The sequence below is a fragment of the Prionailurus viverrinus genome, chromosome B3 (assembly GCF_022837055.1).
Source record: "Prionailurus viverrinus isolate Anna chromosome B3, UM_Priviv_1.0, whole genome shotgun sequence".
Classification (NCBI taxonomy): Eukaryota; Metazoa; Chordata; class Mammalia; order Carnivora; family Felidae; genus Prionailurus; species Prionailurus viverrinus.
This window is the reverse complement of record NC_062566.1, coordinates 133,084,605-133,153,378: the sequence shown is the minus strand read 5'-3', so window position 1 is coordinate 133,153,378 and position 68,774 is coordinate 133,084,605. Positions and strand designations below refer to the sequence as shown.

The following is a 68,774-nucleotide window of genomic DNA, read 5'->3' as shown; positions in this document are numbered from 1 at the left end:
TTAACTACCGAGAAGAGAGCTGTGAGTATAATCTTCACGGGACCCTCTGTCGAAGATAAGAAGGAGAAAAATGCATTGACATTCTGGAGCAATTTGATGGCTTTAGTTTTGGGGAAAAAAAAATCAGCTGAAATGGAATTAGAGTTGACCTTTTAAAAAAAAAATTTGGTCTTGGCTTTTCTGAAGAAATGTCTTCCAATTCTGAAATATACAAAACTCAATGCAGCGGGGAAATTATGGGCAATTGCCTTGAACCTTCTTGGTATGAGATTTCAGAGCATCTAGGGTTACATAATTGTTTCCAATAGTCAGAAACACACAAACACTTAATTTCATTGTTTGATGGGTCTTCGTTGTGGTCCTGTGCTGGCGAATTCCAGAGAACTAGTTGCACGCAGAGTTTTTTGTTTTGTTATACATACCGTTTCTCACCTGTGTAAGTCCACCAATGGGATAACTTCCTAGCAATGGAATTGCTGGATTCCAGAGTATGTGTACTTATATTTTAAGAGATTATGACATATCCCTCCACAGAGACTGCTCTAATTTATATTAGGACAGATCTAGGAATATAGGAGGGTCCCTATTTTCCACATTCTTATCAACACAGCGTCGACTTTTCTCATCTTTACCAATCTGACAGATGAAACAGAGCTGCTCCTTTGTAGTTTTAATTTGCGTTTTTCTTAACCTGAATGATATTTTCATAAGCGTAAGAGCCAAGTTAATTTGCTTTCTTGTGAGAAATTGATTCATACTTTTGGTCAGTTTTTATATTGGGTCACTCGTCTTTTTCTTATTGATTTGTAAGAACTCTTTATGTACAAATGAAATTAGTCCTCTTTCCATGGTATGAATTCTAAGTATTTCCTCCAGTTTTTTCCTTTGTATTTTAACTCTGCCCATGGCAGTTTTTGTCATGCAGCAATTCTTTGTAGGACTTTAACCTCACTAATCTTCTAAAAGTTGGTTTGGGGGTCTTATATGTTAGTTAGAAAGGTGTTCTCCAGTCATAGGCGTTTTAGGATTTCTCATGATTTCTTCTAGCAGTTTTAGGGTTTCATTTTTTACATTTAAATCTTAAATGTCTATGAAATTTATCTTGGTGTATGCTGTGAATGCACCAGGTAGGGTAAGGTAATGTATGCTGCAATGTTCATTCATGTTCCATGTCCGTTTTGTATTAGCTCAGGGCTCTAGGACCCAGCGGACAGAGAACATCACTGGCTACCATGGCAAGAACATAGATACATGGCGATACAAAACCTGACTCTTTAAGGGTTCCTCTTGAAAGAAACACATTTACGCTCCCATTTCGTTGATCAAAGCAAATCATATGGTCAGAAGGAGAGGAGAGCCGGAATATTTGTGAACAGATTCAGTGCTTACTGCAAGAAGTATGGATCCAACTCTTTATTTCCAGATGCCAACGTTGTTCTCTCAGCTGTATCTAATGACCAATCTACCTTTTCTCCACTGATCTGAAATGCCTTCTTCATCGTGGTCTAAATTCTGTTACGTATTTTGGACTATTACAGAGTTTCTCTTCTGTTCCAGTGATGGGTCTGTCTATTCACGTGCTGTATGGTTTTAATATTATTCAATTATGATTTTCTAATTTATAATTAGAAGCTGTTTTAGTATCTCGTAGGACTAGTCTCCCCTCGCCAGCCCCCACCCGGCCCAGTATTCCCTTTTTTTTGAGGATTTTGTTATTCTCGCTTATCTTTTTCATATGAATGTTGGAGTCATCCTATTTAGTGACCATATCCTGTTGGTGCTTTTTGTTGGGTTTCCATTAAATTGGTATCTTAACTTGGGGAGAACTGTCATTTTTATGAGGTAGGGCCTTCCTGCCCAAGGCTGTGTTGTGTCTTTCCTTCTGTTTGTTCTCATGTTCTTCAGCAGCGTTTATATATTTTTTTAAATTTTTTTTAACGTTTATTTATTTTTGAGACAGAGAGAAAGACAGAGCATGAATGGGGGAGGGTCAGAGAGAGGGAGACACAGAATCCGAAACAGGCTCCAGGCTCCGAGCCATCAGCACAGAGCCCGACGCGGGGCTCGAACTCACGGATCGCGATATCATGACCTGAGCCGAAGTCGGCCGCCCAACCGACTGAGCCACCCAGGCGCCCCCTTCAGCAGCATTTAAAATTGTCCCCATCTACTGCCCACATGCTTCCCGGCTAGTTCCCGACCATTTTGTTATCATACTGCTACTGTGTGAAAAGGGACTCCTCATTCTTTTTCCTTCTTCTCCCTCTCCTTCTCCTTCTCTCTTTCTTTCCCCTAATTTGTGGGCATGGAAGTCCTTGGTTCCTCCGGCCCCTTTCACAATTATTAAATTGGACGCAACGATAAGGTGGGATATAGGCGTGACCCAATGGTAACATAAGGGCGAGTCAGAGTCGTGCGCAGACATTTTTGCTTTCCCACGTTTAACCTCTAGAGATCGTAGGACAATGAGCTTGAGCCACAGGGTTGCTATTTACAAAGTTCGTTTCTCTGGAAAGTTGGCAAGAGGGAGGCAGGTTGATCCCAAAGGAAGAAAAGCAGTTTACTTGACGACTCCCAGCTTAAGCCAGGGGTGTCCTGGGTGGCGGGCGAAATGAGGGAGTGCATCCCTGGGCCGGATGACTAACGCAGGGCCTGCAACCCACCGGGTGCCTTATCAGGGATTTTTGGAATAGAGTCAAGTCTAACCAGAGTTTAAGCACCGGAAGGGGGGCTTCAGATTAGCCAGAGGAGTGGTTCTCCGCTCTGCTAGCACGTGAGAATCACGCAGGGAACTTCTGGAAAGCACTGATGCACGGGCCCATTTCAGACCAGTGATGTCAGAAGCCGTAGGGGTGAGGTCTGGGGCCGGGGGTGGGGAGGTCAACACCTTGCAAACGTCCCAGGAGATTTTACTGTGCAGCAAAGTGGGGAACCACCGCTCTAGACCAACGTTGTTGCTGAGCAGATGAGGGGTGGTGAGGTGTCCGTGGTCAAGCTGAGGGCCATTACGAGGTCTCCCGGGTCCCCAGCCCAGGTAACGGGAGCTCTGCCTCCCGAGGCTGCCAGGCCTACGGGCTCCTAAGTGTTTGAGGGTTAGAACTCTTTTTACCCTGTCGACAACCCCAGGAAGGAGGCATCATGCTATCCCCATGAAAGGGGAAGCCAGTTGGGGCGCCTGGGTGGCTCAGCTGGTTGAGCATCCGACTCTGGATTTTGATCTCGAGGCTTGCGAGTTCAAGCCCCGCATCAGGCCCCATTCTGACAGTGCGGAGCCTGTTTGGAATTCTCTCTCTCTCTCTGCCCCAGCCTCTCTCTCTCTCTCTCTCTCTCTCTGTCTCTTTCTCCCTCCCTCTGTCTCTGAAAACAAAAAAAATTAACTTAAAAACAAAAAAAGAAACAGGAAGCCCGTTCTGCAGCTTTCACAAGGGTATGCAGTCAAAAAGGGCAGAATTCAGGAGGGAACCCCTGCCTGCCTGACCCTTGTGCCCTGGGCCAGCCTCTTATTTACTCGGGCCATGAGGCCTCGGGGCACTACCAGCCACATCCCCCTCCCTGGGGAAATAGTGAGTTATATAATACGGTCATTAAGACTTGTTTACATTTTAAATATGTTTAGCGGCGCAACCTCTTTGTCAGTTGAAACCTGACTTCAATAACGGGGAGCAGGGCCGCCCAGCTGGGGGCAAGCCGGGGTCGCCGAGCCACCCGCTGGCCCCCTCTGCCCTGTCGCGCCCTGGCGTGCTCCCCCTAGGGAAGCGTTGTGTTTGAAAAGCAGGGGCATCAGATGCTCTAACATTAGATGAGCAATAATAAAAGAGGAAAAGAACCAGAGGAAATCGTTATCCGTTCATCTGCCGGTGGACATTTAGACTGTTCTCACCTCTTGGTTATTGTGGAATAATCCCGCGATGAACAAGGGAGTGCAGACATCTCTGTGAGATTCTAATTCTGATTCCGACTCAGAAATAGGATCGCTGGATTGTAGGGTAGCTCTACTTTTTTTGGGTTTTTTTTAGTAAATTTTTAAGTTCATTTATTTATTTTGAGAGAGACAGAGAGAGCAGGAGCAGGGGAGGAGCAGAGAGAGCGGGAGAGGAAGAGAATCTCAAGCAGGCTCTGCAAGGTCAGTACAGAGCCTGACGCGGGGCTCGAACTCACAGACTGTGAGATCATGACCTGAGCTGAAGTCGGCCGCCCCACCGACTGAGCCACCCAGGCGCCCCCCCCCCCCCCACTTATGGTGGTTTTGATTTGCATTTCCCTGATGACGAGTGGCATTGAACATCTTCCCATATGCCCGCTGGCCGTGTGCACATCTTTACCGTCTTCTTGAATGTCTAGTCAAGTCCTTTGTCCATTCTTCAGTAGGGTTATTTGTGTTTTTGCTATTGAATTATAGGAGCACCTTATATACTTTGGATATTCGCCCCTTATCAGGTAGATGATTTGCCAATATTTTCTCCCATTCCGTAGGTTTCCTTTTCATACATACAATGGAATATTATTCAGTCCTAAACAAGAAGGAAATTCTGTATTCGGTGACACCGCGGACGAACCTGGAGGGCATTATGCTGAGTGAAATAAACCAGTCGCAGGATGACTTCCGTAGGATTCCACCTACATGAGGTATGGAAAGTAGCCAAACTCACAGAAGCAAAGAGGTGGAATGCAGCTGGCCAGGGGCTGGGGGCAGGGGGACACGGGTTACTATTGCTATCGAATGGGCGTGACTTGTGGTTATGGGAGATGGAAAAGGCCCAGTGACCTGATGCACACTGCGGTGTCTACGGTTAACAGTGCTGCATGCACACTTCATTCGTTAAAAGGGTTGATCTCGCTCTAATAAGACAGAGACGGAGGGATTCAGCTGGATCTCCTCACGTAGCACGTGAGCTTTTTGTGTTCTCGTTTTGCCACCCCCAGATCGGGCAGACGGAGCCCCCCCCCCCCCCCACTCAGGCTGAAGGAGGGCCTGGTTTTAAGGGCCACACCTTCGGGGCTCTCGGGTTACCCACCCGGCCTCTCGTAACGAGCAGATGGGCATCTGGGGTTCGCGTGTGCACTGGCCATATTGGACCACTTTTCTCTGCCACCCCTCCCCCAGGCTCAGGGCAATCAGAGGCCCGGATGCCAAGCCTGGTTTGGAGAGATTTTCTCCAGCAGGCCCCGTCCGCCCCTGCTCACCCCCCTCCTCCCAGTGCTGGCAGCTGCAAGGGGACCTCTAGACCTGCTAAGTGATGGGACGGTAGGGGGCAGGGGGGCCCGCTCCAAAGTGCCTCTGGAAACAATTTCTTCTGCCCTGCTTTGGGAGTCTGTGAAATTTTCTCTCCTGTCTCCCTGTTGCCTTTCTCGGCCTCTGTCTCCGGGGTCCTGTTTTCCCTCTTGGCCCAGCCTGCTCTCCCTGCACGTGCGCGCGTGTGAGTGGAAATCGGAGTGTGCTCTGTGTTAACACCTCTCTCCCCGACTTCCATCCCTCTCTCCTCTGCTCCTCGTGTGGGAACAGCCCAGGTCTGCCGGGGATTCCAGCCAGTCGGGGTCCCCCGATTGCCCACTCCAGGAGTGGCTCAGACACGGTCCCGTCTGCTATAGGCATGACAGGTGGGCGCTGAAACCAGAATGCCGGGAGAGACGGGCCACAGGGCCCAGCAGCCTAAATCTGTCCTCGATTCGCCCTCCGTCACATTCCCACATTCTGCCCCGGGGTGCCCAGCTCCACCATGGGCTCCTCGGGGGCAGGGTCCGTGTTAGACTGCCCTGCGCGTGGCAGGACGACCTACCCCCAGCATGGCCGCTGTCGTGTGCTTGCTTGGCCGGGAAGGCCGACAACTTCAGCGAATTGCATTGTTGCAGGAATCTGGCATCAGAGGGCCGAGGGCCATGTCACCAGACAGCCAGAGGGCACCTCCCGACTTTGGTATTGCGGACATCTGAGCTCATGCCGGGGCTCGGACCAGATCATCCATCCGGGTGGCCTGGACAGGGAGCGGTTTAGATGGCAGAGTCCCAGGGAAGAGCCCCAGGTGCCGGAGGAGACTGTCTGCCAACCCCGGAGGATGGGGCTCCGAACAGATCTCCTGCATCTGGGGAACTCAAGGGACACAGCACTGTTGACCCCAGGGGTGGGGATTCAGGTCACCCCTGCTGCATCTGGAGCCCCACACGGGCCTTCATTCAACAAACATTCCCTGCTACAGCGTCAGTCCCAGAGTGCCTACACGGGGAGCGTACTCTCTCAGGGCTGCTGGGACAGACGACCACAAACAGGGGTGGGGCTTAGAACAAAAGAATTGTATTCTCTCACAGTTCCGTGGCCCGGAAGGCTCAAACCCCGATGTCAGCAGGGGCCACACGCCCGCCAGAAGCACGAGGGGGAGAACCCTGCTCGTCTCTGGCTAACGTTGGCCGTCAGCATCCCCGGTGGTCAACCCTCCCGTCTCTGCCTCGGACTTCACGTGGCCTTCTCCTCTGCGTGTGTGTCTCCTCCCGTCTCCTAGAAAGACTTCAGGGTCCACCTGAAAAGTTCAGGATGATCATCTCAAGATCCTTGATGACATCGACGGAAACTCCGTTTCTACATAAGGGATGTTGACGGGTTCTGGGCGTTAGGACGTGGACGGGTCTTCTCAGGGGCCATTGTTCAGCTCACTCCAGATAGTGTTAACAGAACCCTTTTCCAGAGCACTTCCGTGGCCCAGGGACTGTTCTCAGTGCTTTCCTCCACTGGCCCACCTCACCTTCATGCTTGTGGGGTGGCCACCAACATTACCCCATTCGCAGGTGAGAGGGCCTCCAGTTTGTAGAGGTGAGCTGAGGGGCGGGATTTCCCAACCGGCCACAAAGTGCAAGTAGAAATCAGGGAGGCCGTAAGCCCAGCTTCTCCCCACTGAGCCACCCTGGCTGAGGCTCTGGTGGGTCCTTGGAAGGGTACAGAGAGAAGCCCTCGTGACAGGCCTTCGGGCTGCCATCTCCCTGGGGACTGTTGACGTCTGGGTGTAGCCTAACCCGGTCCACACAGCGGAGGAGCTCAGGCGAAGCGGTTGGTTAGAGGCTGAGTTTTCCTCCCGCTCACTCTTCTCTGGAAGGCTGAACTTGCCCAGGGGCGTGGGGGTCAAGGTGGGTGCCCCTATAAGCCACAAAACAGCCCCATCCCACAACATTTCTCCTTATATGCCCAGAGTCACTGTCCGAGGGGCTTTGGCCCTTCACGGCGGCCACCAAGCAGTGAGTGGTGATGTCAGGGCCCCTCCTTGCTGGGACCTCTGGCATCAAAGACCCCATCTTCTCCACAAGGTGTCCTGCAGGGACAGAGCACCCGCTTCTGACCACGTAAGTGTACGAGCTCATGCCCAGTCCCAGCATACAGTGGGTACTCAATAGAAGCTTGGAGACCGAATGATGGACGAACCATTCAGCTGGGAGGGCCCTTCTCTGCTCTGGAACCCCCTCTGTCTGGCATGAGGAGTCCAGGCTTTGTCTATATTTTCTTCCTGACATCATACCTCGCATACCGTACCCCCACCCAGAGGGGACAGATGGGAGACCCTAGCTGCCTCCTAGCCCGGCCCTCTGAGGGCAACGTACAAAAGACGGCCAGTTTTCCTACGTATCTGGAGACTCACAAGCTCTCAATCAAGCCAAAACCAACTGTGGAAGTAAACAGAAAAAGGATACGTTCAAAACAGTAGAATTGAAAATCCCACCCACAGCCGCAGTTTCGCGTGACTGCAAATCGGCAAAACACCGAAGGTGACCGAATTTAATTACTGTCGCTCATGTCTGGGTGTCTGTTGATGCACCAATAACGTTTAGATGGGAAATAAAGACACAGGTAACTCACAAAGCTTTCTGTATTTTCCATAACATTGATCGTTTTTGCCTTCAGTCGACAAAAGTCACTAATTATCTTGTTATAGTAGTGATTTGTTGCACAAATTGGCTCTATTGGCAGAAATCGTCTAAAGGACAAGTCTTGAAAAGCTTTTGTAAAATCTGCTCAAACAATTTTGAACCGGGTGCTGTGATTTTAAGCTGCTTTGTAGCTGCCGCTTCTTCTCTCTGGGGACAGTCACATGTTTGCCTGGAGACTTCACAGGCCAGGGCTGGGTTTTAACCAGAGCTCCCGAGACCGGCTCCTTATCCTAGGGTCCAGCCTTGGGGGTCCTGTAGACTGCCTTCCGTGCTGCCTGCCCCTGTTGGGGATGATGAAGAAGCTGGTGACGTTCCTGGCGTGGTCCATCTGGGGGGCACGGAGGAAGGGGTGGAGGGACTTCCGTTTCATCGTGGGGACCCGCACAGCTCTGTACTCATCCACAAAGAAGTCCCTTGGGCTCGCGGCATGTGGGTCAAAGGGTTGCATCCACCCGGCTGAGGGGAAGAGAAATACTGGTTCGCTCTTGGAAAGAGCCAAGAATGGGCTCAGGGGTCACCTTCTGGAAGCCCTTGTGAATGGGAGTCCACACTCTGGACGCCAAGCCCAGCTTTGTCGCTCACTCCTGGCCTGTCCTTTAATACCCGTGTGATGCTGGGGGTGCAGAGCCCTTGGTGGCCCTGAGAGGCTGTCTCCTTGCTTGTAAAATGCAGATACTTCTAATACAGCATCATAATAGTTTCATGCTAGTATAATCCTACTGCTGGGATACTGTTGCCTCTCTGGTCTCCTCGACCTCTCTCAGAGGTGGTTAATATTTTTATTTATTTTTTAATGTTTATTTATTTTTGAGAGAGAGAGAGAGAGACATAGGGGAGGGGCAGAGAGAGAGGGAGACACAGAATCGGAAGCAGGCTCCAGGCTCCGAGCCGTCAGCCCAGAGCCCGACGCGGGGCTCGAACTCAAGAACCGGGAGATCGTGACCTGAGCCGAAGTCGGACGCTCAACCGACTGAGCCGCCCAGGCACCCCAGAAGTGGTTAATTTTTAAGAGAAAAGACATCACTGTGATACACGCTGCTCGGAATGCCGGTGTGGCTCTCCTGCCTGGCTTTGAGATGCCAGGCGGGTTGCCTAACTTCCCACACTTCTTCAAGTTTCTCATCTCTCAAGTGGACGTAATGTCTACCTTGTCGGGCTGTGAAGAGAATTCCACGCAAATGACACATGCACTGGGCCTGGCATATACTTAAGGGTTTCATGCCTGGTGTGTGTGTGTGCGTGGGGGTGCGTGTGTGTGTGTGTAAACACGCTTACATATAACGTATGATAACTATGCCCAGATGTGTGTTTGAGTAATGCTTTATTGGATCAGGAAAATAACCTTTCTTCTTTTTTTTTTTTAAATATAATTTATCGTCAAGTTGGCTAACATACAGTGTTATGTGTCCTCTTGGCTTCGGGCGTAGATTCCCGTGGTTCATCGCTTACGTACAACAACCCAGTGCTCATCCCAACTGTGCTCCTCAGTGCCCATCACCCGTTTTCCCCTCTCCCCCGTCCCCCCATCAATCCTCAGTTTGTTCTCTGTATTTAAGAGTCTCTTATGGTTTGCCTTCCTCCCTCTCTGTTTGAAACTATTTTCTTCCCCTTCCCCTCCCCCACGGTCTTCTGTTAAGTTTCTCAAGTTCCACATCCGAGTGAAAACAGATGATATCTGTTTTTCTCTGCCTGACTTATTTCACTCAGCATAATACCCTCCAGTTCCATCCACGTTGTTGCAAATGGCAGGATTTCGTTCTTCCTCCTTGCCAAGTAGTATTCCGTGGTATGTATAAACCATATCTTCTTTATCCATTCATCAGTTGATGGACATTTGGGCTCTCTCCATAATTTGGCTATTTTTTTTAATGTTTATTTATTTTTGAGAGACAGAGAGAGAGAGCATGAGCAGGGAAGGGGCAGAGAGAAAAAGAGACACACATACACGGAATCTGAAGCAGGCTCCAGGCTCTGAGCCATCAGCGCAGAACCCAACGCGGGACTTGAACTCATGAGCAGTGAGATCACGACCTGAGCTCAAGTCAGACACTTAACCGATGGAGCCACCCAGGCGCCGCTAATCTGGCTATTGTCGATAGCACTGCTATAAACATTGGGGTACATGTGCCCCTATGAACCAGCACTCCTGTATCCTTTGGATAAATCCCTAGTAGTGCTATTGCTGGGTCGTAGGGTAGGTCTATCTTTACTTTCTTGAGGAACCTCCACACTGTTTTCCAGAGCGGCTGCACCAGCTTGCATTCCCACCAACAATCCAAAAGAGATCCTCTTTCTCGGCATCCTCGACAACATCTGTTGTTGCCTGAGTTGCTCATGTTAGCCATTCTGACAGGTGTGAGATGGTATCTCATGGTGGTTTTGATTTGTATTTCGCTGATGACGAGTGATGCGGAACATCTTTTCATGTGTCTTTGGCCATCTGGATGTCTTCGGAAAAGTGTCTATTCATGTCTTCTGCCCGTTTCTTCACTGGATTATTTGTTTTTTGGGTGTTGAGTTTGATCAGTTCTTTATAGATTTTGGATACTAACCCTTTATCTGATATGTCATTTGCAAACATCTCCTCCCATTCTGTCGGTTGCCTTTTAGTTTTGTTGATGGTTTCTGTTGCCATGCAGAAGCTGATCTTGATGAGGTCCCAATAGTTCATTTTTGCTTTTATTTCCCTCGCCTTTAGAGACGTGTCGAGTAAGAAGTTGCTGCGGCCAAGGTCAAAGAGGTGGCTGCCTGTGTTCTCCTCTAGGGTTTTGATGGTTTCTTGTCTCACATTTAGGTCCTTCATCCATTTTGAGTTTATTTTTGTGAATGGTCTAAGCCAAGTGGTCCAGGTTCATTCTTCCGCATGTTGCTGTCCAGTTCTCCCAGCACCATTTGTGAAAGAGACTGTCTTTTTTCCATTGGATATTCTTTCCTGCTTTGTCAAAGATTAGTTGGCCATACATTTGTGGGTCCAGTTCTGGGTCTCCATTCTATTCTATTGAGCTGTGTGTCTGCTTTTATGCCAGTACTAGACTGTCTTGATGATTACAGATTTAACCTTTCTTCTTTAAAAAAAAAATACGGGGGCGCCTGGGTGGCGCAGTCGGTTAAGCGTCCGACTTCAGCCAGGTCACGATCTCGCGGTCCGGGGGTTCAAGCCCCGCGTCGGGCTCTGGGCTGATGGCTCAGATCCTGGAGCCTGTTTCCGATTCTGTGTCTCCCTCTCTCTCTGCCCCTCCCCCGTTCATGCTCTGTCTCTCTCTGTCCCAAAAATAAATAAACATTGAAAAAAAAATACGCCTTGGGGCCCCTAAGTGGCTCAGTTGATGAAGCGTTCAACTGTAGATTTCAGCTCAGGTCATGATCTCGTGGTTTGTGAGTTCAAGCACCACGTTGGGCTCTGTGCTGGCAGTGTAGAGCCTGCTTGGGATTCTCTCTCTCTCTCTCTCTCTCTCTCTCCCCCCTTCTTCTGCTCTCTCTCTCTTTCAAAGTAAATAAAAATTTTTAAAAAATCTGTCTTATCTATAAAATGGGAATTTTAATCTCAGTCTTGTCTGCCTCCTCCAGGTGAGAAATCAAGCGAGATCCTGGGAGGCAAGATCCCCCGAGACCCACAAAGCCCTGTACAGATATGAGGCGCTCTGGATTAACTTGCTGAATGAAGGGGTGTGATTGAGGAATGAGGCACACAATTCTCTTGGCTCTCTTGCAGAACATTAAGGACCTTCCTGCCCTGAGATTCTTCCTGCTCTAAGCCACTTGCCCAAGGTCAAGGAGCTAGTAAATGGTGGAGTCAGGGATTGAACCCAGAGCCTGGGGGTGGGGGGGGTGGAGTCAGGAGGAGATGAGAGGAACACCCAAACAAACATCCGCCCCCGAGGCAATGATCCTGCTCCCCCCACGCTCATCCCTGGGTCCCGGAGGCGCCACAGATCTCAAGTCAGCTGAGTCTTCTCCAGCCGCTTCCTGTGGGTTGGGAGGGGGCCCCCTTGACCTTTGAGGGGGTCCCTTTCGTCCCCTCCATCCCAACCCTCCTGCTTCCCGCTCACACACAGAGATTGGGTCTCATCCAACAGCTCAGAGCACTTCCTCCAGGTGACCCCTTTCAAATCCTGGTTCCACCATCTCCTGGAGTGTGACCCTGGGTGACTCACTTAGCCTGTCTGAGCCGCATTGCTCATCCCTGGTCTTGGACTAGCACAACGCTCCTGGGGAGAGCAGGTGCAGGAAGCACCTCACAGTGCCAGGAGACAACCTGGCAACCCAGGCTGGGCTCAGGCTCTGCTTCTGTGTGGGAGAGAGCAACCTTGGTCAAGTCACTTTACCCCTTGGGGCCTCTGTCTGCTCTCTGCAGGGTGGAATTAAGAATCTCCTTGTCACAGCGCTATAGGAATTCGACGTGATTTTGCACCACACCGACCCAGCCCAGGACCCGGCACAGGGAGGGCCCCCGGAGGACTTGAGGCCTCCCTTCCTGCCAGACACTGTGCCCAGCACAGGAGCACAGATGCCCGAGTCTTAGTTCCTGCCTGCGGGGAGCTTGGGTTATAAAGTGCAGGGAGCTGAACTTTGTAGTGTTGTTTTTGTTTTGTTTTTTTTAATTGTAATAACCAGTTCTCCAGGAAAGCCAATAGAACGTTCCACTTTAACGCAGCACGAACAGAAACAATATATACTCAGCAGAAAGCGTATTTAATGACACTTTTGCAACTCAAATGCCTTGTCCTTCCTGAGCTGCCTTGGTGGCAGGGATGGTTTATAAAGGTAGCCCGCCCACTGAGTGCGGAGACAGGGTTTACATGGGTTAAGATGTGTGAGCCAGGCTTAATTCTCCCCCAGATTTATTATTCCTTTACTTTTCCTGTGCTCATCCACTGCCTGGACATAAACACCCACACAGTCCCTTTTTATTGATTTCTTGGGGTCTTCAATTATTCCTCTTGATGTGCATTCAAGGGAAGATACAGCAGGGGTCTGGCATGAGATTCGTCGCATTCATTCATTCATTCGTTCCGTTTTGAAGAATAAGTCACAGTCCTGCCCTCCGGGATTCTTTTGTTGCAAATTTTTGTCGTGGAAGAATTCAAACAAATACAAAAGGTAAAGAGAACGACATAAGGAAACTCACATACCTGTAGCAGCTTCAGTTACGAGGCATATGAAGCCAGTATCATTTTTTCCTCACCCCCCAATCCCTTTTCTCCCTTGGATTGTTTCGAAGCAAATCCTATCCATCATTTTGTTTCACTTGTGAGATTAAAAAAAAAAAAAAATCACAGCCACAGCAGTGTACCACACCTTTAAAAAAAAAAGGTGCTTACTTCCTTCACATCAATCCATTGTTTCCCCTAACTGGTTCCTCAATATTTTCTTCTTCTTCTTCTTTTTTTTTTTTTTTTAACAGTTGATGTGTTTGAATTCAGATCTCACACAGCCTTTAGTTAACGTGTCTCCAAGCCTCCTCTGTGTCTGGGGAGGTGAAACTCACATAACATGAAATTAACCATTGTAAAGCATACAATTCAGCCTCAGGTCCATCCACAATGCTGTGCATCCACCTTTGCCATCTAGTTGCAAACTATTTCAAGCACCCCCAACAGAGACCCCATACCTGTTAAGCAGTGCTCCTCATCTCCCCCGTCCCCAGCTCCCCGGCACCTGGCAACCACTCATCTGCTCTCCGTATCTATGCACTTGCCTAGGCTGGACGTTTTGTACAAATGCAATTAGGTAATTCGTGACCTTCTGTGTCTGGCGTCTTTCACTTAGCATAATGTTTCCAAGGTTCCTCCGTGCTTTGGCACCCCACGTATGCCATTCCTCTTTGGGCCTGGGTCCTGTTCCAGAGTGTCACCTCTATTTCACCGTCCCTCCCTTCCATGAGTAATTGATCACTCAGTCCTATCAGTGATATTTCCAAAGTGTGTCTGACAATGTCCCTTTTCCTCCGTCACACACCCATCTCCTGCTCGGTGTACTGCCGCCTTTCACCTCACTTCCTTCTGTCGCCTCACCGTGGAGGCAGAGAGCAGTGTAGAATTGTGCAAAGGAAGTATTTGCTCCAAGGAAGGGAGTGTATTGAAGCCAGAGGTCTCAGCGCCGATCACATCTCTGGCTCCCACATTTTCCCAGAGCTTCACACACAGATCGTGGAGGTTCGGGGAGCACTAGCCAGCCTCCCTGGATCACTCCGCACTCCAGAACTCAGTAGGGCTTAGGGACGAGGCCAGTCGTGAGCGGTTTTAGCTTTGGGACCCATGAGTCTGTGCAGTTACTCCTAAAACAGCTGGCTGGGTCCTTGTCTTGGAACACATGGGTGTGAACAGGAGGATGTAATACACTCTGGGCACGGAGAGTGTGTGCTGTGGGTCACGGCTGGGTGCGGCGTACCTGCTTTGCAAGTCCCAGGACATTTTGCTTTGCAAATTGCAATTGCAACGGCATTGCTTACTGGGGTTGACAACTCTGTCCAGAAGAAGCGTGCTCTGGGTGGCTGGGGGATTGATGGCCACCAGGAAGGGCCTGTTGGAACCCACCGTGGTCCACCGGGTCCTCCCTCCAGAGAACAAGCGACTCTTTTATTTGTAATTAATTAATCCTTTGAAAGAGAGAGTGAGCGAGCAGGGGAGAGGAGCAGAGGGAGAGAGAGAGAGAATCCTAAGCAGGCTCCACGTTCAGCCCAACCCGGAGCTTGATACCACGGCCCTGGGATCATGACCTGAGCCGAAATCAAGAGTCGGATGCTCAACCCACCGAGCCACCAGGCGCCCCGAGGACGAGGGACTCTCGGTGCCCATGGCTGTAGCTGCTGCAGTGCCCTCCTCGGCCAGCTCAACCGCAGCTTCGTGCATCTCCCTGGGGGCTGTGGAACATCCCACACCTGGGTGTCAGAGCGGGCTTCTGGTGGACAGTGGGGTGGCCGGGGAAGCCAGCCTGTGACCTGCGGGGGGTAGGGGAAGTGGCAGTAAGAGTCAGAGTGGTGGCAATAGCAGTCACTGATGGTCTCGTAGAGTAGATGCCCCCCCATCAGTTAGGTGCAGAGGCGGCGACAGTTAGTGACGTCGGGTAACGTGGCCCAGGCTGTGTGACTCTGAAGCGTCAGTCCAAGAGTAGAGCTGACTCTGAAGTCAGCCTGGATAGCTGCGTGGTGGGAGGGAAGGTCCGAGAAGCTTGAGGGAGGAGAACAAGATGCGTGGAATCTGTAGGCATCCTCCCTCCACTCCCCCCCATTTCCCCATCCTTTCCCCTCCCCCACATTTCCCCATTCCCCACATTTCCCCATCCTCCCCTCCGCCATTTCCCCATTCCCCCCATTTCCCCCTTCCCCCTCCCCCATTTCTCCATCCTCCCCCCTCCCCCCCATTTCCCCATCCTTCCCTCTCCCCCACATTTCCCCATTCCCCCATCCTCCCCCTTCCCCCACAGTTCCCCATCTTCCCCTCTTCCCCACATTTCCCCATCCTCCCCCTCCCCCACATTTCTCCACCCATAGATCTGTATAAAATGCTGGGCAAGCGTAAGCCTTTCACCAGTAGACAGATCATCCCACGTGCACGACTTCGCTGGACCATCGCCTCTTCAAACTCCAAGCACCATCTCGTTTCCAGACACCCCTTCTTTCCCCATCGGCCTCCCTGTCATTACTTCCTGTTTCCGCAGCCTGGAGGACAACAATCCTATCATACCAACGACTCTGGGTCATTATTTTCACATGGAATCACTTTGCCCGTGGTTCCCTCATCCCTGTAGGCAGGGCAGACTTTGACTCTGGTAGGATCCCGCAGTCCACCCCCTTGGGTCTGTGTCTGGACTCCCGAGATTCCCGGCGACCATGCACCTGCACAGGTCAGTGACGTGGGACCCCAGCCACCCTAATCACACCTACCAGAACCTGGAGATTCCCTGATGTCTCCTTGTCTCCCCCTCCCCAGACCTCTGGTTCATTTGCTTCCCCAAGATGGATTCAGTAGGGAACATTCTTCTCTGCAGCACAGGGGAAAGTAGGAGCCATTTGAGGGGCGCTCCCTCACCTTTCCGCCAAGGTGCTTAGAGTCATGCTTTTGCCCTCTGTGTCTTCTCCCTAGAATGGCGTGCCACCCGTGGGGCCCAGGGCTCCCCCTCCTGTGCTTGGTGTCCCATCCAGCCCCCACTTCACCACCCACGACTAACTTCTTCTATTTTCTGTCTTCAAACTCGCATTCGGAATTTTCTTATTAAAACATGCTCAAGGAGCACCTGAGTGGCTCAGTTGGCTGGACGTCCAACTCTCGATTTCGGCTCAGGTCATGATCCCAGGATCCCAGGATCATGGGATCGAGCCCTGCCTTGAGCTCCACGCTGAGCATGGAGTCCTGCGTAAGTCTCTCTCCCTCTCTCCCTCTGCCCCTCGCCCCTGCATTTGGCCATCCGTCTCCGCTGTGGCACCTTTATCCTTGGGCCTTCACGAGACCACCCTCCTTTGCGGCCTCCCTTGTGGTCTGCTTGGAATTCCCTCAGATGTTGGCGTTTGGTTAAGGGCACCTCTGGGCTCTCGGCCCCGCGCGCGCTCCCTGAGATACCTGTCTCCGCTCACTGTCTCGGTCAACACACCGACCGTGCCATCCGTCTTCTTCCCTCTTACCGAGCTCCAGATCTACACGGACGTCTCTTCTGACGTGACCCACGGGCACCTCCAACTGCACGCGTCCGCATCTGAGCTCATCGCCTTCCTGCAGAAGAATGTTCTTTCTGTAATCCCGAGCGCCCAGAGCAGGGTATCGTTTCCAGCTTCCCGAGCTCCCGACCTAGCAACCTGGGTGTCAGCCTCGATTCTTTCCTGTCCTTTGCGCAATCAGCCACTAAGTCCTCGTCATGGCACCTGCTGACATCTCTCCGGGCAGCCCCCGTTCTCTGCAAGCTTCCCCAGGTCCGTAGCTCGGGCTACAACATCTGGCCATCCTGTTGCTCCTCTCCCGCCCCAGCCCGCCCCCAACCACGCATCCTCCCCTGTGTGGGCAGAGCGATGGTGCTGAAGCGTAACCTAGTCAGCGAGTCGCCCGTTTGTGATAGGGCCCTGTTACCCACCACTCTTCGGACAGACTCCAAAAGCATCGTGGGTGACGTCAGTGAGATGGCCAGATAAGATGCCCCTCGCTTGTATCTCTCTTTCGACAGCAAGACTTGGCACCCTTCCGTGGACCGAATGCCCTTGGGGGGACTTTGGGGTCCTGCGCCATACCCTGAGGGGCCCGGGAGGCATCTCGCCCACCCGTGTGTCGGGTAACAGTCACGCCGACCTCGAGCCCTCTTGGCTGCGGTCTCGGAGTCCCTGGAGAGCGCTGCCCTGGACCATCACCCACAGACGAGAGAGTCTTTGTGAACAGTCTAAGAGTCCAGTGGGAAAGCTCCAGAACATCCTTGGAGCAAAAAAGAAATCCCAGTTTGGAGGCAGGAAGAGGGACGGTTTGACTCCTCTCCCAGGGCGGCACCGCTTGGTGCCTAGAGAGCCCTTGTCAGCCTGTGATTTCTCCCACGGGGCGCATGAGAGCTCAGGAGGGATCGCCTGGCTTCCCCACCTGCGTGGGGTGCTGTCGAAGAGGCCGAAGTCCCATCTAGAGGACTGAGTCACAAGTGTGCAATCTGGGGGCAGAACAGTCAGGGCTTAGGATATGGGGCCTGCTCACCATCTCATCCCCTGGGTTCATTCATTCCCTGCTTCACTCCTCAGCCCTCCCCCCTGTCCCCTCCACAGCTCTCCTCTTGGTCCTGGGGTGACAACTCAGGCCACTCTCCCTGCCCTTCTCTTCACAGTCCGTGGCACTCACTCTGGGGGGGGGGGGCTCATCCCCCTCAACGCTCCCTTGTCCATCCAGGGGGACAGATCCTGACCACTTGCTACGCCCCAGCCCAGATTTCTCTCCCAAACCTCTGAAGCGAATCCCTTGGCCGTCTCCTGCGAATCCACCCGTAACGTGACATCGGCTGTCATCACAGCCTGCGAACCGTCCCTGTTCTCTCTCTCCAGCCGTGCCTTTGTTTCTTCGAAGCACCTGCCATGCCCAGCCCACACCCCTGTCCCAGGCCGCTAATCACTTCTCTGCACAGCAACCAGTGTCTGCGTTCTAGTGTGCAAACCTGCTCCCATCAGCTCCCTGTTTAAACTCCTTTAAAGCTGCCTGCGGCTCTCGGAAACCATTCCAGAGCCCTCGCTGAGCCACCAGGCCCTCAGCAGTCCTGCCACAGCCCTCTCCCCTTAGAAGCCCCTCTGCTCGCTGGTCCAAGCTGTCCCACAGCCTCCGGTTTCCTGAAAGTGCCTCCATCACCTTCCCCTGCCCAGAACACCCTCCTCTCTGTTCACTCAACCGCCTTCTACTCTTCCTCCGATTACAGCACAGGGGTCACCTCCTCCAGGAAGTCTTCTCTGACTTCCCTGAGTTCGGTGCTTTGCTCTTAGCTTCCAGAGCCTTGCTTCACCATCAGTCTTGCCCAGCAGATTCCAAGTCTGTGAGGGTCATCACTGTGAGAATCTTTTCTTCTTTGTTTATTTTATTTATTTTTTTAATTTTAGATTGAAAGAGAGAGAGAGAGGGAGAGACCATGAGTTGGGGAGGGGCAGAGGGAAAGAGAGAGAGAATCTTTTTTTAAAATTTTTATTTTTTTAAGTTTCTTTATTTATTTTGAGAGAGACAGAGAATGCATGACCGGGGGAGGGGCAGAGAGAGAGAGAGAGTGAGAGAGAGAGAGAGAGGGAATCCCAAGCCGGCTCCACGCTGCCAGCACAGAGCCTGACACGGGGCTTGAACTCACCAAACCGTGAGATCGCGACCCAAGCTGAAACCAAGAGTCGGACGCTTAACTGACTGAGCCACCCGGGCCCCCCATCACTGCGAGAATCTTCAAGGGCAGAATCTCTTTGTGGCTCGGAGCGGTCCTCTTGACATCTAGCAGGTTGGGATAATACCCCGCTGGCAATAATTCCTAGCTGTGTGGGCTTGGGGGAAATTACTGAGCCTCTCTGTTCCTCAGTTTCCTCATCTATAAAATGGGGCTCAGAATCACCTATAGGTTTTAACTGCAGTTGTCCTTTTATGCCTCATTTGCTTGCTGAGGGTCTCATCTGTTGGAGGGGACTCAGGACTGGTGAGGCAGGCGAGGAACTCCGGCCGGGAACCTACAAAGCAGCTATTCTCCCTGGATTGGGCGTGCTGGGGGGGGGGGGGGGGGGCGCGGTGAAAGGAGGCATCCCGGAGGAGAGAAGGCCCGGGAGCCAGAGCTCCAGGGGCTATGCCAGATGTGGTCAGGGTTGGGGGTGGGGGTCCATGCGTAGACACATCTGGGTCCAGGGGAGGGAAAAAAAGCGAGACTGGAACCCGGGACAGGGGAGCCCACAGAAGAGAACCAGGCCGCAGGCTCTCCTCCCGTCCCGGGCCTGACGTCCAGGTGGGCTTGGCCACGAGTGCCGCAAAGCAGAGGGGCCCAGAGCCTGGGTGAGACTGAGCCCGGTGGAAGGTTCTGGGGCTTGGCCCCTGGGCACAGACAGCTGCAGGGCCGTGGAGTCAGGCAGATCAGGGTAGAAAGGCACAAGGAGAGCGTCCAGTCCGAGAAAGGTGGTTTATTGCTGTCTGGAGGTCTCAGAGCCTCCGATCAAAAAGTCCACAGGCTCCCTGTGCAGGTGGAAGCCACGAGGCAGAGTCACTGTCATCGTCTAAAGGATGAGCCAGGCAGGGCCTGGCATGTGGCTCCTTGGTGTGCAGAGGCGAGGCTGCGTCTGGAGGAGACCCGGGTGCCCGGCACCTCAGAGGGTGGGCCCTAGGCTTGATTGGGGTTGGCGACCTTGCCCCAAAAGAGGATGTCCTGGGTGTCTTTGCTGAGTACGGACAGCAGAAACGGTCTGTTGAAACGCACAGTGGTCAGTGGGCCAATTTTTCCAGACATCAACATAATTTTGCTTCTCGTGGCCGCCGCTGCTTCCGTGCCCACCTCGGTGACGTCGAGCACGGTCTTGTGGACCACCTGCGGGAACGCAAGACCGTCAGCCACCGCAGATGGGGTGGGCAAGAGGTGAACAGCCTGCTCGAGAGTCCCGAGGGGGCGTCTACCCTGGCCTGTCATTGTGCTGCTCAGCCGGATCTGTTTGTTTGTTCCTCCCCACGACCCTGTCAGCGGTCTTGCACAGACCCAACGCACAGATGCACAAACTGAGGCTCAGGGTCATGGAGACGCAGAGGGAGGGCACCCTGATCTGAGTGCCTCTCTGTCTGAGTCCAGGGACTGTGCTGCCCCCCCAAACCACTCCATATAATGTAGAGGGAGGGTCAAGGGTCATACGAGGCATGTTTCTCGCAAGCAACTTTCTGGCAGCTTCTCGGCCTTGAAGCAGCCGCCGCAGACATCCCTGCAGACAGGAAGGGCCCCACTGGTTTTAGCACCTCTCCTGCTCCATCTGAAATGTCCTCAGGCCCCTTGGCGACTTTGGGTGTCACATCCCTGGACCGCATGGGCCCCTCTGCACACGTCTCTCCATCACCGCACCCTTTGGAAAGTGGGGCGCGGAGGAGAGCGGAAGGCTCAGACGCCCCGCTTCATCTGGGGACCTTGTTTCCAGAAGCGTAGCGCAAGGGTCCCTGTATTCTCCTTTCACACCCTTGGGGCATTTCCATCACCATTGTCCTGTGGCTGTGATTATCTAGTGCCTCTCCCCTCCTCTGCCGGGCACTGCACACTGGCCAAGACCCATCACCCCCATTTGCAGATGAAAACTTGAGGGTTCCAGCACTGTAATCATTTGCCACTGTTGGCAGTAAAAGGTGGGGCACGGGGGGCGCCAGGGTGGCTCAGTCGGTGGAGCATCTGACTTCGGCTCAGGTCACGATCTCACGGTTCGTGAGTTCGAGCCCCGCCTCGGGCTCTGTGCTGACGGCTCGGAGCCCGGAGCCTGCTTCGGATGCTGTGTCTCCCTCTCTCTCTCTGCCCCGCCCCCGCTTGCACTCTGTCTCTCTCTGTCTCAAAAATAATATAAATATTAAAAAAAACATTTTTTTTAAAAAGGTGGAGCACGGGATGGGGTCCACCTCCCATTCCATCCCAGCGCTCCCCCACGCGTGGCTTCCGTGTCCCATTATATGGCAAGGGGAGGTGGGGACCGGCTTTCAACACGGTTGCAGCCCAGCTCTCCCGGGCTTGTGCAAATCCCGGGGAGGGGAGCCGGATAATGAGAAATGCAGTGATTTATGCAAATTCAAGAGGACCCAAACGTCCGCCCGGCCTTTACCATTCGAGCTCAGATATGGAGGATGAGTCACCTACGGTTTAAAGACTCACCTGGGAAACTGCCAGGTTCCTCTCCCCCGTGATTCCCGACAGGTCGGCCTGGTTGGTGAAGACTTTCGTCACGCCCAGCTGGGGGAGTATGGCTTCCAGATTATAGCTGCTGGAGATGGAAAACTTGGGCAGGTACAGGTTGTCTATCCACCTGGGAAAAGAGAAAGTTTAAGGTGAACCGGCCTGACCCAATGCTCACCTTCTCCCGTCTCCCAGCGTGGTCTTCCCTGGTTTCCTTTCCAGCCACCTTGTTGGAAATAAGTACTCATTTCTTCAGTTTCTTCTTCTTTTTTTAAGTTTATTTATGTATTTTGAGGGGGAAGGAGAGAGGGAGAGAGAGACAGAGAACCTGAGTAGGGAAGGGGCACAGAGAGAGAGAGAGAGAGAGAGAGAGAGAATCCCAAGCAGGCTCCGCACTGTCAGTGCAGAGCCCAGTGCGGGGCTTGAACTCACGAACCAAGAGATTATGACGTGAGCCGAAATCCAGAGACGGACGCTTAACCGACTCGGCCACCCGGGCGCCCCTCTTTTCCTCAGTTTCTTGACCCCTTGTGCTGACTCTTCTTAATTCATTAATTATCCATGCACATCTGCGAGTGCCTACGTGTGCCAGGCAGGGGGCCAGGGCCGGGGCCGTGGCGGCACCCGTGCCTGCCCTGGTCCTCCCCCGCAAGCTTGCAGGACAGCGGGAAACACACGGTCTCTGACAGGGATTCCACAGAATGCTCCACGGGCACCAGGAAGGCTTCCTGTAGGAGGTGGCGTCAAGCCTGAGTCCTGAAGGGGAGGAAGGAGCTCGCTGGGTGGAGACGGGAGCAGGAGGCAGGTGGATGGACTTATAGGAAGGCAGGAAGGAGAGAGGATGCTTCACAGAGTGGAGGGAGGCCTTGGTGATGGGGATGAGCGGCCGGGGCTGGGGCTGGACATGAAGGGATTCTATTCGAGGGGATCCTGAAACGCGCAACTGAAGGCCCCCATCTTGGCTGTCTGGCGAGCTCCCCGAGGGCAGGGGCTTCTTCTGCTTCTGAGCGGAACTGGTGGGGAGTTCTGGGAGCAAAAGCTCCCCACCTTCACACTTCCCTCTGTCTGTTTATATCCCTCCAGGCTCTTGTCACCGTCTGGTTTTGCAGTTGCCAGACGTGAGGAGGCTGCGTCTCCCATTGAACCTTGAGTCCCATGAGCAGGGAGGATAGCCATTCCTCTCCAAATTCATTCATTCGTCCATCCAGGCATCCATGCATTGACCCACCCATTCCCAGCACCCATCATGGGCTGGGAACGTGCAGAGGCGTATATTTCCTCAGCGCTTTGTAAATTAAAGGCGTCTGATGAATATTCTACCCGTCGACACCCGATCATCAAGCCCCTGCCGTGCAGCGGCTATTTGCTGTTGGAGGAAGGAAGCGTTGCAACATGCAACGTGGGTGAGAGAGCGGGGTCCCTGTGTCGTGGGCCTTCCAGGGATCTGAGCCGCGGCTGCCGCCCCGTGTCCCCACCGCGGGGACCGGGCCCAGGACGCTCCTTGCCTCGCTTGTCCCCTTGACTTTGGTCTTCCGCATTCCGTGTCCCAGCCCGTCTCGACCCTCAGGTTGACCTGGCCCCTGACCACTTCTCACGCTTATTGTGGCACTGGGCTCCTAACAGGTCCTCCTGCCTCCATGCTTGTCCTCGACGGCCAGTTCTCCACTCAGCTTCCTGGGTGGTCTTTTTAAAACAGTGCTCCGGTCACTCCCTCTTCGGCGCCGACCTTGCCATGACTCCGCGTTGCACTCAGAGGAGGGAGAGTTGTGGTTTCCCCGGCGTCTGCATGGCCCCGCTCGACCAGAGCCATCCCGTGGGGCCCCCTGACTTCTCCGAACTCTCACTCTGCTCCAGCCTGTCTCGCCTCACCAATCCTCAGGCAGACCAGGCTTTGCACGGAGGCTCCGCACTGGCCGTTCCCTCTGCCAGGAATGCTTTTCCCTAACATACCCACAGGGCTCGGTCCCTCACGCCGGGTCATGCCGATGCTCAGATGTCACCTGCTGGTGATCCTATTTCAAATCACTAACCACCTCCTGGGGGGTTCAGTGTTCCTAATCATTTTACCCTGCTCTATTCTCCACCCCCACACCTTCATTTCTTCAGGTCCAACATACTGAACAATTTACCTATTTAAAATTAGTGCCTGGCCCATCGTAGCTGCTCAATTAACCTATGCGATGGAGGAGTAAATGGGCCAAGGGCAAGGTAACCCCAAGCCCCCACGTGTGCTGGGACCGGTTCTCCCAGCGCTGCAGCCCGGGCCGGGGACATCAGGGGGGTCCCGCGCGCTGGGGACACGGGGAGTGGGGGAGAGCCACGGAGGAGGAGGGAGGGGCAGTCACCTCAGCCGCAGTGAGTGTCTCCACCCCCTCAGCGTCTCTGGTTGCAGCTCGGCCTCCACGGCCTCCATCCTGCCCTGGTCGGGGAGAACAAAGAGCGCGCTGTCGTTGCTGGCGTACTGGAGCTCCACGACGGTGCAGGCCAGCCGCTCGTCCCGGAAGTAAGGCACCTCCACGTCCTCGAGGTCCATCATGGGCACCGTCACCCTCCTCCTCTTGCTCACGTGGAACTTCGCCTCGAACGTATTGTGGGGGTCGAAGGGCGTCTTCCATTTGGCTGAAGGTCAGAGGACTCCGTGAACACGGGGCTGCAGGGCCTCTACCCCTTCTCTGCCCGGGTTCCCCGGGGGCGCACCGCCAGGCACCCCACTGGCCTCTTAGGGGCGGCCCTGCCTGGGGGGGAGGGGCCAAGCGGGCGGGCCGCCGGAGACGGGGGTGAGCCCCACAGGTCGGGACGGGGAAGGGGCCGTGGAACGAAGATCCGGTTCATTGTGGTGAGCGAGACACCTGCCGGAAGCCGGGACGAGCAGGTGCAAGAGAGACGGGGAGGGGTCAGGGAGAGAGGGGGGAGGGGCCCCGGAGCGCTGCCGCGGGGGGAGGAAGGGGAAACCCCTGACCCCCTGAAAGGGACAATGCTCGTAACCGCCAGTTGGCCACCCGGTCGTTGACCTCGCCCGGAGGTCCGCACACACGCACAGCCTCGTCAAACGGGCTGAAACGAGGGGCCAAGTGGGGACGTGAGGGCAGGGCGGAGGTCAGCCGAGGAGAGGGCACAGGTCTCTGTCCCCAGGAGGACTGGAGCACTCAGCGGGGTGGGTGGGAGCTCCTTTGCTGGGAAAGCGAGCCCCCCCCTCCCCTCCCCCACAACCCGGGCCTGAGCTTCAATGATAGAGGCACCAGAGTGGGGGGTGGGGGGGAAGCCCACCGGCTGGCGTGTCCCTGGGAAGGAGAATTTGGAGGAGAAAATCCTTGGGCAGGGCAGGGTGGTAGGAGGGGAAAACACAGGAGACACAAAGAACAGACAGGGCGCATCCCGCCCACTTCCGTTTTATAGAGAAATCTGGTTCCGCGCCTTCACCTGCCGGGGCCGGGGACTCAGCCAGAGCCCCTCCTGCAGACTTGCTGCGTCTCCCCTCAGCTCTTGTCTCTCAGACACCTGATGGCTCCCTGCCTCCATGATCAGGCTTTGGGTCGCGTCTGTTTTTTGTCCCCATTGGGACTGCTGCTCCCCAAGGCTGACTCTGTTTGCACTCCGTCTCTCCCGAATTTATGGGCTGAGGTCTGTGTTTGCTGGGTTTCTACCCATGGGATGGGGCACTGGACCAACCAGAATCTGGGAAGGGGTCCTGGCTGGGATATTGCCCTCCCCCAGGGCGCTTCCCCAGAATGGTGACCCTGCTGGTACCACCCTCAAGATCATAGAGGATTGGGGGTGCCTGGGTGGCTCAGTCGGTTAAGCGGCCGGGTCTCATTTTCAGCTTGGGTCTTGATCTCACGGTTGGTGAGGTCAAGCCCCGCCTCGGGCTCCACACTGACAGTGCAGAGCCTGCTTGGGATTCTCTCTCTCCCTCTCTCTCTGCCCCTCCCCTGTTCTGTCTCTCTCTGTCTCCCAAAATAAATACGTAAACTTAAAAGAAAAGCTTATAGGGGAGCATAAGCTCCCCCGCTATTACAGAACCCTGCGTTGGCCAGGCTCCTTACACACTGTCTTCCTGTGTTCATGGCCCCCAGACGGGCTGGGACTCCCAGAGGCTGAGTCCCTGGGCAGGACCCGGTCCAGATCAGAACGGTCCCACTGGTGTGGCACTGGCAGAGGGCTTCTAGAGCATGTCCAAAGGCGTCTCTTCAGGGAAGAAGCTGAAGTTCCCACCCACCCAAGAGCGACTTGAAAGGGCAGCCCCTGCCTTCTGGTGAGCAGGCAAGTTTGACTCTGACTCAGTCCAAGGGTTGCTGGGCCCGTCCCAGTGTCATTTGGAAAACCTTAAGAGAAGACCATGCTTACAGGCAGGGAGGGACCTTGGTGCCGCGCCTCCTCCCCTCCGCCCACCCTGGACCAAGGGCACCTGCTGTGTGAGGGTTTCCCTAATAACACGGTTTGCTACACCCGGCCAGAGACGGCCCCACGAGAGCAGAACTAAGAGATCAGATCTGATCCGTTTCCTTCCAAACCCCAAGCCAGGCACTCACCTTTAAGGAAGATGTAGTTCACCAAGACCATTGCTGTGTGCAGGTCAAGGTCCTTGACCAAGTCCACAATTTTCCCCTGGGTCCTATTCTTCACGAAGTCGTTGATAAGCTTCTCGGCGGCAGCCGAGTCCTGGAAGTTGGTGGAGAAGGCCTCAGAGGCGTAGAGCGCCCTGGCATCTTCCCTGAACTTCTCCAGCAGCTTCAGCCCCTCGCTGACAAATATGGCGTTGCCCACGCTCAGCTGTAGCTCGTCACTGGGCCGGCTGAGGCTCTGCAGAAGGTGCCGGAAGCCCCGGTGGATTTCCGTGTCGGGGGTCTCCGTGAGGTTGAACTTGAGGCCTTCGAGGATCTCCGTGAGGGTGGTGCCGCGGGCCCCCAGGGATAGGAAAGCCAAGGCGGTGGAGATGCTCAGCGGGGAGAAGATGACGTTCTTATTGGGGGTCTTTGAAACCAACCGCTTGTAGAGGCTGAAGGTGAAGGCGGTGTTGCTGGAGGCCAATCGGAGGCTGTCCAAGGGCGGCCCAGTGTGTTGCACCTCCTGGGTGGCTATCTCGGGGCCAAGCCTGCCCCCCAGGAGGCAGCGGACAGTGGGGCAGAGCCCAGCCACCAGGAGCCCCAAAGCCAAGAGGGGTGACATTCCAACTGCCCTCAACTCTGGAAAACAAAGCTCTTTTAAGTCTTGGGGGGCCCGATGGTGTCCCGACCGCCTCCCCCTGCCCCCCGTGTGGCCAGTGTTCTAGTCTCTGCCTCTGTTAGCTTTGTGAAGCTATGGAGGGGCCCGGCTCATAGCAGGTGCACCTCCCCCCACATGCCACCCCCAACTCTGAAACTACCAGCTAAGCCAGAGCAACGATTCCACCGGGAGAAGGAATGGAGGAAAGATCAGAGAGAGGCGGGGTTCAAAGCCGGTGACCACAGCAAACAGGATTATGTACCTTCGGGCTCTGCCCACTCAGTCCCAGAGTCCAGAGGAGAAAAGGGCAGCTTCTGAGATGGGGAGGGGGGCTGGGGAGGGGAGGAGAGGGAGGGGCGGTTGAGGAGGGAGGGGGTTGAACCCTTTCCATTGAGAGTCCAGGAAACACCTTCAGACAAGCATCAGGGGCGGTGGCAGTGGAATCGCCTCAACACTTTGTTTACCCTTCGGCTGCTGCAACCGTTTCTTTGGAAGCGTTAAACAGCCCAACCCCTACACCCCCCCCTTCCCAAATTATTTCTGGAGAAAAAGAACTTTGTTTGGGCAAGTTAGCAGGCTGGCTCTGTTTCTGAGCAGCCCGTCCTCTCGGTTGCTGGACAGACACAGCCTGCCTGTCTGTTTGGCCGGGGACGCTGGAGGGGAGAGGAACCACGAAACAGCCCCCACCGAGACCGCGTGGCCTCTGCCCGGAGGGACGCCGTACAACAGTTCTGTCTGCGCCACGCGGTGAGGGCAGTGCCCTGTGCCAGACAAGGGGAGGCCCCTCGGGCCCCTCGGCGGAGTTGGGGCCCTGTCGGTCCCGTGTATGGGGGTGCCCAGCTGGCTAGAGTCAGAATCCAAGCGTATTGGAGGCAGAAAGGGCCACAGAAGCCCTCGTGGTACCTTTTGCAGGGGTGAAGACCCAGACCCAGAGAGGACTTGTCTTCAGAGGGCGTGGCATGCGGGGCCAGCGCCAGAGCCGTCCCTGGCTCCCTCCTGGCTCCCTCCCGCCTCCCAGGCTCCAGGCCAACGCCTAGAGCCACCCTAGAAAAGTGGGTTCCTTTGCTCCCAGCACGCACAGCGTCACGGATTACCTGCCTCTGAGCTGGATGTAGTCGGCGGATCCCAAAGCCACCCGCCCGGAGTGCTGGGTTTTCGTGGGTGCTGACACATTTATCCCTGCAGAGAACTCCTCCCCTCTCTTGGGAAATGTTGGCAGGGACACCCAACTGTTCCGTTTTGGAGTGGGATGGCCAAAGAATCATTTCTGGTAAACTGGGTTTATTAGGTCTACTGGAATAATCCAGTTACAGGAATGGTTCCTAACTTGTTCCTTTAAAAAAAAATAATAACCACCCCCCACACACACACACACCACAAAAAACAACTTTCCCTTTTCACTGTTATCTTTTACGAAATATTCGTTGAGGAACATGTGAAAACCCAGAAAATACACGGAAGGGCATGGGAAAATACTCCCCCCCAGATTTCATCACCCTGCTAACACTGTGCTGTATTTCTTTTATAAGGTCACTTTTCTTGGATAGGTGTAGGCATGTGATGTGAATCTTCATACGCAAACTCAGATGTATATTTTTAAATGCAACACCCCGGGCACCTGGGTGGCTCTGTCGGTTAAGTACCCGGCTCTTGATTTCGGCTCAGGTCGTGATGTCATGGTTCGGGGGTTCAAGCCCCGCGTCGGACTCTGCACCGACAGCACGGAGCCTACTTGGGATCCTCTCTCTCTGTCCCTCCCCTGTTTGTGCTCTCTCTCTCTCTCTCTCTCTCTCAAAATAAATAAATAAACTTAAAGAAATGCAACACTCTTTTCTTGCCAGTAGATTGATTTGCGTTTTGAGGCACCCCTCCCCCGCTCGCAGATCGGGGGTGTTGGTCTGAGGACCCCGAGTGCGGGGGAGCACGTCCATCTTTGGCAAGCTCCTCTTCGTCCTGGGGTTCTGCCACTGAGAGCTGTTGGCACCTCGTGGTCTCCTCGGATCTCTCTCGAAACCCCGGCCTTTCTTGGGCTCATGAGAAAACCTTCCCCTTGATCCCTCATGGTCCCAACCCTCCCTCCATGACAACCTCTGACAGACTATAGGGTTCCACGGAGCACGGTTGGGAAACCACTGGCTTACCGGTAAGGGTGCGGCTTTGGCGAGCCGTAAACCCGAGTCCTGAATGTAACCTCGCCACCTGCGTGGCCTCGGGCAAGTGGGAATCCCTCAGGCTTAACCTCCGTGTCTCTAAAACGCTGAGAGCAGCATCTTCCTGACAGGGTGACACCAAGAGTAAGTGTCATGACACCGAGTGTCAGCTCCATGAGGACCAGATTGTTTGTACCATGCTGTGTCCTGCTGGCCGTGAAGCACTGAGGTCGCTAAGAGTTCCGGCCCCATCGTCCCTGAGATGGTGACCTAGTGCCCTTTTAGGTTCCAAACACTTGCAGAACTGAATACATATTTTATTTTATTTTTTAATTTTTTTTTTTTTTTTTAATTTTTTTTCAATGTTTTTATTTATTTTTGGGACAGAGAGAGACAGAGCATGAACGGGGGAGGGGCAGAGAGAGAGGGAGACACAGAATCGGAAACAGGCTCCAGGCTCTGAGCCATCAGCCCAGAGCCTGACGCGGGGCTCGAACTCACGGACCGCGAGATCGCGACCTGGCTGAAGTCGGACGCTTAACCGACTGTGCCACCCAGGCGCCCCTTTTTTAATTTTTTTGAGGTTTATTTATTTTTGAGACAGAGGGAGACAGAGCACGAGCAGGGGAGGGGCAGAGAGAGAGAGGGAGACGCAGAATCCGAAGCCGGCTCCGGGCTCCGAGCCGTCAGCCCAGAGCCGGACGCGGGGCTCGAACTCACGAACCGCGAGATCACGACCTGAGCCAAAGTCAGATGCCTGACTGACCAAACCACCCAGGCGCCCCTGTCCCTTTATCATGTTGAGTGTTGTCACTAAACCCTGGTCCAGAGAGGCGGATTTGGGGGAGAGGAAGAATTCTAGCATCTAATCTTGTGACTTGCCCAAGGACCCCTAGCTGTTAAGTGGTGCAGCTACAGAGGTTGGGCAAAACCACCCCAATGCCAGATCCAGCCTCTCTGTGCCTTCCCATGCTCCAAAAGAGAGAGAGAGAGAGAAAAGGGGAGCATTTTCATCCTTGAACATAGGAGGGAAGATGCCAATCACGGGAGACTAATTCTCACACGGGTGCTGGGGCCACTATTTTTAGAAGGCATCGCCTGTCTCTGGATCCGTGTCGGGAAGGCGGCCTCCTTTATGTGGGGCGGGGTCCCAGCTGGATGGGAGCTCTGTCCCTGTCTGTCACCACCTCCCACCTGTGGCCGCGGATGGGCATGTTTTTCGGACTTGAAATGGACCCAGGTGAGCGGCCCTAGGGGAGCTGACCCTAGGGGGTCAGGGCCAAGGTCTCCAGGAGCCTACTTCCCAGGCTCAGGAAACCTGCCGGTACAGAGCAGAGACAGGCAGAGGCCAGAAGTGGTGCTAGGCTTTGGGGCCTGCACGGCTGTGCCTGTGGCACCTGCCTCCAAGGGGAAGATGTGGAAGTTGTATGTCGAGTGCTCAGCCCCAACGCTGGGGCTGGCGGGTGCTCCCTCTGTGGGACAGTCACCCTTCCCGTCCCCGCCACAAGCCGTCGGGACGGGATCGACTTGGGTCTTGCAGGCTCGGCCATTCTGATGCTGTTTACTGCCTTTTATAGTTACAGCCTTCGCAGCATTGCTTCTGATTCCTGCCTTGGTGCAGGCGGTTAAAGAAAACCGTAGGAAAAAAAGTTGTGTCCCCACTTGGGCCGGGATTGCAGATGGAAAAGAGTATACTTCTGGGGCTCTACGGGCGCCGGGGCGGATGGCGGGAATCCGAGGGTGTCCCACCTCCGCAGAGCAGGGAGGGACCGATGCCAGTTCCTGCCAGCAGAGAGTTTCTTCCTGGAGGCTGGAGAGGCGGCGCTCCCGGGAAGGTCCCCGCTCGGCCAGGCCCCTCTGGCGTCACGGCTCTGTCACCACGTACTGGTTGGGTGACTCTGGGCTAGTTACTTCACCTCTCTGAACCTCCTTAAGTTGATCGTAGCTCCGGAAAGAATTCACAGGAGGAACAAATGGAATACTGGCTCCGGTCCAAGCCGCAGAGCGGGTCCTGCCTTCTCCCTTCCAGGCGGAGGGGCCCTTGCTCTCGGCTGGAAAAGTGCACACAGATGTCCCGCTGCCGCTCGCTGTCTGTGTTGGCCCTGACCCGGTTCTGTGCGGCTGGGGAGATGTTGGCTGCAGATCTCAGGCCCCTTTGCAAAGTCCCTTCAGCACCACCGCCCTGGCTGTGCCCCCGCGAGTCCCCAGGCGCCCGCGGGGGTATTTGGCAGAGTAGGGAGAATGCCCGCCTCTGCTCTGCGAGCTGCTTGGTGATCTAATGCTCCTCCTGTCCCTTTGACGAGGGAGCCGCTTGCCATCATCGGCTCGCATTCCCGCCAGGCCCTCCCCGTGACGGGTGGCGGCTGAGAATTCCTGGTGAACAAGGACTCTGACGTCAGAGCAGCCCGGGCCCCGACTTACCACCCACACCCGTGATGCACACCAACCTTTCCGAGCCGCACCCTCTCCCTCCCCCCCACCCCCTCCGTGGCGAGTGGGGCAGGAAGGCCCTTCTCACGCACCTGTTCACTGTTTCCTGTCGGTCAGTCCTGCCGCTTTTTATTAAGACGCCTCCATGAGGGCAGTTGCTCTGCCCGATTCTGGGGTCACAATACTCTGGTCACCCTAAAGATGTGTCCTCAAATCCTCTGATAACACTCCCTTCAAGAGCCAGAGTTTAATTACCCGGCCCTTGTGTCGGACTGGGGGAGTGACTTACTTATTTGTAACACGGAGAATGCGGCAGAGGGGGGAGGGTGTCGTTTCTGACAATGGGTCATAAAAAGACAGCGGCTTCTGTCTTGCATGCTCTGTCAGTCTATGTGTGTCTCTCACATCCCCCACCCCCCGCCACCATGGGAAGCCGTGTCTATGCAGCCCTGCAAACAGATCCACTCCAAAGAGCAGAGAATGAATCTGGACGTCCAGCTCCAGCCCCTGTCCGGCCTTCAGGAACGGCAGCCCCTGGCCCGGGGCCGGACCACGAGCTCAGGAGGGACCGTGAGCCGGAACCTTCCAGCTCGGCCTCTCCCAGATTTCTGACCCTTAGAAACTGGGAGGTAGTACATGGCTGTTCCCGGCCGTGAACTTTTAGGGTGATTTGCTATGCAGCCAAGATGAACCCCAGTCCACATCCTCGACCCACTGAGCTCTTAGGATCCAGGGAAGAGAGAGCAAACAGGGAAATCCGAATATTATATAAGGGAGCAATTTCAGCTTCAGACTCCAGCCTGTGGCACAGGGCTGGTGCCCCAGTTAGTGGGAGTTCCTTCTCGCTGCCTGTTTTCAGGTAAATGTACCCATTCCTCCGTGGCCCACAGAGGCCCAGGCGCCCACACACGCCTCCTGGGAAGGTTGGAGTACTCTATTTTCCATCTGAGGAGACTGAGGCACAGAGCGATGGAGTAGGTTCCAGGTCGCAGGGAGCCCACACTCCTGCCCTCTCCGAGACACCGAGCGCCCGTCCTGGCTGGCCCTGGCGGTACACCGACCCCAGCCTCCAGGCTTTGGCCGTGCTCTGTGCCAGCCCGTGGACAGGTCCGGGCATTCGATCTGGAAGACACGGCTGGCGGCCCGGCGGTGATAGGTTTCTGATTTCAGCGTCAAGGACTGTGAAGGTGGCCGCAGGCTGCAGAGCTCCGTGGCTGAGGGGAGGCCCTCGCGCGCCCCCCGCTTGCTCCCATGCCCCCCTCGGGCGGCCTTGTCTGGCCTCAGACCCTCTCCCGGGCCACAGGGACTTTCCATTCCCCTGGCAGGGGGTTATCCGCCGGCCTGTTTCAGTCGCGTCCCTCACCTCGCACCTCTCACCTGGGGTGCCGTGGCTTTTTCCAAGTTTCCAGAGATTTCCGGTGAGCAGAATGCGGACACCAGTGCCTGCTTGGCGTCTCTCCTTAGTGACGTCTCACACGGATCACACCCTAAATAGACCCCCCCCCCCCGTCCCTGCCTCCCCACAGTCTTCCCACGTCCCAGTACAAGGGGCCTCTAGCTCCCCCGCTCAGCCAGGACCTGGGGCCATCCCCGTCCCCTCTTTCAGTCCCCTCCCCTGCTCTCTCTCTCTCTCTCTCTCTCTCTCTCTTAAATAAATAAATAAATACACATTAAAAAAAAGAATATGAGTCATTCAGGGCACTCTCCTGCTTGGAGCCCTGCTGGCCTCCTTGTGGCCTCCCTGGTGCAGAAGCCCCCACGTGGTCTGGCCCTGCCCACCTCGCAGCTGGGACAGCAGACAGCGGGGGGCCCGAAGCTCACTCCTGGAACACAGCTGGCCCTGCAGAACCCACAGCCCCCAGCTTGTACCAGGAGAAGGGAGGGTTTCGGCTTCCTTTACAAACAAGGGAACCTCCCAGAACGTTCTGTCTCGGGCTCCAGTCTGATGCAATCGTGGGTGAGTCCGCACCTTTGTTACACTTCTGCCTGCACGTCGTGTGGCAGGAGGCCTCCCCTGGTCCTTCCTGGTGGAACCGACCCTCCTCTGACTCCCCCAGATGTGTCCCCGCGCCTCTCCCCTTGCTATCCCTGCGACTGTCACTTCTCCCATCTCTGCCGTGAGACCGTTGGCGTCTGGCCAGTGGGGACGCACTTGCTGCTGGCTCCCTACAGATAGAGCTGAGAGTGAGCAAGCAAAAATGCCTCCGATCCTTCTGGGGCATACTTATCCTAAAAAGTGATTTATTACCTGGGGTTCTTATTAATCGGGACATCCTGGATGTTATCAGCAGCCCCACCTGCAGGGCGTGTAAAGGGGCGTCCCACCCAAGGAACAGAGAAGTCTCTGGCAGTGACCTGAGGACTTGCAGAGGCACAGAATCCTGTGGAACCAGCTGGCCATCCCCTCATTCATTCATCCGAAGAGAGTCCACTCCATGCCAAGCCCCGTGCCAGGCACTGGGGTGTAGAAATGATTCAGGGCCCTCACGGACCTCGTGGTCTATAAAGAGACCCAAACACACCGAAAGACGATACCTGTATGGTGTGGAAGCTGTTAGAAGGAGACACGGGGAGCTGGGATTCCAGGGCCGGGCTGGGGGGGCATCCGGAATGCTCCCCAGACAGGGACCTCTGGGCAGAATCCTGCGGAAGTGTTCTTCGAGCCGTTAGATGCCCAGCCCCAAACATTTCGATTCCTTGGGTGGAATCAGGAATATGAACTTTCAACCAGCTCCCCAAGTTATGTTTGAGAAACGCTTCTGCAGGGTCAAAGCTGCCTCCCTTGCCTGATTTGCTTCTAGCCTTCAAACAGCCTGGCCACCGGGTGTCATTACAATTGTTTCCTCTGTGCAAGAGAGGCGTGGCCTTGCTGCGTGGGCCTTGCTTGCCCACGATCACCTTGCTCAGCACTTGTGGGAGCAGAAGCTCGGACCCACATGTCCCGACCCACCTCTCATAGTCCTTCACCCCCCACTGCCCCCCCCCCCCCCCGCCCAGATCCACCTTCCCACCCCGGCCTGGGGCCCTTACCATCTGGGAAGGAATGAGACACGTGATCGAATCCACAGATGGTACCCGGCAGCCTCTGTGGGAGGCTGAGGGAGGAGCAGGGTCTCAGAGAAAAGACTCTGGGGGACCCCCACCCCCGACCCCCAGGCATAACCGTGAATGCTCAGCTCTCAGTATAATGGCGTTGGATCAGCCACTGCCCAGCCACCGCTCGCCAGCAGGCCGGGTGTGCGCGTGCATGCGTGTGCACACGTGTGTGCTTGCGTGTGCGGACGTGTGCACAGACGGGTGTAGGTAGGAGTGTCTCATTATCTGTACTCCGTGTGTCTCCGTGGAAAATCACACTGGATTGTCCCAAGGGGTCCAAGGACCTGGAATTGGGGGTCTGTAGCTGTTGCTAACTTAGTCCCGCCTCCCTCCCACCTCGTTGCTTGTGGAAAGGTGGGAGATGGTCTGTTTCGGGGTGCGGTTCCGCGGAAAAGTGGAGAAGGGCACTGATGTCACCTGTTCGCCATCCCCAGTCCCTTGCAGCAGGTGACTCTCTGACTTTCTGTTAACTGAGACGAAACTTGCAGAGGGTGGAGAGCAGTGTCAGGCACGCGGCAGATGGCTTCCATGTGCTACCTGGTATTATCACTGTCCCGGATCTCGGCTTCAAGGCCACCACCTCGGAGCTCCCTCGGGACCCCCGGCTGCAGAAGGTCTCCCCAGCTGTCTCTCTAGGCGCCCGTTCTCTTCCGTAAGTGGCCTCCTGCTTCTGTCTTTACAACCCCGATCCCATTCCTATCCCTTCATCTTCTTTTCTTTTCTCTCTTCTTTGCTTTCCTCTTTTCTCTTTTCTTTGACTTTTTTTCCTTTGCTTTTTTGTCGCCTTTTTCTAAAGAAAACAACCTTTTACGTTGAAATGACTTGAGATGCATGGAAAAGGTGTAAAAACAGTGCAGAGAGTTCCGGTGACAGATCGTCTTGTGTAACCATGGCATATTCATCGACGCGAAGACATGAACGTCGGTACGGTGCAGGTTTATTTGCATCTCACCAGTTTTTCCACTAATGCCCTTTTTTCTCTTCCCGGATCCCGTCCAGGAAACCGCATTACATGTAATTTCCACGTCTCCTCAGTCTCCCCTGGGCTGTGACAGTTCCCCGGGTGTCTCCGGCGGCTCGGGCTGCTGCTCAGAAGACCACAGATGGCGGCTTGTAAATAGCAGAAATGTACTTCTCACACTTCTGGAGGCTGGAGGTCTGAGGTCAGGGCCAGCGTGGTCAGATGAGAACCCTCTTCCCGGTCACAGGCTTCTGGGCGTGCTGTCCCACCGGAAGGAGTGAGGGAGCTCTCTGCGGTGTCTCTTATAAGGGCACAAACTGCTGGTCGCCTAGGGGGCTCAGTCGGTTAAGCATCTGACTCTTGGTTTGGCTCACGGTTCATGGGATCGGACCCCGGGTGGGTCTCTGTGTTGGCAGTATGGAGCCTGCTTGGGATTCTCTCTCTCTCTCTCTCTGCCCCTTCCCATCTCTCTCTCATGCTCTCTCTCTCTCAAAGTAGATAAATAGATAAATAAACTTAAAAAATATACGTGTATATACAAATGCCATTCATGGGGGCTCCACCCTCGTGATCTAATCACCTCCCAAGGGCCCCACCTTCAACCCCATCCAGTTGGGGGTTAGGGTTTTGACCACTTAGTCAGGGTAGCGGGCGTCAGATCTCTCCACTGACCATGACTCCCCATTCCTCCCTGGGCTCTGTTTGTAGAAGCAAGTTGCTCAATCAAGCTCAGGTTCCTTCGAACCTAACACTAACGAACACGCATTGTTTACTCTTCTTTCCTATTTTATTCTTTGTTATTTTTTTTATTTTATTGCCTGTCCACACAAGAATGGAGCCCCACCAGGGCAGGGACTTTTGTGGTGTTCTTCGCTTATTTTCAACACCCCGGACGGTTCCAGATACACAATGGGCATTCAGTAAACACCTGTGGACGAACAAATTGTCCTCGCCAGTTTACAATCCTATTTATCTGGTTGTTTACCTGGTTATGGCCAGAGCCCACGTCTGCTGGATGCACCGCTGTGCCCTTGTTCGGCTTCCATGCCCGAGTCCCCTTCAGCACCCACAAACAATGGCCTTTGGGTGAAAGAGCTAAGTAGGCGAAAATGGGATGGGCAGGGCTGCTCATTGGGTGGGAAGTGTTTCCTCTTGGAGCCCAAGGTCATTTTTCTGGTCTGAGTCTCTACAGAAGAGGTGGGGGAAGGAGTCCTCGGCTTAGCATGGTCCTCCACGTTCTGGTGGCAGGGGGGGTCGCAAGGGGGAGGTCCCGAGAGTCCATGTGGCCGGAGGGGGGGAATAAAAGTGCGTTCCCAAGAGCAAGACTGACTTGGCAATAGCTGCAGGAACTCAAAGGTAAGCGACTGTCACGGGCTACGTTGTGTCCCCCGCCAAGTTCATTTGTTGAGCTAGCCCCTAGCACCTCAGAATGTGGCTGTACTTGGAGGAAGGCCCTTTCAAGAGGGGATTGAGTTAAAGTGAGGTGGGTAGGGTGGGCTCCGATCCAGTCTGACCGGGGGAGGCCGAGAGACGGAGGAGGAGTTTAGTACACCTCGAGGGAGGACCCTGTGAGGGCACAAAGAGAAGAGGCCATCTTCGAGCCCAGCCAAGGAGAGGGGCCTCAGGAGGAACCCGGATCTCAGACTCCAGCCTCCAGGACTGTGAGAACATTAATTTCTGCTGTGAAGCTGCCCTGGTCGTGGTACTTCGTTACGACGGCCCTGGCAGCCTAACACAGTGGCTAAGAAAGAGGGTCCCGAGGAGGACGGTCATGCCTGCATGTGAGGTCCCGCAGACCCATTCATCCCCTTAGTTCACCAGACAGGATGGACGAGGCCAAGAGAAGAAAGGGCGGGCGGGGGCTCCGGGGGCGCAGGTGTATGGGTGCGCGCGCGCCCCCTAGAGGGCTGAGTGGGGGCTTGCGCTTACCTGCCGGCGGGAGCCTGAGGGACACAAGGGGTTCAGGGGGCCCTCAGGGTGTGGCCCGGGTATTCAAACGACCCTGAGATCGGAACGAGAGAGAACAGACACCAGCCTGGTGGTCCGGGTCCCTGGGGCCCGACCGCAAGCGCCTGCACTGGTGGCGACCGAAGTCCCGCGGTTCCCACACTCTGCAGCTCGCTCAACACCGTTCCCCAGCCCTTCCCTCTGCTGGAGTCCCACCCCTGCGCCCAGCCTGCCGTCTGTTGCAGACCTACTTACTCCTCCAGACCAGCTCTGCACCACCTGTTCGGAGAGAGCTTTCCTGACCTCCCCCCGCCCCCCCCCCCCCTACTCTGTCTCTCTCTGTCTCTCAGTTGCCATATCGTTTGTTCAACGATCCCAGGATCGTGAGACAATGGAGTTACGTGGCCAGCAATGACTGTCAGCGGGGAGCTTCAGCAGTGACAGGCAGGGGCCCCGGAGCCCATCCCAACCTCACACACAGTACCTGTTTGGTGGCCATGTGCCCAGTGACCTTTAGACAACGCTGGACCTTGGCCTTACACTCATCAGCCAGGCAGGGCCTACCCCTGACCTTGGACTGGCAGGGCAGACAGTGAGAGAAACGTCTGCCGGGGCAGAAAATGCACTTTGCAAGGGAAAGGCACACAGGAGCGGGCGTGACCCCACGAGGAGGCCCAATCCTAAAGCGCTGTCCTGAGTTCGAAACACAGAGGCAGGTGAGCGCTCTGGGGCCAGCTGCAGCCATCTGTCCCGCCATAAGCCAACACCTGTGCCATCCAGGTCCCAGAGCCTGAGCCTCTCACCGTCCTGGGTCTCGGGGCAAACCTTATGTCCCGTCTGCGAAACGGGTGCCCTGATACGCTGTGCAGGGCTGTCGAGGGATTCAGGAGCTCACACAGATGCAAAGCGTCCCCAGGGGCTGGTGTCTCCATTCCCAGAGTTACTTCCGTCGGACATCCGGTGTTTGCAAAATGCTTTATTGTTATTGCTGACACTAAAACACACTCTCAGTCACCAGTATCTTCAACTGACCCCTCTAGTATTTACAACAGGCCTCCGTCCTCCCGCCCCCAGCCGACTCCAGGAGGTTGTGACTGAAGCCACAGGATGGTTTTGGTGCTGTGATGGGCCATTTCTACTGGCTTTTCTTCGATGACAAGTAGCACTTGAATGTCTTAAAATCCACCGTGACTGGCACGGAACACCCCAGCCTCCTTTTATGATGTCAAGGAGCCTTCAGCCCTTGAGCTGACCCTGCGTTGTGTATATGGGGGAAATAGAGGCCCAGAGAGGGACACTATTAGCCTTATGTCCCACAGCTGGTTAGCTGGGACAGAAGCCCCGTTCCGGACTCCCACGTCAGTGTTCTTTCCAGCAGATAAATGCAACCACGCATGGGAAGCAAGATGGATTTTAAACCGTGATGAGTTGATAGCCCATATTACTAGCAGGTGGAGGACTGGGCTTGGAAATACGTTTCTTGGTAGAGATGTGAACCGCAGCAATCCCACAGAGCTTTGCGGCACCAGGCTGGGCGTCAGGTGCCTGGGCTGTGGGCGCCTCTCTATCGCTAACATGCTGTGTGACCTTGGGCAAGTCAACCAGCCTCTCTGGGCCTCAGTGCTAGACTCCGCTGATGAAGGGCGAGGGCAAGACCGAACGTTCTTCTTCAAGGCACCCCCACGCCTTGCGGTTGTGTGAGAAGAAGCAAATCATCAGTATATCAGGGCTATTATCGTTATTACTTGTAAAAACTTCAGTAGTCAAGGAAACGAAACCTGTGTGGATCAGCTTCCAGCGGATAGATGCCACAGAGCCTTCACCTGCCACTACGGAGGCCTGTGGCCTTTCAGGGGAAACACCCACCTCAGGGGTGGGCCACTTTGCCAAGGAAGAGAATGTTCGTGAAGTTCTCTACAATGAGCATGATAAAGGGCCTGTTGAGGATGACCTTGGGAGAGCTAACCGGGGCCGACCTGAACATGAAGACCGTCTCTGTGGCTGCAGCCGCTTTGGTCCCCGACTCGTCCACCTCCACCACGGCCTTGTGCACCATCTGCGGAGGAGACATCGGGTGTCACCGAGCCACTGGGGCTGGAAGATACCATCACGGGAGCCCGCAGAGCTTCCGCCTGTGGCGTCACCGTCAAAGTCTCCGTGCGGCTGCGCCCCAAAGCAGGCAGCGCACGGGACGATGGTGTGGCTAGGATCTGTGCCTGGAGGTGACTGCACATGGGCCTCCCATTGAATGCTCCTGGCACCTCCCGGCAGGGATGTGATTGGGCCTCCAATTTTATGTAGAGAAAAGAGGCTCAGAGAGGTCACGCAACTGTTGGAGGTCACACAGCTAGTGAGTGAAGGAGGTAGCACCTAATTCTTAGTTTTGATGGCTTCATTGGGGGGCTCCTTCCCCTAAGACACATTGCAAACAGGATAAGACACAAAGGGTACCTTTGCTTCTTGAAGGAAGAGAGGAGAGTGAAAGAGAGAGGGAAAATATGGAATGGGATGGAATGGAATGGAATGGAATGGGTGGAGTGGAGTAGAAAGGAATAGAGTAGAATAGAATAGAATAGAATAGAATAGAATAGAATAGAATAGAATAGAACAGAAATCTCTGAAAACAGGGGCTCAGGAGGTTCTGAGCTCACCTCAGACACCTGGATGTTGGAGTGGTTGGTGAGGCCAGTCAGGTCAGCATGGGAGGTGAAGACGTCATTGATGCCCAGCTTGGGGAGGACTTTCTCCAGCTGGTAGGAGCCCTCAATGGAGAGCTTGGGAAGGTAGAGCTCAAGCTGCCTGGAAAGAGGAGAGGAACTTTCCTAGACTCTTCCAGAGCATCGGCTCACTGAGCTTATATCCCCGCTATCTCCCCTCGGCTTCATAATGACCCTTCAGCCCCCCATCTAGAGCCCCCCCTCACTCTGCACTGGGACCTGGGCTGCCCCCAGAGTTCCCCGCCCACTCCGATGGCACCCTGGGACACTGGGCTTCCGGCCCTGCTCCCTCCAGCTGGGCCAGGGCCCCGGAGGCTAAGACTTCACGTGGTTTCCCTGGGCTTGGAGGCAGCCCCTGGGCTGGGAGGAGTCCTTCCCACTCCCCCCGTGTCTCTGTGACCATGTGCAGGGTCAGGCTGGCCCCACGTCATCTGAGGAATACCTCTTTGTGGACATCTTGAGCCACGTCCTCAATGTCTTCTCATTCAGCCCATTCTCCAGCCGCCCCATCCTGCCCTGGCTGGGGAGAACGAACAGGGCGGTGGCGTCCCCTTGGTAGGGAACCCCCACCACCCGGCAGGAGAGGCTCCGGTCCAGGAAGTAGTAATACAGGTCTTTGTGCTTCATCATGGGCACCTGCACCACCGTCTCCGAAGTCACGTGGAAGTCCTGCTTATGAGTGTTTTTGTGGTCGAAGCTCGTCTCCCACTTAGCTAAATATTAACATGGAAAAAAGGGAGCAATTCTCAGCCACAGATGAAAAGCACAGAGACAGCAAACGCCTCCCTCAAACAGACCTCACCCTCCTCGGCGAAGCCTCCTCGGTGGCGGTGACCGCCGAACCCTGGGGAGAGAAAGGCTCGCCTTTCTAGAACTTTGGAGACATGCCTGAACTTTCTGTGGGGCTTTTCCTTCTGCGTGTGCAGAGCCAGGAGGCTGGTTTCCATGTCTTCGGAGGCCCTTAACCGCTAAGGTTGTTTGTTTGATTCTCTGATGTTACTCGAGGTCAAACCTCCAAGGGAAGAGGGTAAAAAATATGGACACTTGACAAAGCGACACTCTATCTGGCTGAGTTATTCTGTTCTCCGCTCTTTTCCCATTTGTGGATTTTGATCTAAGTGTGGGAGGGAGGTTTGTAAGGTTCCTGGAAATACATGATTCTTCCTACTGAGAAGCCTTCACGCATAGTTACTGCTCTGTCTGATTCCTGCACTCTTGCGTCAACGGGATACAAGTAGTTGTTCATCTTCTTCATAGTCATCAAATACGGAACCCACCCCTGGGCCCCACTCGGCTTCTGTCACACCTGTCCCCTGCAGCCTGGTGTCATAGACAGAGCCCTGCACTAGGGGACAAGAAATCTTGGAATCCCAGCTGGGTGGTCGCCATCCGTGCTAAGGGGAGGTGTTTAACAGGTTAACTAGTTTTCTCTTTCCTCTCTCCCTCCCCTCCCCTCCTCTACCCACTCCTGCCTTCCCACCCTCAGCCAGGCCCCATACAGGCACCGAGGGGCTCAGCGTATAGAAGGAGAAGCAGACGTGAGCACCGAGTGGGGGAGGGGTGTCCCCGAGAAATGTCATGGAAGCGGGGAGAAGACTCTCCAAAGGGACAGGTGCTTGTTGAGAGATTTCTCCGGCCGAGGGAATGGCCCCGAGGAAGACGCTCCCCAAGGGAAGGTATTCCAAGCCCCCCCAAGACCCGCGGTCCTGCCCTCAATAGCATTACGGTGGCCATGGTGATCTCATGCTTTAGAACTAGTGTGGATGCTATGGACCGGGGCCCATGGACAGGACCCAGCACTTCCTCAGCGGAGGAAACAGCGGCCTGGTGTAGCTGACATCACCTTACACCATAAAAAGATGCTTGGCTTCCCCTCTCCTGCTTGTTGGCCTCACTCTGTCAACAGGCACCAGAAGGGACTAAATCTACGCCCACTCCTGTATGTGTGGGAACGGGGTGCTCTCTTGACCAAAGCAGCAGAAAGGAGAGAGTTCGAGCGCAGGGGTCTTACCTTTAAAGAAAATGTAATTCACCATAACCATGACCTCAGTGCTATCCAGGTCCTTAACTAAGTCCACAATCTTGCCTTCAGTTTGTTTTGCCACGTAGTCGTTGATCTGCTTCTGGGCCCCTGCGGGGTCCCCAAAGTGGGCGGGGAAAGTGTCTGCCAGGTACAGTGTCCTCACGGCACTCAGGAAGGCGTCCTGGACGGGCACCGTGGGGCTGATGAACAGAGCGTTGCCAAGGTTCAGCCGGAGGCCCTTTCTGGGCCGGGCGAGCTCCCCCAGCAGCTGGCGGAAAGAGTTGTGGAGCCCCTGCTCCGAGCCCGCCTGGGGACCGAGGCCCAGGCCTTCTAGAATCTGTGCCTTCGTGTCGGACCGGGCCCCCAGGGACAGCATGGCCAGGGACGCGGAGATGCTTAGAGGGGAGAAGAAGATGTTCTGGTCGGGGGCAGCTGTAGCCAAGGCCCTGTAGAGGTCGAAGGCAAAGTCCCCGCTCATGGGGGCCACCGTGCTGACCACGGGTGCCTCCTTGACCCTCTTCTTTGTCTCCCGGGAGCCGTGGCGGTGCAGGGTGGCCCCGGGCGGGCTGAGGAACATCAGGCAGAAGAGGAGGCAGAGCGGCATTGTGGCTGAGCCCCGTCCTGAAAGGGAAAGTGGGAAGGTGTCCTCAGAGAGGAGACCGGGGGGGAAGCGGGTAAGGCCGGTACCCCAGAGATGTCACCACCCAGCGCACGGCATCCACGGAGACGACGAGCCCGTGAGGTTGGGAGCGAGGGTTTAAGAAGAGCCACAGGGGCTCGAGGACAGAGACCGGGGGACGTGGGGGCCTCATGGCGGGAGAGGAAGGGGAAGGCGGAGGGTGCAGCCCCGAGGTGGGGCTCGAGGTGGGGCTCTCATCCGCACCAGGGTGCGCGTTACGGGGAGGGGGGGACGTGGGGCTGGACGATGCTCCTTGTTCTGCCTGATCAGCCTGCTTCCAAAGTGGCCTGTGACTGTCACTCCAATCCCCTGGGGGTAGCATTTGCAAGGCCTCATGGTCCTTCCGTGAACTCAGACCAACTACGCCCCACGGACCCCCTCAGAACTGCTGGATTTATCCCTGTTTGCTCAGCAAATGGACATCGAACATCATGGCGGGCAGGGGCCAGGCTCCAGAGGCTCATTGGTGACCACTCGGATGCCAATCGGCCCCTTTTCTCCTTCCCCCCGGGGCTGCTCTAGGACCCTGCGGCCAACCTTGCTCCTCATCAGAGCCCCTCCCCCGCTCCCTCCACCCCACCCCCCTGTGAGGAAATCCTGCCCTCTTAATGTGAGCACCCAGACTCCCCCCCTATTCTGTGATGGCCGAATTGTGTTCCCCACACTCCTGGGTTGAGGTCTTAACCCCCAGCACCTCAGGACGTGACTGTATTTGGGGAAAGTGCCTTTAAACAGGTAATTAAGTCAAAATGATGTCTGTGGACGGGCTTTGATCCCATCTGACTGGGGTCCGATGAGAAGAGATGGGAACACAGCTTCACACGCACACGCTCGGAGGGAAGGCCGCGGGAGGACACAGGGAGGACACCGCCGTCTGCAAGTCGAGGAGACGGGCCTCAGAAGGAACCGGCCTCTCCGGCACCTTGACCTCAGACTTCAGGCCTCCAGGCAGTGAGACAGGAACCTTCTGTTCTGTGGTGCTTTGTTGTGGCGGCCCAGCCGACACCTATCTCCTTCCTTCCGTCCCCCAGACGAGGACGCCCTCGTTTCTTGTGTCTCCTCCGCCCCCTACGTGGGCCCTGGAGGGTCTTCAGTCCCTCCTTCCCCCTTTCCTCCCTCCGGTCCATCTACCTAGACCCCTCCTCTCCAACCAGGAGCGCTTCCTGTGCCCCAGAGGCCTCCCGAAGCCCCCTGTGTTCACAGTCCCCTGCAGCCCAGCCTCCTGGGCTCAAGTCTCAGCCCGGCTGCTTCTTGTGAGTGTGGTTTGGAGCAAGTCACCTACGGCCCCATGCCACTGTCCCTCACCTGTACAACGGAGGTGATGACGTTACCCGTGTCGGCCGTGGCTGGGGGCTTTAAGGACTCGACACGCCTGAAGTGTCACAGCAGGGCCCCGCGCGGACCTGGTGCAGTAGAGTGCGAGCTGTGGCTGTGGCAGCTTCCAGCCACCCCCCCACCAGAGGTCCCCATTTCCTCTGCTGTGCGCGTGGGGTACGCGCTCCCAACGCTCTCGCGCCGGCCTGCCTGACCGCTGACGACAGCCTTTCTCCGGGGTGAGAACTCCCTCCAGCTGGGTCTTCTCCCTCCTCGGACACCATGTCATCAGGTCCCCAGCCTCAGGGCCCTGCCGGAGTCCCGTGACCCACGCAAACCCAACCCCCAAAGGGCCCCAAACATCTGCATTGGACATCGCGTGCAAAGTGGCCCGCTGAGGTGGCGGCCGGGGCGCCGGTGAGCTTGGGCCAGGCGGACCTGGGCGGTCGTGGTCTTTGAGAGAAGCCCAATGACTCCAGCAGGCCGCGCTCACCAACCCTGGCCTCCAAATTGCCCCTGAGCTCATAACGGAAGCCCATTTAGAATGTTCCGTCCGTGGAAGCTGCGGCCACCCAGGACCAAAGAGAGCAGCCTTTGGTTCCTCGACCGGCGCCATTCTGCAGATGGGTAATCTGAAGCCCAGCGAGCTTGAGTCACTGGCTGATAGTGGCAAAGCGTGGGCCCAGACCCGGTGCTGATGCTCAAGGCCGATGCTCTAAACCACCACACCATTTGGTTTCCCCACATCCCTGGCCCCCCCCTTCTGTGTCACAGCCTCTCTGTGTCACAGTCCTTGTCTTCCCGGCCTCAGCAGCCACCACTATAGCTGCTAATCGGCAGATAATTAAGAAACAGGGTCCGGGCTTCCCAGGCTGACACTCCCTTATTGTTTACACGCTGAGAATGCCAGTCTTTCAAGGACACGGGTGGTTTAATCTCGGGGCCCTTTAAAACAGTCTGTTCTGCAGCACAATATGATCCCTCCTGCAAAGTGTTAGAACCATCACTGTAGCGAGATCCTGGTGGACAAGATACGCAGCTCTCCTCCCCCTTATTATCAAAGATTAACCCCGAGCTCATGATCACCCTAAAAGAAAGGCCTTCAAAGAATAGTTGCAGGCACAGAGGGAGTTTCCTGCTTGGATGGGGCCTAGAGGCAGTTGACTCCCGCAGGAGAGTTCTGGCCTCCTGTCCCTCAGCCTGCCTGGTGGCCTTGGACCAGTCGCATCCCCTCTCTGGGCCTCAGTTTCTTTACAAACAACTCAAGGTCTGTCAGTTGCTGTGGCCGGTAACCCTTCTTCCCTCCACTGCCCCCCACAAACACCAGAGGTCTAGGCCTGATGGGCCAGAGCCCACAGAGTCTCCCTGGGGAGTGGGGTCTCTTTGGAGGGACCCCAGCCTCACTCACTCTCCTCCAGGCTGCAGGTGGGGACCTAGAAACCTCTCTCCATTTGGGCTCACTCTTATCTCTTGTTAAAGCCAGTATTTAGAAAGGCCACTCTACAAATATCACTACATTCAACCATCACCAAAAGTGAACATTATGGGGGCGCCTGGGTGGCGCAGTCGGTTAAGCGTCCGACTTCAGCCAGGTCACGATCTCGCAGTCCGTGAGTTCGAGCCCCGCGTCGGGCTCTGGGCGGATGGCTCGGAGCCTGGAGCCTGTTTCCGATTCTGTGTCTCCCTCTCTCTCTGCCCCTCCCCCGTTCATGCTCTGTCTCTCTCTGTCCCAAAAATAAATAAACGTTGAAAAAAAAAAAAAAGTGAACATTATGGGCACCATTTTACAGATGACTAAACTGAGGCTTAGCAAAATGCAATAGCTCGTGCCAGCCGGTGAGTGATGATGGAACCAGGGTTCGAATCCAGATTCCTGTGTCTGGTGGATCCACTGCCTCTTGTCTTCCTTTCGTGGCTCTAAGAAGTAACAGCTCTCATTCCTCTTCTCCTGTAGCTCCTGGTGAGTTTCCCGGGGTCTCTCGCAAGCCGTTCACCTGGATTAGCTCATTTCTACGCCTCCACAGCAACACGGAGTCGGTATCATTCTCATCATTGGTACAGAAGAGGAAACAGAGGGTCAGAGAGATCGCTTCCGAGAAAGTGGAGGCCTCGGGGTGCTCATTTCATGTTTCTTACGTTTAAGCCCAGGCTGTGCCATCCCGCTGCTGGGCCTCTGGTGGAAATGACAGAGTTGACAGAGTTTCATGCCAACCTGGACCCGGGGGTGAGTCTGCTTCGGGTCCTGGGAGCCTGGCTCTCGGGAGACCAGCTCTCAGCCAGGAGACCGGAGCCAGGCCTGGCCGACCCCCTCCTGATGCCAGTGTTTCTGCAGAAATGCCCCACGGGTCCGAGGGAGGGGGACAGATCAATCAAGTCCATCTGGCATCCCAGGCCAAAGTGACTTGAGCCGGCTGGGGAGGGCAGGGGGTGGGCGGGTGCTGAGGAAGTCCTCCCATGGAGCCCACCGTCCAGGGATTCGAAATCTGTTGCATTTACTCCAAAGGTTAGGCAACAAAGTCCTACCGGGTCAACTTTGGACTCTGCGGTGGGAGGTGTGGCTGAGGAGGTCTGTCCACTGAAAAGGGAGATGTACGAAGGAGAGCCCAGGCAGGGAGGGAAAGACAAAACCCCAGGCTCCCCTGGATGCTTAAGGACAGGACGCCGGAGAGCTTCCTGGGAGCAGTGACCTAGGGAACTTTCTTCACCTCCCTCCCCGTCCCCAGACCACCTGCAAGGCTTGTCGGTTTCTAGCTCCAGAACGGGTCTTCCGCCTGCCTGCCTCTCCCAGTTTTCCCTGCCACGTCCTTATAGAAAACTTGCTGCCTTTCGCCCCGACCACCCCACACCTCCTCCAGCCCCCAGACCCATTCTACACACGGCATCTGAAGGATTCTCCCTCAGTCCCCGACTGGGCCTCAGCGCCCTGCCGCCTAGGAGTGCCATTGCCAGCCTCCGTGTGTGGGGCAGGACCTAGCCGATCCGTGCAATCACCACCGGGCCCCGTGTGGTCTGGTTCCACCCGGCTCTCCCCAGCCTCAGCCTGATCTGCTCTGTCCTTGCTCATGTGTGTCCTCCGGGTACAGTTCTCAGCTCAGCAGACAAGCCCCGTCACAGTCCTGAGCCTTTGCACGCCGTGCTGTCCCCTGGAACCCTCTGTCAGCCTCCCTGACCACGGCCAGCTTCTCCCTGGGCCTCAGGCCCCTGCTTGAATGCCGCTTCTGGGCGATGCCGTGGCCCTGCCTGGCCCTCCCTCTGCAGTAGCATTCTCTTATCACGGCCCCTCCGTTTTGCTCACTGCTCCATCAGCGATGGAAATGCAACCCCACATCGTGCCTTCTTGTGTCCCGGCCTCTCTCCCCGACTCGAACATGTGCTCCTAACAGACAGGACCCGCATCGACACCTCCTCTTGCTGTGAGATTTGCAGTCAGCGATGGTGCTCAGACACCTTTGTGGAATGAATGAATGAATGAATGAGTGAAGTCCTTCTCTGTGGCTCAGAGGTTTTAGAGCACACGCTGGACGCGGAGCCGGGCTGGGCACCCAGGGCTGAGCCCTCCTGGCCCCAGGGCTAACTCTGCCAGGTGACCTTGAACACCTCCCACCCTGCTGTTCACCTTCTGTTTCTTTTTTCTTTTTTTAAGACCTGAGGCGCGACTGCTATACGAGAAGCCATTCCTATTTACCCTGCACACCTGAGAAATCACCTTCACCACAAACACCCACCACGTCCTGACCCCCCCCATCCCCCCCGCCCCGCCCACCACCTTATTCTTCACGCTGCGGCTTCTTGATCAGTGAACGGGGACGTTGGTCAGGGGTACGTTGTCCCCTTTTATGGTTACATTTCTTGCCAAGGGCCCCGTCCTTAGAAACACTGAAAATCACACTCCTTTTGTGTCTACGTGTTGCCTATTTCACCAACAGCCAAGCGGCGTCTGGCCCTCGAGGAGCCACTGTGGTCATTCTGGGAGGCAGCCCTCCGGGCAGGGCGGCCCCAACTCGGGGAAACAGGTAAATGGGTATGTGATCGCTTCTCGTGATTGCTAGAGGTCCGAGATTGCAGGCACAGAAAACAAGAGAGAAAAGCGACGGCCTCCGGGGAACCCGCCTGTGTGCCACACACTCTGTCCCCACTACGTCATTTCTGAGTTTGTCCGCCTCGGCGCTGTTGGCATTAGAGGCCGGGGTATTCTTTGTCGTGGGGCTGTCCCGTGCCCTGTAAGGGGTTTAGCAGCGCCCCCGGCCTCTACTCTACTCGCTAGATGCCAACACAGCCCTCTCTCCAGTTGTGCCAACTAAACATGTGTCCAGATGTTGCCAGACGTGCCCTGGGGACAAAGGCACTCCCGGGTGAGAGCTACCGTATCACGGGACCCTCATGGTCGCCACGCAGAAGATGTGATCATTTGCATCTCACCTACAAGGAAACTGAGGCACAGCCAGATTTAGAGTCGTGCCCGAGTTCACACAGCTGGGAGAGGGGCACACAGGCCCTGGCTCCTTCCCCCCGCCACTGGGGGAATTTTCCTGTTCACTCTGGGACAGCACCAGAGCTTTGAAGCCCTCCAAATCCCACAACCCCAGCCTCCTGTCCTCGCCGTTCCACGCTCACCCTCACGCCCCCGGGCCCTCCGTCTGCCCACGGCATCTGTACTCACCCTGTCCCATGGCCGAGCGTGCACACGGCGCAGGTGACAGTCCCTCACGTTCAGTGTAAAGCAGAGAGCCGATGGGGCAGGAACCAGCATTTGTCGCTGACCACAGTCGGGCTCTGACTCCGCCCCCCCTTGGCCCAGCCCTGTCCTGTCCCGTGGGTATTCTAGCCAACAGGCAGGCCGCAGGGACAGCCACCTGAGCTCTGACCCGGGCTCGCTTCCCCACCGGCCCCACACAGACCCCCGTTTGCCTGCAGTGGCACAGGGTCCCCAGGGGAGCGACCCGCTGCTGGCATTCCAGACACAGGGAAAGGGACACCCTCTGGCAAACATCCCTTTCTCTGGGCTGATTCCTCTGTCTCCTGCAGCCACTTAGCTCTACATCAGGGGGAGTGTGGTGTGCGCCTAAGGTCCCCACAGCCCCCCACATGCTTGCCGGATTCCTGGGCAGTGCTTACCAGATCTGTCCAACGGTGAGAGTCTGGTGGGACCCAGAGGGGCTGACCGTGTCACAACGGTCCCCTCTCTGCACTAACAACTGCATCGAGGCTTGAAAAGATGAGTGGACTTTTCAGAGTCAAGCATCAAATTAGGGACAAAGTGGGACCGAGGGCCCAGGTCGCCAACTTCAAAGTCAGGGCTCTCACAAAAGGGCCGTATCTAGGATTTCCGTGGGCTCATCTGGACTGCCCTTTTCGACCTTGAAACTGGGGCTCTGAAGCACAGCCCCACCCTTTCAAGAGCATTTCCAAGATGCTGGGGCAGGTGCTGGCTCAACCCTTATTTCATTCCCAAGGTCCCCACGGCTGCAGCTTCCTAATACCGAGGAGTCCCGGGTATGGCCACGACCCAGAGGTTTTGTGGGTGAGCTGGGGCGTGGAGCTGGCAGAGGAGACGGGGTGGTGGGGGTGGGAGGGGGAAGGTATCGCCTAGGGACGCTATCTTGGTGTTCGGCAAGCAAAGGTCCCTCTACAACCTCTGTGACCAGGAGGGGACTGAGCTCGGCCTCAATCTGGAGATAAACACAGTCACTACCAGACGTCAAGCCCTTGCTTTGGGCTTAGCGCCTTCCCCACGTGCAGGAAGGTGGGTACCAGCACCCCCATCAAATCACTGAGGAGACAGAAGCAGAGAGAGGTTAGGCAATCAGCCCACAGGCACACAGCTAAGGAGAAGCATTAGCAAGGGGGAAGCTTGGTGTCGTCTGTCCCCGGGCCATGTGACCTAGCGAAAGTCTTTCCTTTCATAACCTAGAGATTCCTAAACTATGTTCTGCAGGGTGGGAATCATGTGAACACCTGTGCCGGGATGGATACCGCATCCCGCAAAGACATCCCCGTCCTGATACCCAGGATCTGTGAATGTCGCCTCCTGTGACTAAAGGGACTTTGCGAGTGTGTCCCTAAAGGGACTTTGAAATGGGGGTGGGGTGGGGAGGAGACTGTCACAGATTACTCAGGTGGGCCCTAACTGTAATCACAGGGGTCCTTACAAGGGAAGGCAGTGGGAAACCAGAATCAGAAGAAGGCGATGTGATCATGGAAACAGGAGAGAAGGCTGTGACGTGGGGCCATGGGCCAGGGACCCTCAGAAGAAAGCCCTGCTGACTTCTCGATGTTGACCCAGCAAGACCCATTTTGGACTTTGGACCTCCAGAACTGTCAGCGAATAAATGCTTGTCATTTTAAGCCACTAAATTTGTAAAAATTGATTACAGCAGCGACAGGATCCTGGTACAACCAATACCCCCAAATGGGCTCCAGATGGAAGCATTGGGGAAAGATGGGGTTAACCAAGACAGGAAGGACTTCTCCAGCTGTTCATAGACACGCCCCATGTATCACTTTCTAAGCCTATATTGTAAGGAATCTCTTGAGAATCTGGGGAAAGTCTGTGACAGCCCCTGACTCTCCTTGCCACTCGGGAAGGGGGCAGAGGCCGGGTAAGTTCCGAAGAGAAAGGTTTGGGGGGGATGCTGGTCTCAGGGCACGATGCCCCGTGCATTAGCCTGCTAATTAGGCTGCCATAACAAAATACCATAGACTGGGAGCTTCAACGGCAGACATTTATTTTCTCCCTTTTCTGGAGGCTCAAAGTCCAAGATCAAGGTGACATCCCATGTGGTTGCTGGCGAGATCTCCCTTCCTGGCTTGCAAATGGCACCTTCTCACCTTGTGCTCACATGAGCTCTTTGTGCATAAGAGGGAGACAGGCGGTTCTGGTGTCTCTGCCTCTTCTTGTAAGGACATCATTCCTGTGAGATTAAGACCCAACCTGTATGACCTCATGGAACTTTAATCAACTTCCCTAAAGGCCCCATAGTCACATTGGGGGTTAGGGCTTCAACATGTGAATTTGTTGGGGGGGGGGGCACACTTAAGTTCATAACAGCCACAGTGAGAGGGTAGGAGGGGCCAGTGGCCAGAATATGGGAATTTAAAGAACCGTGTTGTTTGTGATACATTTATTTTTTGATTAACGCCAAAAGCAACAGAGAACGCCATCCCCAACAGGTGAGTTTCACGCAGGGCAGAGGTGGGTTCTGCTCGGCCCAGCCCGCTGAGTAACAATGTTGAGGAGATGTCTTTCAATAAACAGGAGCCTTGGGGCGCCTGGGTGGCTCAGTCAGTTAAGCGGCCGACTTTGGCTCAGGTCACTATCTCACGGCCCGTGGGTTCGGGCCCCGCGTAGGGCTCTGTGCTGATGGCTCAGAGCCTGGAGCCTGCTTCAGATTCTGTGACTCCCTCTCTCTCTTCCCCTCCCTTGCTCATGTTCTGTCTCTCTGTCGCTCAAAAAATAATAAATAAACATTAAAAAAATAAGGAATAATAAATAAACGGGGGTCTTTACTGACCTACCCTCTTGGACCCCAACACTGTCAGCCCACTTTACCAGTTCAGGTGACCCGCCAGCTCTGGCTGTGACTGTGTTCTAGAGGATAGGGGAGGACAGGGTTGTGACAAAAGATGAAATGCGATAATAGTTAACAGTCGTGGAGTGCCAGAGGTGTGTGCTTTACGTGTAGTAACTCATCCAGTGCTCAAGATGGGCTTCTGCGTTAGGTAATGTCTCCATTATACAGGTAGGGGAACTGAGGCTCAGAATAGCCCATGTCGGGGACGTCTGGCTGGCTCAGTGAGTTAAGTGTCTGACTCTTGATTTTGGCTCAGGTGATGATCTCATGGTTTGTGGGTTCGAGCCCCACATCGGGCTCTGTGCTGACAGCTCAGAGCCTGGAGCCTGCTTCGGATTCTGTGTCTCCCTCTCTCTCTGCCCCTCCCCCACTCTCTCTGTGTCTCTCTCAAAAATAAATAAACATTTTTTGAAAAATAAAATAAAATAAAAATGGGAAATGTGGACACAGACACGGCCACAGAGAGAATGCCACAGTTTGCCAGCAAACCACCAGAAGCTAGGAGGGAGGCCGGGAACATTCTCCCGCACGGCCCTCAGAAAAGACAACCCTCCCAACACCTTCATCTCAGACTTTCAGCCTCCGGACTGTGGGATGATACATTTCTGTTGGTTAAACCGCTCAGTGGGCGGTGCTTTGTTATTCCGGCCCCAACAAACTAACACACTCAGTCACGGGTGGCGGTCAGGTTCGAACCCAGGCATTCCGGCTCCAAAGTCTAGGTTTTGTACGTGCGTGTTCTGTGGCCTCTTGATAAGTCCTGGAAACACGTGTCCCCGTGCCCTGCTCACTGCAGGTGCTCAGAGCATGGGAGCTATTGGCCTTAAATCGCCGCTTCTCAGAAAAGGACTCCCCCACCTTCCCAGGCAGCCAGGGATGGGGCTGGGGCCTTCCTGCCACAGCGGGTCAGAGCCGGGGGTCCCAGGTCTGCATCTTCAGGGGATCCCGTGTCCATTCTCCGCTCTCTGCTGCTACAGCGGCTGTGGGGTCTGTGCCCATTTACGGGTGGGGTGTGGAATCTGAGAGCCAGACAGGTGACGTGCCCGCCCCACAGCACAGGGCTGGTGGGAAAGCTGGGACCGCACCCCTCCAAGCTCCAGTCCAGATCTCACACGCCTCCTCTGCCCCTGGGGAGATGCCCCAGTTCCCGGGCCAGTGGCCAATCCCCGCTTCGTGACTATTTGTTGAATGACAGAGCGAATAACCAAAAGAACCCATGTTGCATCTCCCAAGGGGTGTCACGAGGGCCACACAAATCAGGGACCCATAGGAGAGCAGCAAAGGAGATGAGGAGGCCCAGGCACCGCTCTGGGGGCGGAGGGGGGATTAGGTGTCCTGCATGGAGTCTTTTTATGTATCGGTTTAAGGTTCCAAAAGGGCATTTCGAAATCTGAGGAGTTGGAATAATAAATATTTACCCAATCAATTCCAGGGATGTGTCAGGGGGTGGTGATGCTGAGCAAACAGCTCAGGGACCTTGCTCAGGGCACAGCCTTTTTCTTTCATTCATTCATTCATTCATTCCCCAAATATCATTTGAGCCTCAGCCACATGCCAGACCATACGATCGGCGCTGGGGCCAGGCTCTGGGGTAAGTGCAGGAAATTCAGGATGAGCAGGGCCCTGCCTCCAAGATGTTCTGTCTAATCGGGGCCAGGGGAGCAGAGATGAGTCAGCCAACCACATTTGATGGGAGAATGGCCATCTGCCTTGCGGAGGGCGTGAGGCGTTTGTAGGAGGTTCCGGAAGATTCTCAGGGATGAGGGAGGGGGAGCTCTGGGCCATGGGGGCCTGCAGGAGCAAAGGCCCAGGTGCAAGCTATGGACAACCTGGGGAAACAGCAAGTTTCCTTGGCTCAAGTCACTAGGCACATGAGTGCAGGAGGAGGGACCGAGGCAGGAAAGGCAGAGGGGGAACGAAGAGCGGGTAGGGGACTTTGAGCCTTAGTCTGCAGGCAATAGGGAGCCACTGAGTGCTCCTGAGTCGGGGAGGGGAGGGCTTCATCAGAATATGGCGGCGTCCCTCTCAAGGCTGATCTGAGGGCGACCGCTCCCCTTCCCTCCCCTTCATCCCACTGAGCCTCCCCCTTCGCACACCACCCAGGGAGCACTGGCCACAGTAACCCCAGGCCTCGGGCTTCCCTCATCTGAGGGGCTTCAATCCGTCCACCCACCTGCTTCTATAGGGGCAGAGTTGGGAGTGTCAGGCTGGGCCGGGCTTCATTTCTTGCCTGACTATTAAAAAAACAGAATTCAACTTCCCGACAGGTGCAGGAAGACATGGGCCAATATCTTCAGTAACATGCGTGCCTTTCAGCCAATCAACCCAAGGGATGGATGGGAGGGTCTACATTCCTCCCGGCAGTGGGGGGCCCCGGGGTCCTGCAGCATTTCCGGGTCCCTGTCCACGTAGCTCGGGGCTGGTGTGACAGGCACCTCATTTGGGATCTTTCTTTTATCAGGGTTGTCCTGGAGCTGTCCTGTCCAGCCCAGGGCTGTATTTGAGAGGCGAGGGAGAGAGAACCCCGAAGTCTTCCCTTCCCACCCTCCCTCGCTTCCTTTCGCAACGGCTTCCTCCACCATAAAGAAGCGGTCTGTCTCTTGCTCTGAATATTGGTTTCCTGGTTTCCCACAACGAGCCTATTCTGTCCTTGTAGCATTATTTGGACCAGGGACCATGTCATACAAACCCTGCAATGCTGTGGCCCTTGATCAATCATCAATGCTGGAGGTGCCCTCAGCCTGTCTCTTCAGTCACCAGTGGCACCCTCCTGCCTCCGATGCACTGGCCGACAAGAATATCCACAGGGCCCTGCCTAGGGAAGTGCCTCTGCCCCAAATCACTGAGGTTTGGGACCAACACAGCCAGGTTCTGTCGGCCCCCCTCCTCCTGGGGGAGGGAGAGAGGTTGATTCTCTAAGGCTCTGGACGGACCCTGCTCAGAGAATTCAGCCCACACACCACGGATGTCTAAGCTGGACCACCTGGGTCAGCCCGTATTACCCAGATGGGGAAACTGAGACCCAAGAAGGGAAGCATTTGGCGGAAGCCCTGGAGCACATCAGTAGAAGATGGAGATATCAACACAGGCGCCCGGGCTCCAATCGCACACTCTGTCTTCTTCTTCAGTGCGTCCGTGACCATGGCCATTGATCCTGGGGGACTGGCCACATCTCCACAGACAGAGGAGGGGGCAGTGCCTTTTGCTCCCGGGTGGCTACCTGCCTTGCTGGGCTTTCCTCATTAGGTCCCTGTGGCAGCCGCCTCGACTGGTGCTCTCCCAGCCGAGGCCCTCCCGAGCCCCGGCTCTGAAACCAGGCAACCACCCTGCCCGGGTGCTTCCCCGCCCACATTGCTTCCCCCTTGCGTACACTGGAACTTGGAACATCTCACTCCCATGTCTGGGACCAGATATGCCAGGGCCATGCAGGGCAAACCCTGAAGGGATGGAAAACGAGGATGCATTTATTGAGTATCTACTACGTGCAAGGCACCAAACCAGGTTCCTCATAGCCATCGTTTTGTTTAATCCCTTCAACCACCTGGCGGGGTGTCTCCCACTCTCCCGGGTGGTGCTTGAAGCAGTCAGGCGACCTGCCTGAGGTCATACCGTCCCGAGGAGCTAGGTGTCCGGGTCACATGTCGCTCTCCTTCGCCAACAGCTTCTGCCCCGGACTCTAAGGATCTTCCGAATCCCTTGCTCCAACACGGAGCTGCTCACACCAAGCCCCCCAGGCCACATCCTCCGGCTTGTAACCGAAGAGCCGGCCCTGGGAAGGCTATGGTTTCGTGGGGTTGACAACCTTGCCCAGAAAGAGGATGCTCTGGGTATCGGTGGAAAAGATCACCACAAGGAAGGGCCGGTTGAACCAGAGGACTCCGAGACTGCGACGGGCAGACAGAAAGGTGGCGAAGCTGCCAGTGGCCGCTGCAGCCTGGGTGCCAGCCTCGTCCACCTCCAGAATGGCTTTGTGGAAACTCTGGGAAGGAAATCACAAGTGTTTACCTCCAAGAGAACATGAGCCAGGACTCAGGGAAGCCCGGAAGAACCAGAGGTCGCTGAAGATCAGCACCACAGTTCACTGTTAGCCAAGCCACTTGTTGGGGCTATCACAGCAAGAATGTCTACACTGGGTGGGTTGTTGAGTTGGACGCCCTCTTATTTATGGAAATAATTATTTCTATCAGCAACTGAACACTTACTACGTGCCCTGGGGCACTTTTTAAATCTTCATAACCACCCTAAAAGGTTGATGCATTATGGCTGGTTGACAGATGAGGAACATAAATCCAGACACTAGATAGCCCTTGACTGCTGTAAGGGAAGGAACTGGAATTCAACTCTGCAACTCAAGGCTCTACCTTACAATGCACTTTTGTCTTCCTCACCGAAGTCCTAGGTCTCTTTCTCTCGTCAAAAGAATCTCTGATACACACACCCAGCCCAGCCTGGTCTGTTATCCTTTCTCTGTTTCTTTCACTTTGTCACTCTCCATTGTCGTGATCTATGGAGCCCACTTGGCCGCGAGAGCTCCTTGAGGACAAGGATTGGGTGGACACCGTATCCCTAGAGCCAAGCACCATGCCAGCACGTGGTGGGTTGGTTCCTGGAAACCCGTGCCTGTGGATGGTTGAATGACTCTCAGCCTCTGGTGGCAGAGGGAACACCCATCACCTAGAAGCTTCCAAGGGGCAGACGTTCCCCACTGCGTCTCCAGGCATCAGCGACCACCGATGACTTACTTACCTTGGACACCTGCAGCTTTCGCTCTTCGGTGATGCCGGACAAGTCAGCCTGCTGTGAGAACACGTCCACAAAGCCCAACATGGGCAAAATCTGATCTAGATTATAGGAGCCAGAAATGGAGAACTTGGGGAAATGCAACTCGAGCCTCCTGTAATAGTACCTGGAGGAGATACGGGGTTAAAACTCTGGACTCAGAAACAAGCGAGGGACCCCAGTGCACTGTACTCGCCTTGCCTGCACCCTCTAGCTGGCCCCACGTCATCTGACTTCTGCTGCCACAAACACCATTTGCTCAGTGCTCCCAGGGGCTTACAGCCAGGCTCCTTTGCTTCCAGGGCCTGCTGTCTGCAGGACCTCCTCCCTTGGGAGCTCGTCTTCAGCGGAGATTGTTTCCCATGGGCATGCCAGGTGCCCAGGGAGATGCAAGTCTCCCTGTGTGGCATTTTTGCCTTCGCCTGTGTTGGGGTCCTGTGGTTTTCACTTATTTGGGACCAGATGATTTCTTTGGCTAGAATTCCTCTATCCCATGAGCTGTGCGAATTTTCCGTCCACCTGTGGCCTTGGGTTGAGGCCTTTTTCTTATACGTGGATGGAAACTTTTCCCACTCGTAGCCCCAGAGTGATATAAAGCTTCCTGGCTACTTCCTTAGATGGGCAGATGGAGTTTTCTTAAGTCCCTCTGTCCGAGTCATCTTGACCAGAGGTCTACGCATTCACTGCACAGGGGCAGACCCTCAGAGAGCCAAGGTCACATCACCCAGATCTTGTGCTATATGAGGCTTGCATCTAGAACCAGGACTCTTAACTCCTCGTCTGGTTCTCTTTTCACTGATAGGGGCAAAATCTTATCTCAGATGTAAGAGGAGAGTTCATTATTTGAGGAAACCCATGGAAAGTCTTAAAGCAAATAAGAATTCCTTTGTAATTTGGCAATCACCCCCCTTTTGGGCATTGGCTTCCATCAGAAGGGTCCCTTGGAAAGGCAGGGCTGCAGAAGATTACCTCTTCCGAAGCAAGCTCATCCACCTTTTTAGTATCTCTGGAGTCAAGACTTCCTCCACCTGCTTCATTTTCCCTCGGTTAGGAAGGATGAAAAGGGCCATCGCGTTTCCTTTGTAATCCATCCGCAGGACTGAGCAGGGCAAGTATTTGTCATGAAGATACCAGTGGTCCTCTGTGTCCTGCAGCATCATAGGCACCTTGACTACTGTATTCTCATCAACGTAGAAGTCTTGGGGAGTGGTCAACGAGAGAACGAATGGTTTCTCCCACAGAGCTGAAGGGAAGAAGGGAAGAAGGTACAAAGCACCTGTGGACCAACAAGCCAACCGTCCAGCCAGGAAATGCCTCTCCAACAGTCGCGGAGACCCCACCTTACTGTTTCATCACGGTGTATCATTTAGACCATTCAAAGCCGGACCTGCCTGAGACACGGATCTCTCAGGGCTCACTTAGACTCTAAAATATGAGATACAAAGGGTATCAGCTAGGTTGTTTCCTGTCTTTGCCATTGAATTTACATGGCAGTGCTTAAATTTTTTTGCCAACCTGATGTTTATGTAATGGTAGCTCATTATGGCTTTGTAGTGCACTTTCTTGGTTAAAAATGAAGTTGAGCAACCTTTTGCATGTTTACTGACCTGTTGACCATTTGTATGTTTACTGACCTGTTGACATAAAAAAAGTCCTATTTTTTTTCTTTTTTGCATCAGTGCCAGATCATGTTTTTTTCCCTGTATTTGTGGAGGACTGTTTCTTAGTGATTTGTAGGAGTTCTTTCTGAACATTAGTTGTGTATCAATCGTGTGAGTTGCAAATACTTTCTCTCCCTCTCTGCCTTGTCTTTTCACTCTCATGATGGTGGGTTTTGATGATTGAAATTTTTTTTTAAGTTTATTTATTGGTTTTTGAGAGAAAGACAGAGAGGGAGGGAGAGAGAGAGAGAGAGAGAGCGCCTGGGGGAGAGAGAGAGAGGGAAACAGAGAATCCCAAGCAGGCTCTGTGCTGTCAGTGCAGAGCCTGACATGGGGATAGAACCCAAGAACTGTGAGATCATGACCATAACCAAAACCAAAAGTCAGATACTTGACTGAGCCATCCAGGCACTTTGGTATTGAAATTCTTTAATGAAGTGAACATATGAGTCTTTTCCTTTGTGATTAGGTCTTCTGTGTCTTGCTTAGGACAACTTTCCCTCCATATATATTATATACATATAACCTCCATATATATTATAGAGAGAGAATAGGTCTTATATTCTAGAAGCTTTAGTCTTTCCTTTTACAAAAAGCACTCTACTCCACTTGGAAGGAATACTTATGCTTGATAGAAGGGAGGGGCCTAAACCCATCTGTTTCCCCCTGTGGGGACCTAGTTGTCACAGTGCCATTTTTTAAACCCACTTTCCCCAGTGCTCTATCACAGTGGTAAGGGGGGGATGCCAACATTGACAAATATCAAATGCCCAGGTATCTATCCACGGGGCCATTTCTGGGCTCTATTCTGGCCTCACCCTTCTGTGGAATTGGTCTATTTGTACCACCAAGTCTAAATTAATACAGACTTATGATGAGTTGGGCTCTCTGGCAGCCAAGTTTTCCCATCGTAGCTATTCAAGGCCTTTTGCTTTTCTCATACACATTTTAGACTCGGCTTGTTAACTGCCACCAAAAAAACACAAAAAAGAAAAAAACAAAAAAAAAAACCCCAAGAAAACCTGTTAGGATTTTGATTGGGATTACATTAAATATTTAGATTTATTCACGGGAGAATCCACATCTTTACCATATTGTCTTCCTCTCCATGACTATGATATATCGGTGTTTTTTTATTTATTTTATTTTTTTAATGTTTACTTATTTTTGAGAGACAGAGAGCAAGTAGGGGAGGGGCAGAGAGAGAGAGAGAGAGAGAGAGACACAGAATCCAAAGCAAGTTCCAGGCTCTGAGCTGTCAGCCCAGAGCCTGACGTGGGGCTTGAATTCACAGACTGCGAGATCATGACCTGAGCCGAAGTTGGACGTTTAACGGACTGAACCACCGAGGCAGCCCAATGTATCAGTGTTTTTTAAAGTTGAAGTCTGCCTTAACATCTCTCAAGAGAATCTTAGCCACAGAGTACTTGTGCATCTTTTGTTTTCTTCTAGGTGCTTTTCGCTTTTGAAGATAAGCCACCATTTTTCCATTCTCTTACCATGTGACCCACAGCGAGGCCCGGGCTACATTCGCGTCCCCAAAGTGTAGGGCAGATGTGTCCGTGGGCAGGATGTCTCTATCTCCCTTCTGTTTCTGGAGAACCTCTCTTTCTCATGCCAACCAGCCTGAGCTAGGTTTCTTTCAGATGAGAGCACCCAAACCCTTCATTATCTGTGATCAGAGCTTTGGGTGGGTCGATGGTGTGTATTATACATTTAAATTATATTTCAAAGCGAATGGCATCAGTAGACTATTGTGCAGGCATTAGGTTAGATCTAAATAAAGTCTTCAATAGCATAAAACTACACACACACACACACACACACACGAACGCATGCAAAACCTGGTGAAATCTGAGTTAGTTCTATAGATTGCACCGATGTCAATTTCCTGGTTTTGTTACTGTACTACAAGTTATATGACATGTGATGTAGGGTAACCTGCATGGAGGGTGTATGAGATCTCTCTGTACTACTTTTGCACCGTCCTGTAAGTTTGTGGTTATTGCAGAATTAGAAAGGTTTTTAAAAACGTTTTCGATGGTAGGTGACACATTCCCTGTGTAAAATGCAAGTGATAACAAATCTGGCTGGATCGTTAGTCTGGCTGGGGCTGTTTCCCAGAATTTGCTCTCTGTAGAGTCTGGGTTCAAGGTGGTCACAAGCATGAGATGGGGAGGTAGACGTGAGGCAGGCACCACACGCTGAAGATCTTCGCAGGAAGATGGAATGATGGGCAGACCTAGCGGAGCTTGTGTGCCCCGGCTCGTCCGTGCCGTCCTCCAGGTTCATCGTCCAACAGTAGCCCTCCTGACCAACGGTGTCCCCAAGCCACCACCAGGTGCCCAGCGTGGGCCTCTCCGCAAGTTCCCCTTACACAGACCCACTGGGGTGGCCGAAAGCACCTGGAGTATAGTATAGATTCCCGATAAGCTCCAAAATTGCACCTGCCCCCAGGACTTCACTCTGCCCCTCCCACCCTTGTTTCCTCCAAACCTTCATGTCCCCACAGTTATGCAAGGTCCAACTCCCATAGCAACCTCCTTTCCCTTACCACTTATGATGGCTTTGCTTCTCTGATGGGACACTGATGGTACACACAGCGTGAAGCTGTCCTCACGCTGTGATTTCAACGGTTAACATATGTGTGTGAGTGGACGACTGGAATGAATTCAGTGAAAACGTTAACATTTTAGGTTGTCTCAGTGTGGTAGGATTAGGGGAAATTTCTTTTTTCTTTTTAAGTTTATTTATTTTGAGAGAGAGGACGGGGGGGAATGAGCAGGGAAAGGGCAGAGACAGAAGGGGAGAGAGAGGATCCCAAGCAGGCTCCACACTGTCAGCGCAGAGCCCCACACGGGGCTCGAGCTCACGAACCCTGAGATCATGACCTGAGTGGAAACCAAGAGTCAGATGCTTAAACGACTGAGCCACCCAGGTGCCCCTGGGCAATTTCTATTTCCTTTTATACCCTCATGTGTTTTTAAGGATCTTCAAAATGAGTATAATCATTAGATTAATTACAATTACTCTAATTATTTATTGACTATATATAATGGTCAGGGGTCGCCAAACTTTTTTTTTTGCAAAGGGCCAGAAAGAAAGCAAATATTTTAGGCTCTGTAGCAACTGCTTATCTCTGTGGCTGTGTGAAAACAGCCCAGGGACAATGCACAAATGAGTGGGCGTGGCTGTGTCCCAATAAAACTTTATTAACAAACACAGGAAGCCCATCAGATGTGGCTGGGGACTGTAATTTGCCTATCTCTTTAGGCCATCTTCTAAGGAGGACACAAATATGCGCCATGATTTGATCCTCAAAACAGAACTTTGGGGGTGCCTGGGTGGCTCAGTCGGTTAACTGACTTCGGCTCAGGTCACGATCTCATGGTTTCATGAGTTTGAGCCCTGCCAACGGGCTCTGTGCTGACATCTCGGAGCCTGGAGCCTGCTTCGGATTCTGTGTCTCCCTCTCTCTCTGCCTCTGCCCCACTCCTTCTCTGTCTCTGTCTCTCAAAATTAAATAAACATTAAAAAATAAAACCAGAACTTTGAAGGAGGTATTCTTCAGCAACCACCTCCCTGTTTACACTGTTGACAAGTGGCAGTCCTTCGTCGTGAATCCAGAAGTTCAACTTGTACATTTCATACATTACCATTACTAAAAAAAAAATAAATAAGAAAACATATCTAAAGATAGGAGGGGGGGGCGCCTGGGTGGCGCAGTCGGTTAAGCGTCCGACTTCAGCCAGGTCACGATCTCGCGGTCCGTGAGTTCGAGCCCCGCGTCAGGCTCTGGGCTGATGGCTCAGAGCCTGGAGCCTGTTTCCGATTCTGTGTGTCCCTCTCTCTCTGCCCCTCCCCCATTCATGCTCTGTCTCTCTCTGTCCCAAAAATAAATAAACGTTGAAAAAAAAAATTTAAAGATAGGAGGGTACGGAAACCTCTAAACTACACGATCTTAAATATCTGATGCTCTCACATGAATCTTCTAAGGGTTGCTTGGCCCTATCTGGCCCCATCCATCCACTTTCTCTTTTTTTTTTTTTAAACATTTAATCCATCCGTAAATCAGGGGAAGAGGGGAGATACAGGACCCACCGATGTACTGACTCTTACCTTTGAAGTAAATGTAATTCACCAGCACCATCGCGATGTCTGTGCTCAGGTCGCTGACCAAATCCACAATCTTCCCTTGAGTTTCCTCCTTGACATGGTCATTGATCAGCTGGGTGGTACCCACAGAGTCGTGGAAGTTGGTGAGGAATAATTTGGAGTCATAGAAGGCCACACTGTCATTTAGAAATCCCGGAAGGATGGGCAGCTCCTGGCTCAGGAACAGGGCGCTGCCCGTGTGCATCTCCAGCCTGTCTCCCGGGAGGTGGAGGGCGTGCAGGAGGTGCCGGAAGCCCTGGTGGATGTCCGACTCAGACACCTCCGTGAGGTTGAAGCCCAGACCCTCGAGGATCTGGGTCTGGCTGTGTGAGCGGGCGCCCAGGGACAGCATGGCGTAAGAGGCAGAGATGCTCAGCGGGGAAAAGAAGATGTTGCTCCCAGGGCTCTGGGAAGCCATCAGGTGGTAGAAGCGGAGAGCAAAGACTGTATTTCCCGGGGCAATCTTGAGGCTGGGGGAGCCCTCACCTGTGCTTGGAGCTTCTGGATGGGGGCTGCCCGTGTGACCCTGGCTGTTGTGTTCAGGAAGGAGCTGGCCATGAGATGCGACCAGCAGTCCAGCCAGAAGGAGGAGCAGGTGGCTGGCAAGATGCATCTTCTGCACTGTCAGGGCTATAGGAAGAAAGAGAGTGCCCAGGCAATGCCCCAGCAGAAGCCCCAGCCCTACTGAGAAGTCGGGGAAGGGCAGGGCCCCCGGGTGACAAGTGACAGGGTCAAGTCCAGCAGATGGGCCTATGGCAGCCTACCAAACACCCAGCCCCTTCCCAGTATGTGGTGAAGATGATATTCTGTGGGTTAACCAAGCACGTTCCTTGTGCCCACCGCCTCCTGGCACTTCCTGTCCCGGTGAGCTTTGCAAAGCACTGGCCTCCATTCTTATCGCCAAGACTCGCCAAATGACTGAATGAGGTCATTTACCTAACTGGTAAATATCTGAGCTAGAGCATGAGGCTCCAGACTCAGCCTGGGGCTCCTTTTGCCATTTGAGCTAATTTCCTCAGCCCAGTGACCCACTGCACCGAGGATGCGAATCGCCAAAGCGTTAGCCTCAACTCCACAAACATCCATGGTGTGCTTTACGGTTTGCAAAATCACTTTAATGCCATTTTGTCTGACCCTCTTACCTAGGTAGAGGTCAGTAGAACTGGCATTCTTATCTTCACTCCAGACAGATAAGATCACTGATGTTCAAAAAACTGATTCTCCTGGGGTGCCTGGATGGCTCAGTCGGTTATGCGTCTGTTGATATGGGCTCAGGTCATGATCTCATGGGTGTGAGATCGAGTCTCGAGTCGGGCTCTGCACTGAGCGTGGAGCCTGTTTAAAATTATGTCTCCCTCCCCAGCTCTCTCTCTCTCTCTCTGTCCCTCAAAAAACAAAACAAAAAAAACCCCACAAAACAAAAACAAACAAAAAACACACAAAAACAAAACAAAACAAACAAAAAAAATGCAAAAAAAAACAAACAAAAATAATCAAACAAAAACCAAAGCAAAACAAAACAAAAAAACCTGAATTGCCCGAAGTTCTGGGAAAAGGATTGGTCTCTTCTCCTAATCAACTTAACCTACCCAAACAAGGGTGCTCGATTTTCTCCACTAAATCTGCTCGGCCGCGTCGGGTAGCCTCACCGTTATTACCTGGTTCTCAGCCCCGAATCCAGTTGTCAGCCCTAACCTGGGTCTGGCCTTCCAAGACCGCACCCCCAACCATTCAATCTTTCCGCATACCTGGCAGCCTCTTCCCTCCACGTCCTAGTGTCCCCACTGCTACGATCCTCACTCAGACCTCCAGCATCGCTCACTCAGACCAGGGGCCAGACTGCGGGCCATGTTGCAGCTCCCCAACTTGGCTGTGCCGGCTGGAAAGCAGCCACCCGCACACCCACAAGGCAGCCTAGTGTGGGGCTGGGTTCCGGTGGAGCTTTAGTCATGGACGGTGAAATGTGAATTTCATATATTTTACATGTGTCACAAAATATCGTCCTCCTTTTGATTTTTTTTCAACCATCGACAGATTTTATATTTATATTTATATTGTATTTTGGTATTATACCTTGCATTCCTAGCTCAGGAGCAATGCAAAAACAGGCAGGGGGCCAGACTTGACCCACAGGGCCTCATTCGCGGAGCCCTGACCTAGACCGTTGTGGCTTTCCAACTGGTCTTTCTACCCTGATTTCCACCCAGGAGTTGCGGTGGTCACTTAAAACATACAGTGGGTCGCTTCACTCATCTACCTAACACCCGTCCCCATAGCATGGCCTCCTACCAAGCTCTAACACCTTCTCCTATCCTAACCTTCAGACGCTTCTCTGGCTTTGCAGTGAGTTACCCAGAATTTCCCTCTGGCAGGAACGCTCCAAAAGCACCTGCGTCGGGAGCCAGGAGACCCGTGCGGCCTCGCGGGAGGCGGTTTCTGGCCCTCAGCCCCAGTTTCCCCACCGGTATAATGAGGAGGGTCGTGTAGTGAGGTGTGGGGGGCGTTCCAGCCCTAGGGTGTGTCACTTCTAGGTCTCTCCGTGTCTCAGCACTGGAAGCCTTATGTCCCAGAGCCCCCAGTCCTGGGCAGACTAGGATGGTTGGTCACCCTCCCTTCTGAGTCTTAGATGCAGCCCTCAGCGAGTTACTCACGGTCGGTCCTGGTGTGGCCCCCCGGGCGGCTGTCTGAGAGCCAGAGGAAGCCCAGGAACATAGCCTGGGTCTATCAAGCCCAGGAGCATTGGCAAAATCCCTCGGCACCCCCGGCACCACCTACCACCTTCCCAATTAGGTAATTATTAATGAACAGGTCCGTGGGTGCAGTGTGGAGTCTCAACACAGGGAATCTTCACTGAAAGTTGGCCCATCCCCTCCCAAGAGGAGCCCCTTCCCTCTGGGCGGGGGGGCGGGGGTAGCTCCAACAGAATTTAGCCCTTGCTGTTTGCATCATGCACCAAGGTTTGCTTGGCACATGCTAAGGCCCCAGGGTCCCCTTAGTGGATGTGGTCTTCACAGGGCCCCTTACTGGCCATGTGAACTTAAGCACATCTATTCCCTTCTCTGGGTTTGTCATGCTCCCCCATCCGCCACCCCCCCTCCCCACCTCCTGCAAAATGAAGAAGTCGGCCAGACCAGGGGCAGCAGACCCCAGTGCCTTCACGAACTTGATAAGGCCGCTTTCAGGGTGATGTGATGTGAGACTGGAGAGAGATCTCTGCAGCCATGAAAATCAATCCGGGGACCTGGGTCCTGCCCCGGCCCCCCAGTATACAATCCTGGACTATGCGATTGCTGAGGAACCTCCCAGCTTTAAAGCTACAGGGTTCTGTGATGGAACCTTCCGAGATGCCACATGTTGACCTTTAAGGAGAGTGCGCCCCGGGGCAAGGGTGGCATGGGGTGGGAGCAAACCCCTCCTTGGGCCAGGACTCCAATTGCACATTTTTCTTTTTCATTATGGATCTCGAAGCTGCTTTATTTCCAGCAAGCAGTGAGCCTCAACACCCTTGGACCATTTGGGGGCAATAGAATGTGTAAAGGACATGTGGCTGTTTCTTAAGCCCACTGGGGAAGGAAGCAATATGGCCACTGATATTCTGAATGGGGTGCCCTTGACATTCAGGCTTCCTCCAGGAAGCTTTTCTGAATGTGTCCAGGTCCTCGGGGGCTTTAACTTGAGTGGAATATATGCCATTGAGTAACAAGATGGGGCTGGGAGTCCTGATCTGGGCAGACCACAGAGGGGTAGAGTGGGTTCACGCACAGGCTTGGACCCAGCTGCCCTGAGGTTCAGGGGCATGTCCAAGTTCACACGACAGAAGTGCGTCAACACCAGGGCAACAGAGGAACTTGCCGTGCCGATAAAGTTCACTTGCTTCCTCCTCTCACCACACACGTGCACGCACCCCCCTGAGGGACTATCCTTATCCCATTCTGCAGATAAGGAAATGAAAGCCCAGAGAAGTTGCTAGCTCAGATTCCAGAGTTAGACTGAAGCCCGCGTTCTTCCTCTGTTTGGACAAACCTGCCTTGCTTCTAGAATAGCCAGTCCAGTTTTGCTCTCCACTGAGACGCACGGGCTAGAACACGTGCGCGCAGTAGGTGCTCCATCGAGGCTCGCTGAGTCAAATGAAGGAAGGAAAGATGGTTGTCGGTTCATGAGGGTGAAAATAAATTATTCCCTTTCCAGAGTCAACCGTTTGGGTCTTGCTTCCTTAGCCTGGTTTCTGCACTGAGTTAGAGCCCCAAGCGGTGGATTACAGCTGGAGGGACAGGTGGCCTGACCCCGCTGGGAGCGCGTGGAGACTGCCCTTTGGTTCCTGGACCTGCCCCTGCCCCCGGCTCTGAAGTCAGACAGGCGGCTGTTGCCGCTGAGCTGGTTAACCCTGGATAAGTCGCTCCACCTCTCTGGAGCTCGCTTTCCTCGCCTGTCAAAGGAGGAGCCATCGCTGAGTGGAAAGGCAGACGTGAGGGGACCCACATCATCGATGTGCTGCACACCGGTCGGGCTCAACGGAGCTCCCTTCTTCCCTGCCCGCTTCTTGCAGTGGTGACAAAAGCAGGGACTGTGGGGGCTCAATCCCGGCCCCACCGCCCGCTAAGTTACTTCCTTTGCTTCTCATCTGTAAGCTGAGGGCAATAATCGTTCCAGATCTCGGGGTTGTCATGAGAGGTCGGTAAATTCGTGTTTGCAAAGTGTTTAGAGTAAGTTTTGGCAATAGTAAGGGCAACGTAAGTGTGAGTGATTCATTTATCCCTAAATGTGCAAATATGGCTAAATCAGTCTTTTTTTATATAAATTAAAAAATTTTAATGTTTATTTTTGAGACAGAGACAGAGAGTGTGAGGGGGGGAGGGGCAGAGAGAGAGGGAGACACAGAATCCGAAGCAGGCTCCAAGCTCTGAGCTGTCAGCACAGAGCCCGACGCGGGGCTCGAACTCATGAACTGTGAAATCATGACCTGAGCCAAAGTCGAATGCTTAACTGACCGAGCCACCCAGGTGCCCCAATGTTTATTTCTTTTTTTTTTTTTTAATGTTTATGTATTTTTGAGACAGAGAGAGACAGAGCATGAACAGGGGAGGGGCAGAGAGAGAGGGAGACACAGAATCCGAAGCAGGCTCCAGGCTCCGAGCTGTCAGCACAGAGCCCGACGCGGGGCTCGAACTCACGGACCGCGAGATCATGACCTGAGCCGAGGTCGGAAGCTTAACCCACTGGGCCACCCAGGCACCCGGGCTACATCAGTCTTTTTAAACATTTTTTGCATTGTGGTCCTGACAGAGTATCTCGAGAAAGCCTTGGACTCTCCCTAAAATATGCACATGCTTGCAAATTTTACAATTTAGGGAGTTTCTTGAATCGCTCATCGTCCTTGTGGTCCCTGTGTGCCAGGGTTGCTGTTTTCTCCCACAGAAAACATCGTGCATCAGGGAAAGATGGAAAGGACCTTCAGATCCTTAAAGGAGTCACCCCCGAGGGCACGGAGGATGGGGACGGAGGCCGGCAACCCTGGCGGCAGACTGGGCTCGGCCACAAGCTCAGAGCTCACTCCCGCCCAGTATCTGGCTGCTTGCTGTCCTTAGGCCTCTGGGTGGGCTTACGGAGTGTGAAAACCTTGCACGTCGTACCCTGGAATGCCAGGAGTTTCACATTAACCATCCGTGAGGCCCCAAAGAGCAACAGATCGTGTCACAGTGAGATTTGTATCTCTGCGTCAGAACAAGACTGGCTTAGAGAAGATGCCTCGTGGAAGTGTGTGAACAAACAAACGAATGAATGAATGGACAGCCATAGGGGCAGGGGTGAGGCTGTCGAGGGGAGGCTACTTTCCCAGCATCTTGAGCAGCAGCCTGAGCTGTACATGATCATGAGGCTCACTCCCTGGGGACCCTCCTGCTGTCACTTTGCAGCTTGAGACCCAGTCCTCTGTGCATGGCCTGGTTTCCCAATCCAGCACGGGTGTGGACAGCTTAAGCTGTCCTTGCCTCCTAACCACCCCCAACCCCTTTCGCATTCTCTGGACTCCAAGGGAAGCCAGGATATTGTCCTTCAAAAGGCTGTCATCGTTTTTAAGTTGATTGTCAATGTAATATGGAGGCTATGAAAAATCTGGGAACGTACAAAGTCTAAAGAAGAAAATAAAATCATTGGTAAGCCTGTCATTCAGCTATAGCTACATTGAATTTATTTATTTCCAGTCTTTTTTTTTTTTTTAAATGGGTACAGGCACATACAGAATATCAACAACGAGGCCCTTCCAGTCTTGGTTTTGACAGAAGCGCGAAGATAATGAATGTTACAGTCCAGAGGACCCCCTGCCTTGCAAAAATTTCACAAAAAAAGTGGTTGAGCACTGGTCTCTTGACTCTTCAATGCTTTCCTGGCAGGAAGGAGGATTTAGAAGTGGGGAGAAGGTGGAAAATTACAGAGAGAAGGGAGGGGAGCGGGGGGACGGCCTCCCCTGGGACCCTGTCGAGAATGACGGGCTCATGGTCCCAGGGCCAGCATGGTTACATTCTGGTGAGGGCCCCCCTCCTGATTCACAGCTGGTGCCTCTTGGCCCTGCCCTCACATGATGAAGGGCAACAGATTTCTCTGAAGCCTCATTTTTTAAAAAATGTTTATTTATGGGGCGCCTGGGTGGCGCAGTCGGTTAAGCGTCCGACTTCAGCCAGGTCACGATCTCGCGGTCCGTGAGTTCGAGCCCCGCGTCAGGCTCTGGGCTGATGGCTCGGAGCCTGGAGCCTGTTTCAGATTCTGTGTCTCCCTCTCTCTCTGCCCCTCCCCCGTTCATACTCTGTCTCTCTCTGTCTCAAAAATAAATAAACGTTAAAAAAAATTTTTAATGTTTATTTCTGA

At 54.2% G+C, this 68,774-nt stretch overlaps 3 protein-coding genes across 5 annotated transcripts; all 3 read right to left on the bottom strand.

The window, feature by feature from the left end:
* Nucleotides 1-15,856: 15,856 nt before the first annotated feature.
* Nucleotides 15,857-27,602, bottom strand: SERPINA3 (serpin family A member 3). Of its 3 annotated transcripts, XM_047861045.1 has the most exons (6): nt 27,525-27,602; nt 25,758-26,411; nt 23,574-23,847; nt 21,208-21,358; nt 16,529-16,616; nt 15,857-15,891 (listed from the first exon to the last, which is right to left on the bottom strand). In XM_047861045.1, exons 2-6 carry the CDS (start codon nt 26,392-26,394, stop codon nt 15,872-15,874), a joined length of 1,170 nt encoding a protein of 389 aa, XP_047717001.1. In that variant the 5' UTR covers nt 26,395-26,411; nt 27,525-27,602; the 3' UTR covers nt 15,857-15,871. The 3 variants fall into 3 exon arrangements, with proteins under 3 accessions (XP_047717001.1, XP_047717000.1, XP_047716999.1); XM_047861044.1 differs by lacking the exon at nt 15,857-15,891 and having other exon boundaries at nt 16,269-16,616; XM_047861043.1 differs by lacking the exons at nt 15,857-15,891; nt 16,529-16,616 and adding an exon at nt 19,483-19,899 and having other exon boundaries at nt 27,529-27,598.
* An 11,185-nt stretch (nt 27,603-38,787) lies between these two features.
* On the bottom strand, nt 38,788-48,520 carry SERPINA5 (serpin family A member 5). The gene is made up of 5 exons (XM_047864616.1): nt 48,408-48,520; nt 41,743-42,375; nt 40,174-40,444; nt 39,666-39,813; nt 38,788-39,070 (listed from the first exon to the last, which is right to left on the bottom strand). Exons 1-5 carry the CDS (start codon nt 48,415-48,417, stop codon nt 38,882-38,884), a joined length of 1,251 nt encoding a protein of 416 aa, XP_047720572.1. The 5' UTR covers nt 48,418-48,520; the 3' UTR covers nt 38,788-38,881.
* A 6,576-nt stretch (nt 48,521-55,096) lies between these two features.
* SERPINA4 (serpin family A member 4) lies at nt 55,097-64,625 on the bottom strand. The gene is made up of 5 exons (XM_047864409.1): nt 64,565-64,625; nt 61,878-62,543; nt 57,067-57,340; nt 56,065-56,224; nt 55,097-55,297 (listed from the first exon to the last, which is right to left on the bottom strand). The coding sequence occupies exons 1-5, from the start codon at nt 64,623-64,625 to the stop codon at nt 55,097-55,099; spliced, it is 1,362 nt and encodes a 453-aa protein (XP_047720365.1).
* Nucleotides 64,626-68,774: the final 4,149 nt, after the last annotated feature.

What these genes read in the sequence shown, in the direction of transcription:
- SERPINA3 (XM_047861043.1), bottom strand. Translation starts at nt 26,394, where the DNA reads ATGTCACCCCTCTTGGCTTTGGGGCTCCTGGTGGCTGGGCTCTGCCCC. An exon ending in AGACACTCACTGCGGCTGAG is followed by an intron (nt 21,359 to 23,573) that starts GTGACTGCCCCT and finishes CTCTTTTCCCAG; the next exon opens with GTGGATAGACAACCTGTACC. An exon ending in GGAACCTGGCAGTTTCCCAG is followed by an intron (nt 19,900 to 21,207) that starts GTGAGTCTTTAA and finishes GCGTTCCCGCAG; the next exon opens with GTGGTCCACAAGACCGTGCT.
- SERPINA5 (XM_047864616.1), bottom strand. An exon ending in GAATTACATTTTCTTTAAAG is followed by an intron (nt 40,445 to 41,742) that starts GTAAGACCCCTG and finishes GTTAATATTTAG; the next exon opens with CTAAGTGGGAGACGAGCTTC. An exon ending in CCAACATCCAGGTGTCTGAG is followed by an intron (nt 39,071 to 39,665) that starts GTGAGCTCAGAA and finishes TCTCCTCCGCAG; the next exon opens with ATGGTGCACAAGGCCGTGGT.
- SERPINA4 (XM_047864409.1), bottom strand. Translation starts at nt 64,625, where the DNA reads ATGTTCCTGGGCTTCCTCTGGCTCTCAGACAGCCGCCCGGGGGGCCAC. An exon ending in GGGCCACACCAGGACCGACC is followed by an intron (nt 62,544 to 64,564) that starts GTGAGTAACTCG and finishes TTCTTCCTATAG; the next exon opens with CCCTGACAGTGCAGAAGATG. An exon ending in ATGAGCTTGCTTCGGAAGAG is followed by an intron (nt 56,225 to 57,066) that starts GTAATCTTCTGC and finishes TATCTCCTCCAG; the next exon opens with GTACTATTACAGGAGGCTCG.